Below are 69,773 nucleotides of genomic sequence, written 5' to 3'. Positions count from 1 at the left end.
TTGTTGTTGTTCTTTTGTTTTTGAATTATTTTTTTTATAACTGGGTCTGAAGGAAAGACTATGCTATATTTACATTTTGTTCAACATTAATAAAATCGTGGGGTCTTTGTTTTTTTTTTATTATTATTTATTATTTGCTATTTGAAATATTTGGGTCTAGAGGAAAGACTACGCTAAACTTCTATGTTATTCAACAGTATTTAAGAAGAATTAATTTTTGGGATCTTTATTTGGAAGATTGTTTAAATGTTTTATACAACCGGGTCTAGAGAAAAAAGACTGTGACTTTGCACTATATGAACGCATTACTATAGGGTTTTATTTTAGAACAGATTCGCCAAAAATCCCTTTTGTAACATATGTGGGTAAAGTCATTATTACATTTGTGGGCGATAAAAAATTATTACATATGTGGGTAAAGGGCATTATTACATTTGTTGGGTGAAATTATTACATTTGTGGGTAAAGGGTTTTAGTTTTTAGTTTTAAGTAACTGGGTCTGGAGAAAACACTACGCTTGATTCTCAATTTACTCTTAGCGCATATATTCACAATAAGCGCCGTATAAGTTAAAACAACAACAAAGACATTAATTCCACCAGTCTTGATTAACTGGGTCTGGAGAAAAGACTAAGCTTTATTCTCATTTCCATTCCACTGGAATATCATTATCGTATCTTAGTTTGGACTTATATTATAATTTTTTAAACAACTGGGTCTGGAAAAAAGACTTTGGACTTATATTATAATTTTTTAAACAACCGGGTCTAGAAAAAAGACTTTGGACTTATATTATAATTATTGAAACAACCAGATCTGGAAAAAAGACTTTGGACTTATATTATAATTTTTGAAATAACCGGGTCTGGAAAAAAGACTTTGGACTTATATCATAATTTTTTTAATAACCGGGTCTGGAAAAAAGACTTTGGACTTTTATCATAATTTTTGAAACAACCGGGTCTGGAAAAAAGACTTTGGACTTTTATCATAATTTTTAAAACAACCGGGTCTGGAAAAAAGACTTTGGACTTTTATCATAATTTTTTAAACAACCGGGTCTGGAAAAAAAGACTTTGGACTTACATTATAATTTTTTAATCAACCGGGTCTGGAAAAAAGACTTTGGACTTAAATTATAATTTTTGAAACAAACGGGTCTAGAAAAATGACTTTGGACTTATATTATAATTTTTGAAACAACCAGATCTGGAAAAAAGACTTTGGACTTATATTATAATTTTTGAAATAACCGGGTCTGGAAAAAAGACTTTGGACTTCTATCATAATTTTTGAAATAACCGGGTCTGGAAAAAAGACTTTGGACTTATATTATAATTTTTTAAACAACAGGGTCTGGAAAAAAGACTTTGGACTTTTATCATAATTTTTGAAACAACCGGGTCTGGAAAAAAGACTTTGGACTTTTATCATAATTTTTGAAACAACCGGGTCTGGAAAAAAGACTTTGGACTTTTATCATAATTTTTTAAACAACCGAGTCTGGAAAAAAGACTTTAAACTTATATCACAATTTTTTAAACAACCGGGTCTGGAAAAAAGACTTTGGACTTATATTATAATTTTTTAAACAACCGGGTCTGGAAAAAAGACTTTGGACTTAACTTATAATTTTTTAAACAACCGGGTCTGGAAAAAAGACTTTGGACTTACATTATAAGTTTTTAATTAACCGGGTCTGGAAAAAAGACTTTGCACTTTTGTGCTATATCATGGACCTATTGCAATAGGTCAATCGCTATATGAACGCATTACTACAGGATTTTAGTTTAGAACGGATTCGCCAAAAATCCCTTCAAATTTATTACATTTGTGGGTAAAGTGTTATTACATTTGTGGGCGTTATTACATTTGTGGGCGATTATTACATTTGTGGGTGTAACATGGACTTATCCTTTAACTCCTGCCGAAAAACGTAACACGACTAATATATACATATACGATGTATACATATATTATGGGAATATTATGTGAATGTTCTAACTATGAAACATGGCTATTCGGTGTCTTGCAGTAACATAAAATAGGGAATGAGATTTTTTTACTTTTACATTGCTGTCTGATTTCTTATTCATGTAGACCAGTATACGATTTTGTTAATGACTATGATCTCACAAACTTGAAAGTTCCTTTTTTTTTTCAATCTTACTTTATTTTCCTGTATCTTTAATAGGGAAACGTTGCGATGAAAGGAAAATATGTCTGTTGCCAATTTAGAGTATGATATCTAATCAAATGGGCGTCAAATAATTCATTGTCTTAAATTAGCAAACAGAAAATGAAGTTTAATTTGATTTCGATACACACTCACATTTATCTTCACAAATGATACCCGCGTAGCCTGGCATACACTTGCACTGCGCATGCTCACAGGTCCCTCCATTATGACAAGGGTGGATGTGGCAAGGAACCCCGCCTGCGAATGAAAGAAACAGACGTATGCATATGGGAATGACAATGATCTGGATCCCGTTCATCGATATAAACACTAAACTGGATAGATCTTGTTGTATGCTACAGCACACATGACCATTATGCTACCGGAATAGTATTCAATGGCACAATTTATTGTACAGATATGGGGCAATTACAATGCGTAAGAAACATCTCACACAAGCAAGATAAAAAAAGAAATTGTGAAACTTTGTGAGCGCTTAACCTTTCGGAAAACTTTTAAAGTGTTTTTGGTGGCCTCAAAAGAGTGACTTAATGCTCTATCCAGTTTGTTATATATATTTGTATATATATGTATGTAGACATCAGAAATGCGAAACAAATTCACGAGTAATGCAGTTTTTGAAGTGCCAACAATTAAGTTATTTTATTCACTCTCCAAATTTTCGGTAGACATCTACCTTCTTCAGGGAAGATTCGTGAATTGTGACAAGTTTGAATGACAGTTGTTTTTATTAAAGCGTGCGCGATCTCAGCGGGACTAGGGTAACCACTGCTAGGTGCGCAAAATGCTGTTATGAATGTATAGTGCGCGCTTTTGGGTAATAGACCATTAATGACGTAAGTTACGTAATAATAAAAGAGTATGATTTAGGTTTCGTAACAATAAAAATATTTCGTAATAATAAGAGTGTCTAAAGGCCACCGCACACCTTACGACCCGACCAGTCGCCGACTGGCTTGCGACTGGGTGAGGGGAGATGTGACGTCACAGCGCATGTCAGCTTCAGAGTCGCAGACCGGTCAGAGACAAGTCGCAAGGAAAATCGGAAGGATTTGACATGTCGAATCCTTATGACTGGATCGCAAGCTCAATCCAACCTCCAGCCAATCAGACAGCAGACTTGCACGACGCGTATATGATAAACAACGCGCATACGCAGTAGTAAACGCATTCTCTTTGTTGTTATGCCAAAAAGCAAAAAGCGCATGCGTGAGTCGCAGATCGGATCGCAAGGTGTGCGGTGTCGAGGCTTATGACTGCCTTGCGATTCATCTCCCCTCTCTCAGTCGCAAGCCAGTCGGCGACTGGTCGGGTCGTAAGGTGTGCGGTGGCCTTAACTGAGACCGCGCACGCTGCACATTGCACAGAGAGATCATAATAAACAAGATAGCTGAATTAAGGAAATTAAGGCAAAGAGGAAAAAGATATGATTATCTATAGAATGTGAATGCGTTGAGCCAAGACAGATCTTTGTTGAGGCCACTTTCAAACGTGCGGCTTTTGACGATATGTCTCAGCTCAGCCCATTTCTGTTCCTCTGCCGATCTGTATCCTCCGCCGAAGATACAGACTTTGATATCTTTGACAGAGTGATTAGGGAGGTTGAAGTGGTCGGCCACTGGAAAGTCCTTTTTGTTTTTGGTGATGGAGCTTTTGTGGTTATTGAATCTGGTGCGAAATTTGGTGCTGGTTTCACCAATGTAGGTGACCCCCGGGCATTTGGTACACATTATGCAATACAAGACATTCTGTGCGTCACATGTGTGGTTAGGGGGCTGGACAGTAAGGGACTGAGAAATTTTTACTGTGCTATCGGTGGACAGACTCCTCCTCCTTGGGTCAATTCTTTCTATTGATCGCTGTCGGTTTGAGTTTAGAATCTTCCTTCATGCCTCAGAGAAAACAACTCCAACCATCCGGATGTTTGCTGATACTCTGTCCAAATATCATCTCCCACCACTTGTAGATCTAATTACAGATCCACCTCAATACAACACTTGGAAGCGCACCATCAACATAGCAATGAGGAGAAATGTCAATGAGGATCTAGAGCAAACCATCCTTTTGAAAGTCAGTCTTTCAGTCTGGGCAGGTAATCTGCCTATGGACGTCAAGGACCTCTACCCAAGAAACCCTCCATCCTCCTTGATTAGAAAGGCCTTGACAGTGAGAGCACAGCTTCTTTCTTCCACCTACCTTCTTCAAACCAGACTGAACAAAATTACTAAGACCGCTGACTCAACCTGCCAGCACTGTCATAGTGCAGACGAAACAGTAGAACACTTTATCGCCACATGTCCCCATTCCAACTCAATTCGCTTTGAGTTTATATCTTTACTCAATGAATCTCTGAAAGACTACCCAGATGTGATCTCTTCTTATAACTCAGCAAACCCTACTCTGTTCACTTGTGTTGTACTTCTTCCTCCTGTATCTGATCCACCAGTCTCTATCAAAGACTGCCTGCTTCTTAAGACATTATTTTTTATCTATAAACTTCATATGTGTCGATTGAAATATATTGATACATGCTCAGAACCTGCATATAACCATAATTAAACTGCATGAACTATGTCTTTACGACTTGTCCTGTCTACTCTTAACCCTGGATGATTATTTATTATGGATACTATTGCCTTCATAGGGCTGATCTCCGAAAGCAGCGGAGGGAGAAAACCAGGAAGGAAAGGAAGGTGGTTAAGTGAGTGCACACTTGGCATCGTGGCTTGCCACATCTTTTGTTGCCTTTTGGGGGCGAAGGTTTGGGCAGTTCGCTCCTTACTAGTAGCTTTCTAATGCATGTATGTATGTATGTATATATATGTATATATATGTATGTGTATATATATATATATATATAGTATAGTAATAGGGTGGAGCGAGTTGCTTAGATTTTAGTTGTACAGACTGTTTCCCCCTGAGGGTTCATCAGCAACTAAATCAAATTTAATGTCGAACTAAAGTACAGTCAAAGAGAACAATAACTCTAGTGCAGTCAAGCAAACAAACAAAAGACACAATGTAAGGGGGATAAATGACTACAGTGAACAGGTAATAGCTATTCTTTAAACTGAGTAAGGAGAATTGGGGTAATGTTGGGGTGGAGTGGGTTTGACACATAGGGGGGTGTTAACCATAACCTGAAAGTAAAAATTTCTTCTTGTGTTTACAAGTTGAAATGAGTTCTGTTCTTGAGTTTATCATTGCTGCTTTCTTGGCCGTGATTATGTGGTACTTCTCCCACAGACACAGGTTGCATCTCTTTGTTTTGGGTGAGTAGGGCTGCGCATGTCTTACGATTCTCCATTTGACTGAGTAGGGCGTTCCTTCATCCTTCAGTCTCCATATGTACTCGCTGAGCTTAGTTTGGTGCCGTTTCCCCCGATTGGTGATGCTTGCTTTGTGGTTAGTGTACCTTGTCTTGAATGGAGTTGATGTGAGCCCAATGTACACTTTCCTGTCCCTAGATGTCACTACCTCGGCTTCATAGATGACATTGGTGGCCATGCATTTTCCAGGGATCGGACAGTCTTCTTTCTTTCTGCAGTTGCAGGAGTCCTTGGCTTTGTCTTTGCTAGTGTCTGTAATCTTGTTGTTGTGAGCTTTTATTGCTGTGGCCATGTTGTCCATGCAGCTATAGCTGACTTTCAGCGTGTTTCTGTTGCAGACCTTGTGGAGCTGGTGTTCTTTTGGGAAGTGCTGATCCACAAGGGCTAGGAACTTTCTGCCGATGTTCGTCCTAACATGCTTGCTGTAGGGTGGGTTGAACCATGTTATGTTTCGTTTTCTTTGACGTTGGGTTTCTTTGCTGCCACTTGTTGAATGTCTCGGTGAGTATACCAGCTTGGGCTTGTGTCCAGCATCTTGAAGTGCTTTCTCGTAGTCTGGTTTGGCACTGTTGAAGATGTTTTCGCTACTGGAAATGTTGGACAGGCGGGTTTGGATGGACTGCGGTATTCTCTTGGTGACATCCGGTGGATGATTCGATTCGGCATGTACATATAGGTGGGAGTCTCCTGGTTTTGAATAAGGTCTGAACTCTTTCTTGGAGAGGTCGAATGTCACATCAAGAAAGTCGACAGTGGTTGCATTAGCATTGGCTGTGATCTGAAGTCCGAACTCTTTGAATTTCTTGCAGAGGTCCTTCTTTATGTTCTCGGCTGCTCTAGGGGATGCATGGACAATCGCCAGGCCATCGTCTCGATATAGGCCAATGTTTGTTTTGGGGATTATGTTGCTGACTTCCGCCAGTATGTATGCGCCTACTAGTTCGCATGTCTCGGCACCGTCATACGAGCCCATGGTGACGTCGAAGAGGCCCTCAGCGTTCGCCTTCTGCCAGGTCTCGTTGTTTTTTAAGAGGAGGGTGTTCTTGGCATGGAAGATGATCTCTTCCTCTGTTGGTGTTATCACGGTGAATGTTTTGGCATATCTTATGGCCTTAGTCAGTAACTTCCGGCTGATTGAGGGGTAGAAATTGACGACGTCAAATGACAGGAATGTTGACCTGGGTCTTGTTGGTGTTCCCTTGAACCATTCTATCACTGCTGTGGTGCTTTTCCATTGATGGACATTCGTTGCTTCACGCATCTTGTCATTGATTCTCTGTAACACCTTCTTGGAGATTATACCAACTTCACTCTTGCTTGGGTTGATGAGCCTGCACGTTGGGTGGTTCCGGAAATTCTCTTTGTGGTCTTTGAGGGTGACGTATGCTGATTTCGGGGCGAGCACCTGGATCCTGTCGGATAGCTTGAGGTTGTCTGCAATCACTTTGGCCTCTATGTTCGTGTTGTGCTCAGCTTGTTGGTCTGACCTCTTGTATGCTGCGGTGACGTTGTCCTTCATCAACTTGTCGTATTCCTGAGGAGCGACCGAGTAGTAGTTGTTTGTTTTGTCTGCAGGTACCAGGATATTTCTTTCGTTGCGTATCCTTTTCAGGTCTTCCTTGAGTCTACTCTGGAGTGGTGAGCTGACTTTGCGGAATCTGGTATCTTCAATTAATTTGAGCAGGTCATCCTCGAAGGGCTTCAACTGAGGTATGAATGGTGGGGACTTAGGGCTTCTGAATCCGTAAGTTTCTTTGCGGTTTGGCTCCGATTGGGGGTTTAAAAAGAAGAACGCCCGCCATCGCAGTCTTTTCGCAAATTCCTCAACTTTCTGTATAAGTCTCTTGATGTATTCGCTGTTAGACGACACTGGTATGTTCTTCGTGCTGTATTTGAAGCTAAACTTGTCCAACCTCAGATTGCAGAGTAGAGTGCTCGACGGAGGGAGCGGAGATAATGACTATACGAAACTGCAGTTTCTGAAAAGTGCTCAACTACATGTACATATAGGAGCTTCATGTAGTATAGTAATAGGGTGGAGCGAGTTGCTTAGATTTTAGTTGTACAGACTGTTTCCCCCTGAGGGTTCATCAGCAACTAAATCAAATTTAATGTCGAACTAAAGTACAGTCAAAGAGAACAATAACTCTAGTGCAGTCAAGCAAACAAACAAAAGACACAATGTAAGGGGGATAAATGACTACAGTGAACAGGTAATAGCTATTCTTTAAACTGAGTAAGGAGAATTGGGGTAATGTTGGGGTGGAGTGGGTTTGACACATAGGGGGGTGTTAACCATAACCTGAAAGTAAAAATTTCTTCTTGTGTTTACAAGTTGAAATGAGTTCTGTTCTTGAGTTTATCATTGCTGCTTTCTTGGCCGTGATTATGTGGTACTTCTCCCACAGACACAGGTTGCATCTCTTTGTTTTGGGTGAGTAGGGCTGCGCATGTCTTACGATTCTCCATTTGACTGAGTAGGGCGTTCCTTCATCCTTCAGTCTCCATATGTACTCGCTGAGCTTAGTTTGGTGCCGTTTCCCCCGATTGGTGATGCTTGCTTTGTGGTTAGTGTACCTTGTCTTGAATGGAGTTGATGTGAGCCCAATGTACACTTTCCTGTCCCTAGATGTCACTACCTCGGCTTCATAGATGACATTGGTGGCCATGCATTTTCCAGGGATCGGACAGTCTTCTTTCTTTCTGCAGTTGCAGGAGTCCTTGGCTTTGTCTTTGCTAGTGTCTGTAATCTTGTTGTTGTGAGCTTTTATTGCTGTGGCCATGTTGTCCATGCAGCTATAGCTGACTTTCAGCGTGTTTCTGTTGCAGACCTTGTGGAGCTGGTGTTCTTTTGGGAAGTGCTGATCCACAAGGGCTAGGAACTTTCTACCGATGTTCGTCCTAACATGCTTGCTGTAGGGTGGGTTGAACCATGTTATGTTTCGTTTTCTTTGACGTTGGGTTTCTTTACTGCCACTTGTTGAATGTCTCGGTGAGTATACCAGCTTGGGCTTGTGTCCAGCATCTTGAAGTGCTTTCTCGTAGTCTGGTTTGGCACTGTTGAAGATGTTTTCGCTACTGGAAATGTTGGACAGGCGGGTTTGGATGGACTGCGGTATTCTCTTGGTGACATCCGGCGGATGATTCGATTCGGCATGTACATATAGGTGGGAGTCTCCTGGTTTTGAATAAGGTCTGAACTCTTTCTTGGAGATGTATATATATATATATATATATATATATATATATATATATATACATCTTGGTTTTCCACGTATTGGCAATAATAATAATAAGACATCAGAAATGCGAAACAAATTCACGAGTAATGCAGTTTTTGGAAGTGCCAACAATTAAGTTCTTTTATTCACTCTCCAAATTTTCGGTAGACATCTACCTTCTTCATGGAAGATTCATGAATTGTGACAAGTTTGAATGACAGTTGTTTTTATTAAATCGTGCGCGATCTCAGCGGGACTAGGGTAACCATTGCTAGGTGCGCAAAATGCTGTTATGAATGTATAGTGCGCGCTTTTGGGTAATAGACCATTAATGACGTAAGTTACGTAATAATAAAAGAGTATGATTTAGGTTTCGTAACCATAAAAATATTTCGTAATAATAAGAGTGTCTAACTGAGACCGCGCACGCTGCACATTGCACAGAGAGATCATAATAAACAAGATAGCTGAATTAAGGAAATTAAGGCAAAGAGGAGGCTCAACGCATTCACATTCTATAGATAATCATATCTTTCTCCTCTTTGCCTTAATTTCCTTAATTCAGCTATCTTGTTTATTATGATCTCTCTGTGCAATGTGCAGCGTGCGCGGTCTCAGTTAGACACTCTTATTATTACGAAATATTTTTATTGTTACGAAACCTAAATCATACTCTTTTATTATTACGTAACTTACGTCATTAATGGTCTATTACCCAAAAGCGCGCACTATATATTCATAACAGCATTTTGCGCACCTAGCAGTGGTTACCCTAGTCCCGCTGAGATCGCGCACGCTTTAATAAAAACAACTGTCATTCAAACTTGTCACAATTCACGAATCTTCCCTGAAGAAGGTAGATGTCTACCGAAAATTTGGAGAGTGAATAAAAGAACTTAATTGTTGGCACTTCAAAAACTGCATTACTCGTGAATTTGTTTCGCATTTCTGATGTCTTATATATATATATATATATATATATATATATATACATAATAGACATATGTGTGTAAGGGTGTGTGTGTGTGTATTTATATATCTAATGTATATATATATATATATATATATATATATATATATATATATATATATATATATATATATAATGCATCGATGGTCTAGTTTCAGAAAGGGATGCGTTTAAACGGAAATATATTTATTAATTTATTATATTTTTTATTTCTGATAATCTGTCAGGATAGCCCGTTCACCATTAAGCAGTGGGTTTCCATGCTGGGCTCTGATTAATATAGGTTTTCCCGCTCAATTTCGCACTTAGTGCATGCAAGAGTATAAATAGTTCATTCAATTTCACTAAAGAGCAACCAAAAATTCAAACTAGTCATTCAAAATCGCCATAGGGCCGCCAAAAATTCATAATGGGCATTCAGTTTGGCTATAGAGCAATCAACAGTGTAAAAACATCATTCAGAATCGCCATAGTGCACTCAAGTTAACACCGGAGGTCACGTGACTGAAGACGGAGCGTTCAATTTCGCTATTGGGTATCCATGTTCATAACTAGTGCATTCAATTTAGCACTGTATTTACATGACTTGTAATACATATTCAAACATTCTTCGCTTGTTTTTCCCAACCTGCAGTATGTGTGCCACCAGTGACCATTCATAAAACTGCACTGGACAATTAACATTATTCTTTACAGATGCTTGTAAAAAATCATGTAAATTACATAAAAGCAGTGGCCTGCTTATTTAGGAAGTTATATACCATCTGCAATTACGATATCATATTAAGTATATACATTTAGTTATTGATTTTTTAAGAATATAACAGGTTCAAAAAGAATTATATAAGGGAAGAAAACCGTAGTCAATGTCTTAAGTTTTGATGAAAAGATTATTGTTTTAAATGATTAAAGTCGTATGAAAACAGATGCAAGATAAAAAGAACATTAAACGTAAATATGAAAGAAGAAAATCATGACATTGTATACATGCTATGATTATGTCTCTTGTCAATGCATATATCGAAGAGATGGTGCAAATGACAAGAAAATATACATTAAGAACAAAAAAATTACAAAGATAGAAAAGAAATATGAATTAACACAGGGAAATGTCAGGAAATTTTCCCTCTGTTAATTCATATGCCTTAAGCCATCCGATATTTATATTTTTTTCGGTGACTTAATATGGACATAGTAAGCCCATAAAATGGAAGAAAATATAAACATGAGAAAGTAATAAAACAAATAGAAAAAATTACGCGTGCTAAATTGCATGCACAAATTGTATAATTGGATGCACAATGGCGAAATTGAATGCTCTAACATAGCTCGAGGGGGTTTCACAGGCGAACTTGGTTGCACTGTGTACAAATTCGTATGCCGAATGGCGGATTTGGTTGCTCTAAAGCGATTATGAATGCCAAATGGTCATTTTGGTTGCACTATAGCGAATTTGAATGCCGACTGGTGATTTTGGCTGCCCTGTCTAATAAATTGAATGACCTTTTTATACTTCGTCATGCACTAAGTGCGAAATTGGACGGGAAAACCTATAGTAAACGTATATATTTACACCAAAATGCAATATAGAAACGTTCGACATTGAAATTCGCAGTAAAATTTGAAAGTATAAGCAAATCAATAATAGACTAAGCACAAACGAAGCGCAAGCGAAAGCTTGTTTTGGAGCAGGACTTTGGATACAATCAAATATCATGATTTTGGTAATAAAATCCAATATTTTTAGTCCAAACATGTTTTATTCTAAGCTTGTTTATAGTTCAGTAAACGGTCTCATAGGCCGTGTACAATACCTGGAAAAGTTGTTAAGTACATTTTTTTTTGTTGATTCGTATTCTAGATGGTATTGAAGTAAATTCGCCTTCGTTGCCTCCTTGGCAACCTTGAGCATTTTTTTTTATGAGCCTAATTTAATAGCATTATCATCAAATTAGCATATATACAGTATGTAATATGCTACTTCTCTTAAGCCAGAAAGACTTGAAAAATAAATAATATATTTTTCTAAGAGGTCCTTTGACGAGGAATCGATTCATAACAATAATTAATAATGATAGTTATGCAATTATCGTAATCAGCCTAATTAGCATAAGTGTAATAAATACGTGATCTATCCAGAAAATGCCCAATACATAGATAATACAACCCTCCTATTGTTTCAATGGCAAGGAATTCATTTAGAGAAGTAGCATATTACATATTGTACATATACTATTTATATAATTATGCTAATTAGGCTAATTAACACAAATGCTCAAGGTTGCCGAGGTGGCAACCAAGCTTAATTTACTTCAATACCCATCTAGAACACGAATCAACAAAAAACCATGTACTTAACAACCTTTCCAGGTATGAAAAATTTATAATGGACTAATAACCAATTCGTCTACTATTCAATAGAGTTGTATCTTCGTGCAAAAGTCACATTTCCCAATCACGCTTTACTCGTTAGTCAAAGACGTCAACAGGATGCAAGCAAGTCAAAATTTACAAATGTCATTTTCTTTTATTTTTTAAGTCAATGTTATTCTATGACAGGAGTGACGTCAGATGGGACGTGTGACCTAAAGAGACACAAGATTATCATAGGAGTGACTTGCTGAAACTTTGAGTCGTAAAACTATTTTTTTTTTCGTTCCGAGTACGAAGAAGAAAGGACATACGGGCGGGAGGCCCAAATTTTTTAGTGGTGCCACGCAGGTAAAACATTTCCCATAAACATGATAAACTTGTGTGTTAAAATGACACTATTGAATAATTCATAGAAAATAAACGTGAAATTAGAAGGTCGAATGTTTACTACCATTGGATAGGATATATGTCTGACCAGAAAAGGGTATTGACGCCAGCTCATTTCAATAATTAATCGCCATTTATGAAGATAACTATGACAGGATCAAATTCATCAACTGAAACAGTAAAATAACCCTAATTCTTCCGCCAGTCAAAAAATAGTTCCAAAGTCATTGATATACCTTCCCAATTTGGGCAAAGGAAGTTTAGTAATTACCATCCCTAGACCTAGAATCAGTGTTAGATTTTCAATCATCTTCATACACTTTTGTCAATCAGCAATATCAGATTGAAAAATTTCGAATAGGTTGGGTCGAACGAATATCTTTTGCCTTCCTGTTGTCATTAGGCTCATGGCACCTAGTAGGAAGTTTTTGTTTCGCGACGCGCGACGAATTCAAGTACTTCTTGGTTGTCTTTGTCATGGAGGACACTTCAATTCAATTCAGTTAAATTTATTTACAATCTTTAAAAATCGACATACAATAAAATGTGACATGAAATAAACATAGTATATGTTGTTTAACAATGGGGGGCTGCCCTTATAAGCAAATTGCAGCAAATTGCTTGTAGGCAGGGTCCTAAAGTACAATATAGACCCTAGATGCAAAGTTAACATTAACATAAAATTATACATTAAATCATTAATATCCTTGTGGGAATTTTATAATGCAGGTGTCATCAGCAAATAATGAATAACGGAATAATTTCGAGGAATTTATGATATCCGGACTACTTGATGGATCGTTGACGAAAAGGAACGATTACAGGTGGCAAATTCCGCTTGGGATTGTATAAGTATACAACGGTCAACTGAGCTGGCCTCCGAAGAACCGATGTAACTGTGTTTTTTCAATCTATGGAGTTAAAAGAAAAAGAGGGAAAAACATCCTCAGTTTCAAGACCATAAATGTATCACTGAATGTTACGTGGTTTACATAACTTCCTAAATTGTCATGAACCAAATGCATATTTGACTTTGCTTTTACTTTCATGATGTCATGTTTGCATTAATTACTTGACAAATAAATTGAATATTGCTGGTAAAAATAATCCTCTATGTCTGAACAGGTGTCTTCCTTGTTTAACTTGTTTCAGTTAGAGTTTTAGTTAAATTTCTCAATCTGAGAACTCCAAATATCCTACTTGTGACATCATGAGTAAACAAACACCTCAAATATAACAATGGTTAACATTGAATCTCAAATGCCTACCGTAAACATGAGCCAACTGGCATCAATTATTCATAGTAAAAAATGACTGGAGCAATTACAAAAATGATGCATATTTGTTGCATTCAAAATCTGCCAAAGACAAATCTAAACGTCTGAAAGAAGACTAATATTTGCATTTTCTTATCTGTGCAGTTTGCACTTATAAAAACACAACATTCTAATGCTTGGTGCATAATTTATCCTTTTTCTGACATAATTCTGTTTTTCCTAAATTTGGAAATCCTTTACATTCACAAAACCTTACTTTTGGTTTTAACAATATCTATTATTAAAAAATCAACTAATTCAAAAAGTGTATTTCTCACAAATTCTGAACCTAGATATTGAGCAAGAACACACATGTGTTATCTTCAATATTAATATCGACTCTTGCTTTTAAACTGTAATCTCACTATTTTTACGAAGCATGGGAATTTTGTTTGTTATTCTCATGCATACTCTTCATCTAACACAATGCCTGAAAATGTTCATCTCATTTTCTGTTTAAAAACAAATTACTTCTTGGGCTTATGTCTGTTTATAATTTACAGACTAGTTTAAAACAAATACATTATCTTGCTTCTGTTTATCATTTTACATGTATCATAACCCTTAGTTTATAAACTAAATGTGCAGATTCAGAATAGAAAGTGTATCTTATAACTTTTTGACTTTCAATCTTTTTTGTCTTTTGTCATTACCGCACTAAAAGAAAATACAAGCATTGAACCTAGCCGCTTGCAATGGGCGCTTTATACATGCGTAAAACTTTCACTTGACTCGTACACTTTCCGTTCCAAATTTTCACATTTGTACATTACATAAATGGATCTTGTTTAACTCATACTTTACTCACTTTCTTGGCGGAAAGTACCAATAACTTGAAAAGTCAGAAATGAAACCTCACGGTCTCATTTTCCTAAAAAACTACAGCGAAACAGCTCCAAACATGCTCGCTGCACATGTAGATAACTGCCTAATTTTAACAGGCCAATTTTGCAGTCAACGTAAACTTCTAAGGTGTCTTCAAATTATGCCTTCTGAACTAAACCAAAAGAAATACATATGAAAAAATACTTGTTCAACGAAACATCCACCGCGCCAATGGGCACTTTGTTCCCATTTACATAAACATATAAACATTGAAATCAAATTTAATCCTCGTAACCTTCTACAGGATACAATACCACTATTTTTGTGACTGGTTTCCGATATTCATTATTCTTTGTCTTAACTTTAACGTTTCTTATCTTGCTGTCTGACCCTGGGTAGACGTTAACTATCTTACCTAGTGTCCATTTTCCGCGAACGGAATTAGGATCAGACATCAAAACAATATCACCAACGCGAACATTGCGTTTCTCGACATTCCACTTTCTTCTAGGAACAAGTAGAGGAAATACGTCTCGGTTCCAAACCTTCCAGAAAGAGTTTATGATTCTTTGTACGAATTCAACTCGATGCCTTGGATTAGGCGTTTCCCGGAATGGTCCTTGTGGAACTGATGTAGATGCGCGTCCTAACAACATGTCATTGGGCGAAAGATAGGAACCGTCGTCTGGATCATTGGGCACTCTGCCAATAGGGCGCTGATTCACTAAATTTGCGACTTCAGTCAAACAGGTAAGTAGCTCAAAGGGACGAAGGATCTGATCTCCGATTGCTTTGCGTAGCGCTATCTTGCAACTCTTCACTAGGGATTCGACGCATCCATTCTGATGTGGCGCAGATGGTGTCACAAACTTCCACTGGATTCCTCGTTCGGCACAAAACTCTCTCAGCTGAGATTCACTCCAGCCTTGTACCATAGCTCGAAGCTCCTTCTCAGCTCCCACAAACTGAGTACCATTGTCACTGTAGATGACTGCTGGGTAACCTCTGACTGCTACAAATCTGCGAAATACTTGAAGGAACTCCATTGTTGAGCAGTCGACAGCGACATCTAGATACACTGCCCTCGTATTCAAGCACGTGAAGATCACACCGTAATGCTTCATTGTTTTGTTTCTACCAACCCGAACCTGGTATGGACCAAAATAGTCGCACGATGTATAGTAGAACGGCGGTGTGTATGGTGCTAGACGATGACTAGGAAGATCTGCCATAAACTGGGATTCTACTCTATGTTCTGATTTCCTGCACACCACACATTTGTACTTCACAGTCTTGGCGATCCTCTGAACTCCCACAATCCAGTACTTCTGTCTCACTTTTGCGGCCGTGGTTGCTACCCCTTCATGACCTTGCTCGTGAAAGTAGCTAACTATGAGTGTCGAAATGTGGTGCTGACGTGGTAGCAGTACTGGGTGCCTTTCATCATACGAAACAACTCTCTCTCCTACTCTGCCGCCGACTCTGATGATTCCCTCTTTGATGTAGGGACTGAGAGTTTTGAACTCAGCCCAGCTTGCACTCAGTTTCTTCTCAGTTCCAGCAAGCATCCTCTCTGCCTGCATCTTATTATCAGGTAGATGATTTGGATCCCTCTTCCAAGGATAAGGGATCATCCACTGACGTCCTACTTTCTGGCAGGAAGCATTGATGACATCGTATTCATCTTTTTCCACTTTACTCAGTTTGGGTGGGTAACACTGGCAGGATGAAGACTCAACACCCATACTCTCTGTACTCCAAAATGTTATATTGTACTTTATTACTCCCGTATTTAAACTATGGCATTCTTGCCTGGGGAAATTCTAGTAAGCTTCAACTTGATAAAATTTTGGTTATCCAAAAGAGAGCAATTCGTATAATTTCTAATGCCCATATACGGGCTCATACAGGTCCTCTCTTTTTAGAAAAGGGTGTTTTAAGAGTTTCTGATATTTTCTTTTTGCAGTTGGGTTCTTTTATGTTTCAACTGAATAATAATGACTTGCCTCCGGCACTTAATTATATGTTCATAAAAAACAACCAGTTGCATGACTATCCAACACGCCAAGCATTTTCATTTCATCTTCCAAAAACCAGAACAACATTTGCCTACAATACTATTATTTATTCAGGTCCCAAATATTGGAATTCTCTCAATATCGATATAAAAAGATCTGTTAGCTTAACTGCATTTAAAAGAAAATTGAAAACGTCTCTTTTGAGACAATATTACTTCTCGTAGAACCCAACTGTACGCTTTAAATATACAATATATATTTACCTATTTGAACTCAATTGTGTATTACTTTTAGGATGGTCGGAGAGTGGATTGGGCACCTGGTAGTCAGGGAAACTCTTTTATCTACCACGTGCCTCTTCGAAGTTTGCTTCCTTTAATACTTTTTCTCACCTAGCAACTATCAAGATTTTTTTTCTTTTCCTCGTCTGCCAGGTGCTCCATCCCCTCACTATGTCCGTATGTTTGTCATTGTAAATAAATTAAATGTATTAATATTTACAGCTGCAGATGCCCTTACAAAGGACCCGTCTTTTATCTTCTATTTCATTGGCATACGACCAATTCTGCCAAAATATTTCATGTTATACTTACACGTCGTAATCGTGAACAGCAATATAATAAACGGGTCTTCTCTTTTTTCCTGCTTTCTTTCTTTTATAATTTGCTTTGTCTTTCTTGGTCTTGTCTAGTTACCTGTGTGTCCCTGTTCTTTGTAACGTTCTCCGTTTTCGTCCTTGTCTAGTTTCTGTAACTTTCTCCGAGCTCAGCTCTATTTTTTTTTTTTACTATAACTATTTTTTAGCTATCAATGATTACACATTAATTATTTGTTAAGGGCCTATCCACAACAAGCTTTTGCTTTACTTTAGGTCCATCCACTTAGATTATGAATTTATATTGTAATTATGCATACTATTTCGGAATGATTTGTATGTTTTTCTTTGTATTTTGATTGATTTGTGGAAAATAAATGAAATGAAATGAAATGAAAAATGAAATATCATTTACATAAACGAGGAACAGGAGGGACCCGAGAATAGATCCTTGCGGAATTCCATATTTAATATTAAAGTCTAAGCTGAGATTGGACACCATTGACAATGACATACTGGTATCTGTTACGCAAATAATGTTTGAACCATTCTTACAATAACCCTCTGACACCATAAGCATTTAGCTTTCATAAGAGTATGCCATGGTCAATGGTGTCAAAAACTTTGACAGATCAATTAATAAACCAAGACAATAATTGCCATCATCAATATTTTTATGATATGAAACTTGCAATTTTTAAAACACCCATGGAAGTCGAAAAATATTCACGGAATCCAAATTTGCTCTGGTATGAGGATATTATTAAATTGAAGGTGGGAATATAAGCTTTTGTGAATAATTTCTTTTTTCAAGAATTTACGGGAAAATGGTAATAATGAAATAGGTCTCAGGTCTGTAATTATCCACCATTTGAGGATTATCTTTTTGTAAACAGGCCTTTAGTTTGTCTGGAACACTCCCTTGCGATGAGATATTTCAAATATTGCACACAGTTGTTCAGCGATTAAATGAATATTGTCCTTAAGACTGTAAGAACTGTTAAGAACGGTGTTATTCTTCCATCCATTTTATATCCGTTAACATCAGTGAGATAAAATATCCTTAAAATCTCTCCAAATTGTTATTCTGAGAACCATTTTATCTTCATTTTATCTTAGTAAGACACACCTATTTTTGAAGCAATATCCAATGTATGAGAAAAGCGCTTTTATAGCTCTCTCATCTCACTCAACCAATGGAAATCCATTCCGCCAGGAGGTGTGGCAAAGGAGTGAGATTGCGTGAATTTATTGACTTCAAATACGCTTTCAATATACGTTAGCGCATGTTTGATACAGAATAACGTTAAGGCGCTATTCTCAAGGAATATATAATTTTCCTTCATTTTCATGTCAACATTTGGATTTAATTCACCCAGAAATATTGACGAAATTAACGCCGCGCAGATAAAATAGCTCCTATCCTATTTGATTTTTTTTTCTTCAAAGTAACATGAGCGCAATCACATCATCCGCGTTGCAATGGTAAACTACGCGATGGTATGTCTATGCAGGCCATGTCATCAAACCCACTAGCTTTTTATTATTTCACGCAAGAAACAATTTTATGAATTTCATAAATAGATATAGGTTTTAGGAATAATGAAGTGTAACTCTTATCAACAGGCAAGAAGTCATGATATATGTGAGAAGAGGTACAGGTATATAATGTGAAATTCTTTCAGCAATATTGACAAATTAATGGTTAAGGGAATGTGCAGTCACACGAGGTGCGGACAGATGAACATTATCATTATACATTTTAAGTGGTATATTTTGTCGCCTCTTCCCAAGAATCCATTGATATTATTCAAATTTTTTTCATATCACCTTTTATCTTTTAAAACATGCTATGAAATATATCTTTTTAGAGGATATTATATTAGTAGTAAGACTACTTTTGTTTGTGACATATTTCTTCAAATGTTTATGATATAATTTCTGTAGAACAATTGATTTAAGTATACTAGGTGTGACTCATTTTACACTTTAGTTTATAGTTATGCCTCTGAAAAACAGTGAAATAATCGTCATACAATTGGATAATATATGTATAAATAAATCATACGATTTGTTTGCACCAGTGGTACTTTTAACAGGGGTCAAATCAACATTCAATATAGTTCGTATTTAAATTGTAAGAGTCGCTCATCAGTAATAAGCCTACCACTGGTTGTAGTGTTGCCATAATAATATTCAATAAAATGCAAAAAAATGGAAAGTGGTCTGATATATCTGAATAAATCGGTCCACTCTGAATGTCATTTTGTAGTTGGTAAAATATAAGCGTAGCTGTATTGGGGGTAATACGTGATGGTTTGAATAAATAAAGGAAACATTCAATGAGAATACATTGAGTTCAAGAAATCATTTGATGATATAATTTCTATGTTCTTGACTCCGTCGTGGATCGTAGACCGAAGACTCCCTAATGTCTCTGACAATGGCTTACAGTGGATGGAGACATTTATGTAAAAACTGTTCACGTTTATGTAGATCTTTTTGTCACATTTCATGCATTTTAACACATATTTCACAAATCCGTCAAAAAGTAGTATTTTACCTTTGATCTTGATTCTTTCATTTTCATCATGGATATACGTGCAGGACACCCAATGATTAATCATGGTTCATGAATAAAAAGAAACATAACTTCAAAGAGAATTCGATTTCGTTCCTCACGTACATAAATATATTTTGTGTATTGTGATTAGTCGGAGCATGGAAAAGGAAACAGTCACACCTGAACATTTCATCCAGCCGTTTTCTTAACCCCATTTCTAAACATCCAAATTGTCTTTCGTTAACAACCCAACTGACTAGTCACATGCAGTATTTGAATTATTGGTAATTTGTGTTGTTAACAAAATGCAGTTCATTGCTTTAATTGTTGGTTGATTGATTGATAGATTATTTTATTTTCCATGCAAAAGATTAACATAAATTTAAATTCAATCAGACATGGAAGAAGGCGTGTAAAAAAAATCTTAAAAAGCAGCAAGTGCATGTGTCTGGATGCACCTGTAGGACGGTATACAACAATATACATATATGGACTGCTATGAGGGGCATGGTTGTTTCTAAAGGCTAAAGGGGACCGCAACGCGACTATGGCCGAGGGCATGGTCTGGCCAGTGCGGTACCCGCGAGCCGAAAGAAACAACCATGTCTCGAATACCAAAGCAGTCCATATATATTTTATGAACCGAATCGATAATAAGCCTATCTAGACCTAGATCTAGGCCTACGTGAGACAACGTAAAATCTAGAATATCGACGTTAAAACAAGTTTAACGTTAGGCCTAGAAGCTAACGTTCGTCAGGCCGAACGTTACTCGTTAGGACGGTCTCGAGTCGAATTAAGCAGTCCACAGCCGGTCTAACGTTAAGTCTAACTTATCCAAAACATTCTACATCTACGTCAGATCTTTAGAAACAGCTATAGTTAGACCTAAAACAAGTTAGGCCTAAATTTAAATATTAAATCTAGATCTAGATTCAAAATCTACTCTAGATCTATAGCGTCTCCTATACAGAGTCTAAAGCTACGTCGATTCGACTATGGCCCAAGTCCTAACTTAGATTCCAACGACAACAATTAATAACGTTACTCGTTAGTCAAACTCGCCTTTTGCGAGCATAAATAGGCCTAAGCTTAACATAAACTTGAACAAAACGAGGCTTGAATTGATCCATCCTTCAAACAGTCCGTGATTAGTTCCCTTTATATTCTTTCCAATATTGTCTTTATTCAGGAAACATTCAATAAAATATTGGGGATAGAACAAGTCAGAGTCACGAATCAGTATCGTTCCATATCGATATGTCATATCCGTTGCGCGCACTTGCGCAATAAGCGCGTAAATGCGCGAGTTGTCTAAAATCTTCGATGAAATCGCGGACCTTTATGGTAGCCGCAATCACCGCAGAAAGCAGCATTTAGCATGCAATTAAATGGGGATCTCAGTCAAATTTAACTTTGCCCGTCGTTAAGGGGCGGAACAGGGGGCAACGGGCAAAAATGTTGTGAACTATGCCCGTTGACCTTGGTTACCACCTTAATTTGTTGTATTGAAGGCATGGTGGAATGCATGACCCCACTTTTGACCAGTCAGAGGAACGGATTATTCGACATTCTTAAAGACAGGTTTATAATATTATTAAGTTTACAATTATTTCATGCTGAAATAATAAAAATCATAGCATGGGAGGGACAATCATATTTAGTTAAATGGGTTAAGAAAGAACGCCATCCCGTAAGAATGCAATGCTTATAACTTCTGAATGTTTCCATGGCGAAGAATAGTGTAGTAGGTTTCACGGTACACCATGTATCTTTCTTGGGCAAGCGCTGGTCCTAAAAAGGACCACCCAAGTGTTGGTCCTGAAAACGACCACCCAAGAGATTGGGTGGTCGTTTTCAGGACCAACACTTGCCCAAGAAAGATGCATGGTGTACCGTGAAACCTACTACACTAATGCAATGCTTGATTCTAAGAAAATGACTTACAGAAGAAAACGGCTGGCTACACTTATTCCGGCAGTAGTTCGGCATACACTGGCACACATCCATGTGTGACAGTCCCCTTCAACAGTTAAGTGTGTGTGTGTTCTCGCTGTCACCAATATAAATTGTCGGTGATAGCAATTGGAGTAGACAGTAGACGAAGTGAAGATTCCAAATTCAAGGCAGTTCTGACAATAACCAAGAATCGTACCTCGTTCATATCGTTTGCGTATTGCTCGGATTAAGTGAAGGCGCTTCCGTTTTATTTTTGTATCCTTTTTGTAATCACATATTAAGTATGAATGTATTGAAATTGAAAAGTGTAATAGTTTTAAATGTCTTGGTGTTATTATTGATGATAATTTGTTATGGTGCAATCATGTTGACTATGTATGTAGAAAAGTATTTGCAGGACTTGCCATGCTCAGAAGAGTCAAACCATATGTTGATGAAGCTTCAATGAAATTATTATATGTATGCCTCATTCAAACACAAATGGATTACTGTTGTGAAATTTGGGGGAATAGATATTTAGGTCAAATTGATAAGTTGACTAAATTGCAAAAGAGGGCAGCAAGACTTATTTTAAACTGAAATATATATACACCCCCTCTAATGAAATGTTTACTCGTTTAAGATGGATGCCTTTTAAGAAATGAGTAGAATACTTCAGGTGTATATTTATTTATAAATGTCTTCATGACTTATCAGCAGATTGTTTTAAAAATGTTTTTAAAGAAATTTCTAAAGTTCATAATGTAAATACTCGACAAAGTGCTCATCATGATTTAGTTATAGGTAAATGCCGTACTGATTATTATACAACTGCTTTATATTATGATGGCTGCGTTCTATGGAATAGTCTCCCACAAAGTGTTAAAAATGTTAAAACCCTCAATAATTTCAAACTCTCTGTTAAAAGACATTTCCTCAATCTTGCCTAGGCCGATCAACTGGGATGCAATACCATTCCCCTTTCAGGACTGATGCTATAAACTATCATCTCTTTTTTGATATATTACTTTATATAATACTGTTATCACTTTATACGTCTGTATTTTAACAATATCATATGGACTGATGATTGTATATGTATTATCACCATTGATTGTTTTTAATTGTATATAATTGTATTGTTTGTTATCCAGGGCCTCATGGAAGATCAACTTTTGTTGAATGAGCTACCCTGGTGAAATATGAATAAATAAATAAATAAATAAATAAATTAAAGGGTAATCCAACTTTCGTCATAAAATTGTGTATCAGAGAGGGGGAAAAATCTGACTTTTAAAAAAAAATAATGAAAGCTTGAAAAGAAAATATTGAACAAGAAATAAGAAAATAACGGGGTTTTTTATGAGGTCCCTAGACTATTCAAATTTAAAAAGGGGAAATTTGGTAAGTAAACATATCTTAAAGGGTAATCTAACTTTCGTCATAAAATGGTGTATCAGAGAGGGAAAAATCCGATTTTAAAAAATAATGAAAGCTTGAAAAGAAAATATTGCACAATGAATAATAACGAGGTTTTTTTTTAATGAGGTCACTAGACTATTCAAATTTAAAAAGGGGAAATTTGGTAAGTAAACACAGCCCGATATACTCAAGCTGCATATGCTTAAAATTAGAATCATTATGTTGATTTTAATGTTGGGTATCTTATTGTTATTTCCTCTGAATTTTTCCTCTATTTTTTTCAGGTGTTGATTGAGTGAACCATGGCAAGAATCGATGTCGACAACCACTTCACGGACGTCGAGGGTAACAATTATAACATTCACATGACAGACCACACCCAAGGTCCCCTCCGAAAAGTTTTAGATGGTATCTGCAATTTCATATTCGATACAGCCGTTAGTGGAGCTGGAATCATATGGACGGGTTGGGTGGAAGTGATAACGGGCGACTTTGTATACTGGGTTTATCCTGGAAGTCCCCTGTGTGTTTTCTTAGACGCGGAGGCATTTGCTCAACATCCTGACAACTTCCTCTGCTTCAGAAGGAACGGCAACAGGATTACAATTACCCACTTTGGCCCGTTCGGTTGGAATAAGAGTTGGGATTTCGAGGATGTCAAGAAAGCTAGGAAACATGCTGAAGATTTGGCTAAAGAGGCTGAAAAGGAGCAGAAACGCATGGAGAAAGTGCGGGAAAATTGGGACAAAGAGTTTCCTCCACTAAGCGAGGAGACATACTCGAAGCGGCAGCAACGGTTGCCAGGATTGAGCCTTACCAGAAGCGGAGCTTTCGAGAAAATGCATGCTAAAGTTCTCATAAAAGTCGGTGGGCTGGTGGCGAGGGAGGCGTTGCTTGATGCAGCCGTTGTGGCTGGGAAACAATTAGCCAAAGCGATTGCAAAAGCTGGCGCCAAGGCGGCGCCAAAGTCTGCTTTGAAAAAGGTGCCAGTTATTGGATTATTGGCGGGAGTGGGCTTTGGCGCGTGGCGTGCTGTCAATGGTGATTTCGCTGGAGCGGGTTTGGAAGTTACCTCTGGAGCTGTTTCATTAGTACCAGGTGTCGGAACTGCCGCATCTATCGCAATTGACGGCGCGCTTTTAGGAAAAGACCTTTACGACACCAAGAAGAAAGTCAAAGAGGAAGAAGCGAAACAAAAAGCACTCTACGACAAGGAGTTGCAAGAATGGAGGGCCGAAAAAGATGAAATGATCAGACTTATCGAGCATAGGATTGAAGAGTTGAGGAACGCCCAGGATGGGTGCAACCACTGTGTCGAAGGCTGCGACCATCTCATCGAATTATATAAAAAGGCTGGAGCCGGTGACGAAGCAAAAGAATAAAACGTAACTTTGAATTAAAAAAATTGGTTAAATAGATTAATGACTTCTAGGGAGATTTCTATGGAAAATGTTTTTTTGCCCTATTATTTACTTTAATTTTAAGTTAATCATCTACGCTCGTTTTCTTTCTAGGTAATATATTTAAACAATACAAAATTAGAAGTTTTGTCAGTAGAGAAGATTGTTTAGCTCAAAAGGGTGATGGTGAGACTTTTTGTTATCAAATGTTACATTTGCCATGATGGCTTTGAGGGTTTATTTTTTAGGGTACAGAATTGTAAATATTCCTTAATTTTAAAAGTAATCTTTTGAATATCATGTTTGGAAAGATGGGTTTAAAAAAATACATTTGCTCTCTTTATTGTTTGTTTCATTTTGTAACATCTCTAATTTGGTGTTTGCTGTTTTATAACATTGACATTTTAAAATTTATACCGAAGATTTGATTCGCTCGAGTATTATGGAAAGTTCCGACTATTATGAAACTGACTGGGCATGTAAATGGACTCAGATATGACATTGCGCCAGTATGTTGTTTTCGTATTATAATGATAATTCGATGTTGCAATTGCAAAGTGTAAGCGCGCCACCTTGTGTTGGTCTCTTGGCCATGGTTATTAAAGACAGTTACACGTAACCTCAAAGTTGTCTAGTATATTTACTTCTTTTATATTAAGTTGTGCCTTATTAACCCATGGCGTGGTGGCAGCTGGATTGTATCCACCCATCGAGTATACATGAGCCTTCCCAAGTTAATTTAACCCTATAAATTGGGGCTAGGCACGCCGTGTTCTATCGGTGGTAGACGAGAGGTTGGGTTTCTTCCCGAATATAAATTTGTGTAGTCCCACATATACCATGGCCAGGGCCGCGTTGACCGCCGCGGCAGCCGTTCACGATGCGTCGAGCTGGCGTTCGGCTAGCAGGTCGTCGCAACCAGGGTTGCGCCAGTTTTCTGCTTGCAGGCAGATATGGAATAAACCTTGTTTTTGTGCCCGCACAATAGATAATTCGCGGATTAATGTTGAATTAAAGAGCGGATCACAGCTCAATTTAATCACTGAATCTGTAGCGGATGATATTTGTGTTGAGATTCTTGTTGACAATTTTGGTTTTGATGATTATTTTGTTGATGGTGTGTCCATTGTTAGTCTAGTTGATCAGACCCTGGTGGTTGGTTTGACTCAGTTCACATTATTGTATGATGATTGTGAGCTTTGGTTTGATGGTGTGGTAGTCCATGATGACTACTTGCGTGGTTGGGGCTCCATTCATGGAGCAGAACGATATTTCAGTTCGCCCCTCCAAGCAGTTGATCAGGTTTGGAGACGGTACTGCTTTCTGCTATGGTTTGTCATCTCGAGCAGCTCCGCCATGTTTTCGTGATGTTGATCTCGCTGGCATACATTCAATTACAAATCACATTCTCATTGATCGTGAGCATGAGATGAATGAGAGTGAAATGGATGATAGTCACGAGATTGATAATCATGTTACATTAGGGACCACAGTCACACCAGTAAACACTAACATACACAAAGGAGATGATGGATATGAGACAAGTGATAGCGAGTTGAATGAATCTCAATGTAATGATTGTAAATCTTGTAATGAAGATCGAAGAGATGAGACTAGTAATGGTGAGGTGCTTGAAATTGACAAAGGTGAAATGAAACCATGCAATGTAGATGGATACGAGAGTAGTGATGGTGGAGGTCATGACTCTAACATAGGTGATGTAAAACAATGTAATGAGGAAAATGGATATGAAGCCTATGTTGGTGTGGTTAATAAAGCTAATGGAAATGATGTGCCTATTGATCACATAACAGGTGCAAATGAAACAAAGAAAAATGACATAGTGTTGAATATCAGTGAAGTAATTACTGGTCATGATATCAAGGTCAGTGAGCCTTCATTGTTCCAAGAGTGTAGAGTTTCAGACACTCATGAAAGCAGTTCATGTTCCCATCCAGTTTTACGTTTGAGTGATTTAAGAACTTCTTCTTTTCATTGCATTGATTGTTGGCATGGCAATGTTGCCTCTCCTACTCCGAGTGTATTGAGTTGCTCTCCACTTTCTGCTGATGATTTTCAGTCTTTGTTACTTTGGGATTGTTGCCAATCCAACATGATCTACAGTGTCACAGAGTCCCTTGATTTGGATCTTAGTCGGAACTATTGTTCTCACTCTTTGTCTGATGTGACATTTTTGTCTAACTTGACTTTGCCCGATGTGACAACTTTGCCTGACGTGACGGTATTGCCTAACCTGACTTTGCCTAACATGTCGCCTGATATGCTACTGGATCGCTGCATTGGTAGCAACCGTGTCGTTGACCGTGGAGGTACCGTGCTGCCTCTTGATCAAAGGTTTGACACTCCCGGAAGTGTCAATAGCATGTCCGTTACCGTTACACCATCGGCCGATTCGGTATTGCCCTTCGACGCGAGTAACTGCCCCAGAGCAAGCACCACAGTAACCGCTATGCCTCCTTGCCCGGCTAATGTCAGCAGCAGTAGCTTTACTGTGCAAGATATCCATCCAGCCCGGGTACCATGTGTCGTGGATGGGATGATCTCGCAGAACTCTCAGTCGTTCACCCTGCACGCGTCTCCTCCAACTGAATGTCCATACTCGGCTAGCATCTCAATGACTAATACCCATGTTCATTCCATCTGGATTGATGTCGCGTGCCATACTCGCCCTCCAGATCAGCCTCGTGCTAACCTAGAGCTTGGCCCTGCTGAACTGTCCACTCTTGAAGGATGTCATGCTCGTCCGCCGGATCAGCCCCATGCTAGTCAAGGGCATGGTCCTGCTGATCTGTCTGTCCCTGGAGGTTGTCGACGCACTCGTCCGCAAGACCGGCCCCATGCTAACCCAGGGCATGGTCCTGCTGGTCTGTCTCTCCCAGTGGAAGAACTTCGCGGTTTAGGATTCCATCACCTAACTATCAATGGTACAGAGACATTTGTTACTTAAGCCCAGTTCCGCTCGGCTAGCTTTCCCAAGGATATTCAGGGTCGTACCTTTATGTGTCGGATAGTGACCATTACAGATGTGAACAATGTTTTCATTTTGATTGGACTCCCAATTCTACCATGTGATCATGGAGAATAGGCTAACAGGAGTTTCATCGCTTGATTCGGATTTGTCTTTTGAGTTATTAACTGATGCCTAATTGATTTTATATACCAATTACCACGATGATTTTTTTTATGTTTATTTGCAGGTATATTTTGCTTCGATCAACATGCTTTAAAGTGCTTTCTTTATATTATTGATAGTGATTTTGATTATGATTTTATGCCGGAATGTTTCATTATATTTCTTTGCAAGTATTTTTATGTTACAGGATTGCATTTTGATGTGTGATTTTAGTTGATCACAATAAACCGCTTTATAATGTTAGTCATTGATTTCTGTGGCGTATTTTGGAAGAATGATTTTGCCAGTTATGAGTGTCGTTGATTTATGGATGTATGTTTTTTTTAATATTTTTATGATGCCATACTGGTGATGAATAATGATCTATATGCCCTTGTTTTCAATCATTGTCTGTTCATGTGTCTTTTGCATTATGCCTAGTACTAATGAGTGTGTCAATTTTGTGTAGTTACACAGTCATAAGTTTTGGGTACTTGGCTGTTTTTTGTATTCGATCCATTTTCCTTTTTGCAAGTTTTTCTGCTTCCATTGAGATGGTATGGAACTACTCATGATTCGGTACTTCTTGTGCCGTCCCTTTTATGTTACACAGATAATTTATATTTAGGATGAGGCTGTCAAACTGTGTATTTAATTTATTTGTTATGTAGATACGTTGCACTGAGAGATTGTCTTTATTTCATTATTTGAACCATTTGCCCATATGCATCCTTTTTATGCAGGTTTATGGTTGTTCAATTTGTGTCGATAATTGTTTTAGTGCACGGCTTTAATTGAGCCTTGTGTTTTGGAGTAGATTAGGGTCGATTTTTTGCTCGTAATGATTTGATGCCTAGATAGGGATACTGATTTGTTGTTTACCCCTTTTCAAGCCCGTACATGTGTTTTTCCCATTTTTGATGATGGAGAGAAATGGGAAGTGGTGATGCCAGTTGATGTTATTTGAATTGTGACCTTTGTTGTGTTAATATGTTAGTTTAATATTCAACTCATTATGATACATTAGTGTCTAGATTTGTTAGAGTCTTACACTAGCGATGGTCTACCCTTTTTATTTAATAGTGAGCTAATTGCGAATCATCATGTTTTTGTTATACAGATTATATTGTAAAAGAGGAGGAAAAGGCAGTCACGCCAGTATGTTGTTTTCGTATTATAATGATAATTCGATGTTGCAATTGCAAAGTGTAAGCGCGCCACCTTGTGTTGGTCTCTTGGCCATGGTTATTAAAGACAGTTACACGTAACCTCAAAGTTGTCTAGTATATTTACTTCTTTTATATTAAGTTGTGCCTTAACCCATGGTGTTGTGTATATTTCAATATCATACAATAATCATAGGTTACAATTGTGGGTTTAAGCTTTACCAATAGTATCATTTTCGTTAAGTATGTTGTTAAGACAAGCTATACTACATTCACAAAAGATACATTTTGTGGGTGCTATAAGTCTAGGAGTATTCCGAGAATATATTTATATTTTTTCTTGTTTGGCTGAAGGAGGGTAACAGGGATTTTTTTTTATAAAGAGTCAGATGACCTAAATATTACAAGTTTATCCGACAATGGTTTTAATTAATGAAGCATTGTTCATTATAAGACTGTATTTGGCTGCTATAAGCATTTATTTTGGCTGCTGTGTTCCAATAATTTATTTGCCTGAATAGTTTGCCTCTGCATTAGTTTCCCTTCATGTTTTTTTTTCTATATCGTATTCATATCTTCCTCATGTCATCATAATAATATAAATTGGTTATATGTACTTTATGTCATATTATGATAATGTCTCACGCATTGTAAATTTGTTTTGTGTAGGTCGCATGTCATAAGGTGGTAAAATTGGTTTGAAAAAGAAATAGATTACTTTAGGTATTACCATTTTGTAAATAATGGAAAAGCTTGAAGTCTCAAATACCTTCATTTGCCTTAAAATGACTAATTAACAGCTAATTATTACATAGACATCAATGTAAATATGAATTTTGAAATGTGCTTTTCTCAAAGCAAACCTGCAGCATATAAAATGGTGTCAAAAGTTAATGCAACATTGGATCACCCTAGTATTTTGCACTTTTAATCTTGTAACATCAATATAATCTTGTAACATCAATAATTAATTCTGGAACAAAAATTGAATAATTATCTGTTATTGTATGCATGATAATTACACTAATTAATTAACAATATCTAATTTCATATTTTTGCCCCCAAAATGCCTGTCACTGTTTATGACTACATCATGGGTAGACATTTTTGTTGCAATGATACACAAATTTTATACTAAAAATTAAGTTTACAAATTAGATGATTAACCAAATTTCTCCAGTTTACTAATTGATTAGGTTGCAGATCAGAGCTGACATACACATGTATTTCATTCCTGCATATTTTCAAAATTGTGAAATTTGTATTACTATTAGTAGCTCCCTGCTTTAAAACTGCCTAGACATATTAGGCTGACTGTCGCTGACAGTCATATTACATATTATATTAAGTTGTTAATTAAGTTTAATTAACATTCTATCATTCGCCGCATCCACCGGCTCCGCCACCCCTGATACTTCAAACTTAATGTGCTATAATTTTTTTTCCTGATATTTTATTGATTCAATTTATAATAATATACTTAGCCTATAGTTCTAGCTTCAAAATGAGATCTTACTTAATAAATTTGGTGAAGATGCTGTGATGTAGCAACAATTTATCCATGGCACCGTGTGGAATATTTTTCATCCGCCAACCTTTTTTGCATACCCAACTTATGAAATGCGACCTATACATTATTCTACTATATGCAGAAAATACTTCAAAATATATATTATCTTACATTATCTTAGTATTGCAGTATTTGACCATTCGTTAGAAATAAAAATGTATGTGGTAAGTGGGCGAATATGTGTTTGCGTTTGTGCGGGCGCGTAATGATGGATGTGTATTTGTGTATAGAAAGGGGGAGACAGAGAGTGTGAGAAAGGGGGAGCGCGAGAAACAGTGAAGCCGAAAAGAGAGAAAACAAAACAGAGAGACAGATACAGAGGACGAGAGATAAAGAGGGGACGAGAGGGGGAGACCCGGATAGAGACAAAGAGAACAAGATAGGTAGAGGATAGAGAGAGCATGAGGGAAAGATAGAGAACGAAAACGATGATTTATTTAGAAATTGAAATTGATAATAAGTATAAAAACGATATTTGTAATTAAAAGCTACTACCGATCAAAATTTGGTAAAACGCTATAAGGTAAGGATCTAAATATTTTGTTGATCAATTTGTTGAAAGAAAAGGCGAACTGACCACTGATATTATTGACGGGGGTTTCTTAATCGGCAACCAGTCATATTGGCTATTTTATTGCTGAAAATTATGTTTATTCGAATTTTGTCCTCCAAGAACTAAGAAACTAGATAGACAACTGATTTTAATATGCATTGTGCTTCAACTTATCATAGTATAAGGAAGACATATCATACATAGATGTATGAAAATACGACATATTCATGAAAGAAAAGTGGGGATGTGACGTCATAAGCCCACCTAATGAAAATTGATGACATGCATATAACTTTTAAAAAAATCTTTCTGAACTTTAAAATTCGATAACTTCCTTATCATCGGATATTGAAGAAATTTTCAGCAATTTGCTACGTAAACTTTACTCTATTTGGGTATTTTGTTTAACCCGGAGCGCCTCTTCAATGATACGACCTCCCGGATGTACATTGCATTAGATTTGTTCGCCACGAAATCGGCAGTCAAATAATAATTTTTCCAATTAAAACTGACGACAATTCGATGAAACTTATTGTGGTAAACCAGTAAGGGGCATTTTTTTTTCTTGACATTTTTTTCGTCCATGAAAACACATTTTTCTGGTTAAGATCGTTTGCATTCTGTTATTAATTATCATTTGTGTTAAGTTCTTTTTTGTTCAATTTTTCTATTATTTTCGATTTGTCAAAAGAAATTTATCGCAATAATCGCATTATGAATTCTTCAGGACAACTGTGGAACGAATTTCGATTTGTCAAAGAACGACATATTTCAAATTTCTTTATAAAAATAAACAAGAATAACATGAATACCTTTCTAACTGCTAGAGATAAGTGAAAACGAAACATAAATCAAATCTGTGCTCTTTCTACACATTAAAAACTGAAATTCAGCAACATGGATGAATGTTATATTTTTTGGTTTACTGTATGAACTTACCAGATACCGTATTTGTGTAAATTCTAAACAAATGTTTATTTTTGATGAAACAATGATAAACTTGTTAAGCATTACATATTAACCATGCATTCTTATGTGATCGAATGAATTACAAGTATGAATTAATGCCTTTTTCCTTCTTCATGTTCTTGATCCATTGCATGCACAGTCTTCATTTTTTTTGTTATTATTATTTATTTATTTATTTATTTATTCATTTATTTATTTATTTATTTATTTATTTGGCCATAAAAACATTTAAAACATATACAATGTAAATGAAAAAATACAATTTGAAATTGAATAATTAAAAATGAAAAGGAGAAATGAAAGCAAAGAAGAAAAGACTTCAAAAGTTACTACTCTCATTCATATTTTGAGATAAGGTCCCTAGAAGTATCAGTTTCTTCACTGAAGTTGTGCACTGTTGCAAAGTTTTTAACACATTGGGAGGGGGCAGAACCCCCTCCCCCCAGAAAAGGGGAACACACTCACGCACATTTTTGTGTAATATTTTTACAAGTGGGGTTCATATTTCCTTAACCCGTTCCACCCGAAGAACGAGATAACTCGTGCACCGGATGCGTAATTTTAAGGATATTTTCTCACGAATTTTTAACATAGTTTTACAATGAAGTTGGTCATTTACATGTACATCGGTTGAAATTTTAAGCATTTAACTTATCAACCAAAGTGGTCCCTTCTTCAAAAGAGGTGATTTGCCCTTGGAAAATGTCGTAGAAAGATATTATTTCACTAGTAATCATCCCGAAATCAGCCCCAAGTAACCAGCCTTCCATGTAAGAATAATCAGCCAATCAAAACTCGGAGTGTGTTGTCCTCATTTGCATACTCAACACAGGGACGCCCGATGTTCGAGCGGAAAACCAATCGAAATGCCGCCCTGCTCGATTACGTTTCCCTATTTGCATATCAAAAAGCTCACCGGGCGATCGATCGTGACGTTGCGTTTCCTTATTTACATATGTGTTTCGGGGAAGGGAGATATATTCAAGGCTTTCCGGATGTTGGGAAAGCCCCGGGAAAGCCTAAAAATATACATTTCTATCGTGTTAGTACGGCATGGTGATTACAGAAAAATCAGTCTTTGCAAATCACCTGGACAAAAAAAATGAAGTAAATCTACAATTTTCTTGAAAAATTAATAAATGGGTTTTTCATGTATTTATCCACCATCCGGTGATAGCGTCATCGAAAAAAAATCATCTATTGAAAAAAGACAATAATTTCAACAATATAAACAACTGAAATAAAAATGTCAGTTATAATAATGATAATCATAATAATGAAAATAACAATAATGATAATAAAGTAATTAGGCCAAAAATCTTCACGGATGATTCAAAGTAAGCATTCTTTCTGCTTACATTGAAACATTTAAATGTAAGCAGAATTGAAACATGTAAATTGAAACATGTAAATTTAGTTATGTTATTTCCGTCTTCCTCGTTCCGTCATATTGATTTATAGAATATTGCTCTGAAAAAAATCATTATGAATTAGATATTAATCCGAAATATAAATTATTGATATTCATAGGCGCATTATCTTCAGTGAATATCAGAAGGTGGTTTCAGACCGCCTCGAAGTTCGTCAGTTCCAGGTATTCTCTGATCGGGAAATTTACCCCGATCAGAAAATACCAGGTATTTTGGTAATGTGAAAGCAAACTACGCGTAATTTCCCCGAAAGAAAATACCCGCTAAATAGTAGGTACTTGGCGAAATTACGAGAACTTTCGCGGGGATTTTTCCAAGGTCGCAGGTATTTTGGCAATGTGAAAGCAATTTACGGGAACTTTTAGCCCAGCGTGTCGTTGGGCACGGGCGCCGTGGGTGGCTGCTGGGCTAGTGGTTTTGAATCTCGCGCCTTGCCTGCTTATTAGACCATACTGCGCATGCTCCTAACTTCAGGAATTTATCCCGAAGGGTATGTTTCGGGGCGGTGTGAATGCAGGAATAATTAATGGGTATTTTTTAGCCTAAAAATGTTCTCGTAATTTAACCGGGATTCTTGTGATCGAGGCGGTTTGAAACCACCTAGAGAGAGAGAGAGAGGAAGAGGTGCATACAAACGCCCTATTCCATTTCTAACAAATAAACGGTTTGGAGGGATATCCACTCTGTAAATGTCTCCGCCCCCCCCCCCCCCCCACACAACTCATTTATGGAGTATGAATAAATAAATGGGACCCCCAATTCTTATGACGATAGCCCTTTTCTTTTTCAATCTGTTATCAATCGATATTCAACGGGACACGCCCGGTGTGGTACTTCCTGTGTTACGACGTATAACATTTCTTGCATAATTGGCAACGATAGGCAAATGGTATGGTATATACAAATATTGCAAAGCATGACTTGGAGAGCAAAAATTAAGAATAGAAAACACATTAGAGCTGTTAACATCCCCGATGAAGATATAAAGATGATAAGATGGAGAAAAATAATTGTCTGCGAAAACAGTGGCGTTAAGGGGGCATTTACCCCCCCCCCACGAAATTTGGAAAAACAAAATGTTTTGTATTATGCTGTCATTTCATAAGCATCCTATACCAAAGCCATGAAAGTTGTTTTTCGCTATTCAGATTTTAAAAACCTTTCTCATCAGAAAACAGAAAATAAATTATTCGTAAGTATTGAGTGCCACAAACTAAATATCGGGATTACGAGATTTTATACTATTTCATCTACATCACCTTTCACCTAAAAAATTACAGCGTTATATAGTCTCGTAACAAGACACACACAACCATTCTGAGACGGAAATGAACTTCCTCCTGCATTCCTGTCCTTACAAAAATAATTTGTTTAGTAATTATAATTGAAAAATAGAAAAAAAATATGAAAAAATACAGAAATCAAAAATGAATGAGGATTAATTATAGATTTAATAGGCTGATCCAGATCCAGTGCTTCGCCCCGCCCCCTACTCGCGGTGCCCCCCCCCCCCCCCCCAAAAAAAGAGAGAAAAACAATAAGCGAAAAAGTGGGGAAAATTGAAAAAAAAATTAGGAGTGAGAAGATTGGATAACAAATAAAGAAGTTATTGAATTTTAAACATTTGCATTATTCCCGTGAAACAGTTCTAGGCATGTCTTCATGAATATTCATTACATGGTCTGATGATGTCACATCCCCACTTTACTTTTTCTTTTGCATGAAATCATAATTGTTTCATTTTTTCATAAAATGTGTAAATGAAATGTCTTCATTATGAAGGATTAAGTAGCAGCAAGAAATAACTAATGCACATAACTGGCACACATCCGGGTGTGACGACCCCTTCAACAGTTAGTGAGTGCGTGTGTGGGGGTGTGTGTGTGGGTGTTCTCGCTATCACCAATATAAATTGTCGGTGATAGCACTTGGAGAAGACAGAAGACGAAGGGAATCCAAATTCCAGGCAGTTCTGACAATAACCAATAATCCTACCTCGTTCATATCGTTTGCATCTATCTACGATTGCTCGGATTAAGTGAAGGCGCTTCCATCGAATTTTATTAAAGTGAGTTTAATTTGCATCATTTTTGTAATCACATCTTAAAGAGTAATCCAACTTGTATGAGAGTGGAAAAAATCCGATTAAAAAAATAATGAAAGCTTTGAAATAAAATATTGGACAAGGAATAAGAAAATAACGTGTTTTTTTTTTTATGAGGTCACTAGACTATTCAAATTTGAAAAGGGGAAATTTGGTAAGTAAACACAGCCCGATATACTCAAGCTGCATATGCTTAAAATTAGAATCATTATGTTGATTTTAATGTTGGGTATCTTATTGTTATTTCCTCTGAATTTTTCTTCTATTTTTTTCAGGTGTTGATTGAGTGAACCATGGCAAGAATCGATGTCGACAACCACTTCACGGACGCCGAGGGTAACAATTATAACATTCACATGACAGACCACACCCAAGGTCCCTTCCAAGAAGTTTTAGATGGTATTTGCAATTTCATAATCAATACAGCCATTGGTGGACCTGGAATCATATGGACGGGTTGGGTGGAAATGATTCCGGGCAACTTCGTATACTGGGTTGATCCTGGAAGTCCCCTGTGTGTTTTCTTAGACGCGGAGGCATTGGTTCAACATCCTGACAACTTCCTCTGCTTCAGAAGGAACGGCAACGGGATTACAATTACCCACTTTGGCCCCTTCGGTTGGAATAAGGGTTGGGATTTGAAGAAAGTCAAGGCCGCTAGGAAACACGCTAAAGATTTGGCTAAAGAGGCCGAAAAGGAGCAACAGCGCATGGAGGAAGAGAGGGAAATTTGGGACAAAGAGGATCCCCCACTAAGCGAGAAGACACCCTCAAAGCGGCAGCAGCGGTTGCCAGGACTGAACCTTACCAAAAGCGAAGCTTTGGAGGAAATGCAGGCCAAAGTTCTCAAAAAAGTCGGTGGGCTGGTGGCGAGGAAGACGTTGGTTCGTGCAGCCATTGTGGCTGGGAAACAAGCAGTCAAAGCGATTGCAAAAGCTAGCGCCAAGGCGGCGCCAAAGTCTGTTTTGAAAAAGGTGCCACTTATTGGATTAGTGGCGGGAGTGGGCTTTGGCGTGTCGCGTGCTGTCCATGGTGATTTCGCTGGAGCGGGTATGGCAGTTGCCTCTGGAGCTGTTTCATTAGTACCAGGTGTCGGAACTGTCGCATCTCTCGCAATTGACGGCGCGCTTTTAGTAAGAGACGTCGGCGACGACATCAAGAAGGAAGCACAAGAGGAGGAAGCGAAACAAAAAGCACTCTACGACAAGGAGTTGCAAGAATGGACGGCCGACAAAGATAAAATGATCAGACTTATCGAGCATAGGATTGAAGAGTTGAGGAACGCCCAGGATGGGTGCAACCACTGTGTCGAAGGCTGCGACCATCTCATCGAATTATATAAAAAGGCTGGAGCCGGTGACGAAGCAAAAGAATAAAACGTAACTTTGAATATAAAAATGGTTAAATAGATTAATGACTTCTAGGGAGATTTCTATGGAAAATATTTTTTTGCCCTATTATTTACTTTAATTTTAAGTTAATCATCTACGCTTGTTCTCTTTCTAGATGCTATATTAAAACAATACAAATGAGCAAGTTTTATCAGTAGAGGAGATTGTTTAGCTCAAAAAGGTGATGATGAGACTTTTTTGTTATCAAATGTTACATTTGCCATGAATGCTATGAGGGGTTATTTGTACAGAATTGTAAATATTCCTTTTAACAGTACTCTTTTGAATATCATGTTTGGAAAATGGGTTTTTTAAACAAAATTGCTCTCTTTATTAATTGTTTCATTTTATAACATCTCTAATTTGGTGTTCGCTGTTTTATAACAGTGACATTTCAAAATTTATACCGAAGATTTGATTCGATCGAGTATTGCCATTATGGAAAGTTCCGACTATTATGAAACGGCGCCCTGACTGGGCATGTAAATGGATCAGATGTGACTTTCTCAGTGTACATGGTGTATATTTTAATATCATTATACAATAATCATAGGTTACAATTGTGGGTGTAAGCTTTACCAATAGTATCATTTTCGTTAAGTATGTTGTTAAGACAAGCTATACTACATTCACAAAAGATACATTTTGTGGGTGCTATAAGTCTAGGAGTATTCCGAGAATATATTTATATTTTTTCTTGTTTGGCTGAAGGAGGGTAAGAGGGATTTTTTTTATATAAAGAGTCAGATTACCTAAATATTACAAGTTTACCCGATAATGGTTTTAATTAATGAAGCATTGTTCATTATAAGACTATATTTGGCTGCTATGTTTCAAACATTTATTTTGGCTGGTGTGTTCCAAGAATTTATTTGCCTAAATAGTTTGCCTCTGCATTAGTTTCCCTTCATGTTTTTTTTTCTATATCGTATTCATATCTTTCTCATGTCATCATAAGATTGTCACTTGGTTATATGTACTTTATGTCATATTATGATAATGTCTCACGCATTGTAAATTTGTTTTGTGTAGGTCGCATGTCATAAGGTGGTAAAAATAGTTAAATGGTTTTAAAAAATATTGTTTTATATGTTATAGGTATTACCATTCTGTAATTAATAAAAAAAAGTTTGAAGTCTCAAATACTTTTATTTTCTTTAAAATGACTAATTAACAGCTAATTATTACATAGACATCAATGTAAATATGAATTTTGAAGTGTGCTTTTCTCAAAGTAGACCTGCAGCATATAAAATGGTGTCAAAAGTTAATGCAACATTGGATCACCCTAGTATTTTGCACTTTTAATCTTGTAACATCAATATAATCTTGTAACATCAATAATTAATTCTGGAACAAAAATTGAATAATTATCTGTTATTGTATGCATATTAATTACACTAATTAATTAACAATATCTAATTTCATATTTTTGCCCCCAAAATGCCTGTCGCTTTTTATGACTACATCATGGGTAGAAATTTTTGTTGCAATGATACACAAATTTTATACTAAAAATTAAGTTTACAAATAAGATGATTAACCAAATTTCTCCAGTTTACTAATTGATTAGGTTGCAGATCAGAGCTGACATACGCATGTATTTCATTCCTGCATATTTTCAAAATTGTGAAATTTGTATAACTATATTAGTAGCTCCCTGCTTTTAAACTGCCTAGACATATTAGGCTGACAGTCATGTTACATATTATATTAAGTTGTGTTTAATTAACATTCTATCATTCGCCGCATCCACCGGCTCCGCCACCCCTGTTTCTTCAAACTTAATGTGCTATAAATTTTGTTCCTGATATTTTATTGATTTGATTTATAGTAATATACTTAGCCTATAGTTCTAGCTTCAAAGTGACAACTTACTCAATAAATTTGGTCAAGATGTTGTGATGTAGCAACAATTTATCCATGTTGAAACCGTGTTGAAAATTGTTCATCCGCCACTCTTTTGCATACCCAACTTACATGACTTATGGAATGCGACCTGTATTATTCTAATAAATGCAGAAAATTCTCCAAAAAATATATATATTATATTACATTATCTTAGTATTTGACCGGTCGTTGGAAATAAAAATGTGTGTGGTAAGTGGGCGAATATGTGTGTGCGTTTGTGCGGGCGCGTAATGATGGATGTGTATGTGTGTATAGAAAGGGGGAGACAGAGAGTGCGAGAAAGGGGGAGCTCGAGAAAGAGTGTAGCCGAAAAGAGAGAACACAAAACAGAGAGACAGAGGACGAGAGAGAGAGACAAAGAGAACACGATAGGTAGAGGATAGAGAGAGCATGAGGGAAAGATAGAGAACGAAAACAATGATTTATTTAGAAATTGAAATTGATAATAAGTATAAAAACGATATTTGTAATGAAAAGCTACTACCGATCAAAATTTGGTAAAACGCTATAAGGTAAGGATCTAAATATTTTGTTGATCAATTTGTTGAAAGAAAAGGCGAACTGACCACTGATATTATTGACGGGGGTTTCTTAATCGGCAACCAGTCATATTGGCTATTTTATTGCTGAAAATTATGTTTATTCGAATTTTGTCCTCCAAGAACTAAGAAACTAGATAGACAACTGATTTTAACATTCATTGTGCTGCAACTTATCTTAGTATAAGGAAGACATATCATACATAGATGTATGAAAATACGACATAATCATGAAAGGTAAGTGGGGATGTGACGTCATAAGCCCACCTAATGAAAATTGATAATGACATGCATATAACTGTTTAAAAAATCTTGCTGAACTTTAAAATTCGATAACCTCCTTATTATCGGATATTGAAGAAATTTTTAGCAATTTGCTACGTAGACTTTACTCTATTTGGGTATATTTTTTTAGCCCGGAGCATCCCTTCAATGATACGACCTGCCGGATGTACATTGCATTCGATTTGTTCGCCACAGAATCGGCAGTCAAATAATAATTTTTCCAATTAAAACTGACGACAATTCGATGAAACTTATTGTGGTAAACCAGTAAGGGGCATTTTTTTTTCTTGACATTTTTTTCGTCCATGAAAACACATTTTTCTGGTTAAGATCGTTTGCATTCTGTTATTATTTATTATTCTTATTAAATTTTTTTTTTTCAATTTTTCTATTATTTTCGATTTGTCAAAAGAAATTTATCGCAATAATCGCAATATGAATTCTTCAGGACAACTGTGAAACGAGTTTCGATTTGTCAAAGAACGACATATTTCAAATTTCTTTTTTAAAATCCACAAGAATTACCTGTATACTACATTTCTTACTACTAGTATTAGTGAAAACGAAACATAAATCAAAACTGTGCTCTTTCTACACATTAAAAACTGAAATTCAGCAACACGGATGAATGTTATACTTTTTGGTTTACTGTATGAACTTCCCAGATACCGTATTTGTGTAAATTCTAAACAAATGTTTTTTTTTATGAAAGAACAATGATAAACATGTTAAGCATTTATACATATTATCCGTTCTTATTTGATCATTTCTTTTTCAATCTGTTATCAATCGATATTCAACGGGACACGCCCGGTGTGGTACTTCCTGTGTCACGACGTATAAAATTTCTTGCATAATTGGCAAAAGTCATTGCAAACTCACACACACATACACACAAAGAAACAATTTCATTTACATAGGTGAAACCTTAAAATCGATTGATGTTTAGTTTTTTAGATGTTTTGTGTTTTTTCCCCATCCTAAAAAGTTAATCTCGGTGTGAAATTGCTTTAATATGTTTCCAAGTGAATGGACCTGGGGGATTCGCTTTTCTACATATCGCAGAAAGTATTAAAAGGTCATCCATTGTAAAATGCTATTTGCTCGCTTTGAACAAATTAGCGACTTATTTTCGTTGAAAAATTAACTCAACAGTGAGGAAAAAATCACATTTAACAGTATGGTTCGCGCTTTGTAATGTCTTAAGAAACAGGTGATATGACAGGATATACAAATAGATTTGATGATAATGTTGATGATAATAATACATAATATTACTGTCTTGATTCAAATCATATGTATTTCCAACCTTGGATAGTCATTTACCCCAATAAAATACACAAGTAAGGGGTGATGCAAGAAAATATTCACAATCAAATCAATCGAATTCCTGGGCCCCTACTTACAAAGAGTTACGATTGATCCAATCAATCATAACTATGGTAAGCCAACAACGTCAACATCTAAAAAAACATGTTTGAACACCCCTTTGTTTCAAACATTTCATAGATGTGATGTATATTTATTCATTCATAGTTTTCTTGAAAATTCAGCGTGCTTCTCTTTGTTTACAGAAGACATTGTGCAAATTTCCTCAAGAAAAAAAAGATGACGTGGATGGATTTCCTTATCGGATCAATCGTAACTCTTTGTAAGACGGGTCCCTGATGTATTAAAAAAAATCGAAATATCAATTGTAACGAGAGCAGATTGGTTTATGCTTCTTGTTGCCAGAAGCAGGCAAGCAACCAAATGAATTACCAGAGTTATGATTGATTTGTGGGCACAAATTTTACTTGAAATGGATTGCAGAGCAACGCTCCATGAGAGTATTTACCCCCTTCGACTGGCAGGAAGTGAGTGACGTCATAAATCCACCGTCCATTGACCATCACGTTACTTGAAGCTTGGAGAAGCTTCATTTTAGATTTCCCCGAATCCGGTAAATAAAAATCAGTATTGCTCTTTCCATCGACGAAGCCAGCCTGCGTAAAGACATCAATAAAAAGTGCGAAAATATACGTATTTATCATCACAACACGTAAAACCATGTAGCTTTTCAGTAGTCTGCTGTGCAAGCCCTTCACTCGAGGTAAGGGTCTGAATGCGCAGCCTATAATGCATTGTGTACTGAAGGCCCTTTCGGTCAGGAATTGAAAACATTCTGCAGACACAGACCCTGATTGAAACTTTGATCAACAAGTGTGTCTCCACGCAAAGACTTCAAGACTTGCTGTTTCAATCCTGAGCGAGATGGCCTTCAATACACAAGGCATGGGATGAATAGGCTGCACATTCAGACCCTTAACTCAGTAAAGGTTCACACAGCAGACAGGATCGAAACAGCACGTTGCTAATCTTTACGTGGAAAACCATCTATTAATCAGAGTTTCAATCAAACTTTTCAGCAGTCCCCTCTATACCCAATAATAATAATAATATACAGTGCGTCCCACAAAAAACGAAATCGAGATTTATCGATGATTTATCATAGCTTAATCACAAATACAATAGACAAATGACCTACCATTTTAAAACTTAGAATCTCTTTTTTCATCTGGTATTACTTAGATAATTCCTCATTCACGCATGAGTGAGCAAAAACAATTTGAAGAAAGGATACCAAAAACTCATTGGCGGGCCGTATCTGGGTTTTAAAAAGAAAACCACATGACTAAAAAGTTCAATATCTGCTCTTTAATTTGATACCTCAATTACAGCAAATGGTCAAGAAATAACAAAGTTCTGGTTATTTGAAATAGACTTGAATTTCAATAATTTCATAAAATGAAGAGGTTTTACAGGCTAGCGTTCAAACACTCCCGACATTCCGTTTTGTTGACGATCAGCCATGCATTAAGTCTTTTGTTACCGTGCGATAGCTTCTGTGGGAAACCAGTGAAAACACGTTTATTTAATGAAATTATGGAAATACAAGCATTGTTTCGAGGGATCATAACCTTTTTACTTCTTGACCATTTTCTGTGATTAAGGTATCAAATAAAAGAGCAGATATTGAACTTTTCAGTCATGTGATTTTCTCTTTGAAATTCAGATACCCCCGCCAAATGAGTTTTTGTTGTGCTCACATTTACAATATTTTTTTTAGTATAAGTTGAAAGATTGCAAAATTCTCATCAGACGGAAAAAAACGTTTGACTTTGACAACACTATATGGAGGTCCTACTATCAAATATCTTTTTATTCAACTGCAGATGTCAACATGAGATGGTTTCAGTTCAAAATAGTGAATAGAATTATTAATATGAAAGATGCTTTGTTACGATTTCAATTAGTTATAGATAACTTATGTACTTTTTGTTATAATTATAAAGAAACTATTATGCATATTTTTTTGTTCTTGTGTCCACTCAAACGAAATATTTCTTGTTATTGTCACGCATTCACGGCCTATTTGAAGTTAAAATAAGTTTGTCACATGTTAGGCCTATGATTAAATCATCACTGTGGCAAGTTATTTCTTGCTATTGTCATGCATTCAGGGCTTATTTGAAGTTCAATTTTTGTCACATGTTAGGCCTATGAGTAACAGAATAGCAAGACTGGATTTGCATCTCCATCCATATCATGTTCATGTTCAGCACCAACTGCTACCAGCTGATTTTTCCTAGACGACTTAAATTTTCACAATGGTTTGTGAACCGGTGCAACCAAGATCGACAGTTCCTCCAGTTTTTTTACCATCGGAGATGAAGCAACGTTTCCATGGATGGAATGGTTAACACCCACAATGAGCACGAGTATGCTGAACTCCATCATCCAACGAGATATGCTTTTAATAAGAACATGAGCAGGAGAGTGTCTGGATTGGTCTTTGTGGCAATGATTCATTGATGGGACCTTACTTTTTAAGGCAACATCAATGGCAGGGCGTACCTTGACATACTGAACATTTTTATTGTGCCTGACATGGAACAGATCTTCCCCCGACAACAACGTGGAACATTCCGGAGGGCCTGGTGGGTTCAGGATGGGACCCCAGCCCACAGACTAATTGCTGTTAGGAATCATTTGACTGAACTCTTTGGCAATCGCATTATAGCTCTTCATTTCCCAGTTGACTGGCCTGCCCGTTCACCAGATCTGACACCATGCGATTTCTTTCTTTGGGGGTCTCTTAAAGGAAAAGTGTTCCAAACCCCAACGGCCACAATTCAGGAGCTGAGCCAACGGATAACAGGTGAAGTGAACAGATTACGACAAGATCAGGTGTGCTGTCAGGGACATGAGGAGGCGCTGCGACCTTTGCATCGAAAGGAATGGCGGTCATGTCGAGGGTACACATCCCTAAGCTATGCTCGTAAGAAATCAGACATTTCCTATGTCATTTCCAATCAAAGTGCAATTCTAACTTGCCACAGCGATGAATTCACACCCATTCACTACGTTGAATCATTCTCAGTCATGCCTGAGAGTTAGATAACCTAAGTGATATAACTGGGCAGAGGACTTATTGGACTATCTAACCATGAAAAAATAATGTGTAAATATTTTTCAGTTTTCTGAAAATTTGCTGTTGAAGTTGGGTTTACTTTTTTAGAGACACACTGTATATATATATAATGAGATGAAGCGAGGCTAACTCAACAGACGACGCAGGACACCGTGATTTGCTTTAGCTTTCGTCTTTTAATTGAGACTTCGTCAGAAGCGTCTGTAAATACAGACTATTGTGATCGTATGACTGTATCCTATCTCGTTCTTTAGGAAAGAACGAGATAGGATACAGTCATACGATCACAATAGTCTGTATTTACAGACGCTTCTGAGGAAAGAACGAGATAGGATACAGTCATACGATCACAATAGTCTGTATTTACAGACGCTTCTGACGAAGTCTCAATTAAAAGACGAAAGCTAAAGCAAATCACGAGTTCCTAAAGAACGAGATAGGATACAGTCATACGATCACAATAGTCTGTATTTACAGACGCTTCTGACGAAGTCTCAATTAAAAGACGAAAGCTAAAGCAAATCACGGCGTCCTGCGTCGTCTGTTGAGTTAGCCTCGCTTCATCTCATTATGTTAAATATTCACAGCTCAACAGCGATTGGTAGAAGTAAACTTATCATCACACTATATATATATATATATATATATATATATATATATATATATATATATATATATATATATATATATATATATATATATATATCTTGTATGGATTTTTTCTTTCCTTTGCATTCTACTTTTTTTATACAAATGTTACGACAATCATGGAATATTGTATTGTACATATTTAAATTTTGTGTCATATACTGTCTCAATTATTCAATTATGTATTGTCGAAAAATATGTTTTATAGTGATTTCAATAAAGGAACCCTGTGGAAGGGTTAAAAAGAAGAAAAAAACTATTTTTCGACATTTTTGTTGTAATGTATATGCATGGAACCAACTTTGTTGTAACGTTTTTGGATTCATCAGAGTTTTTGCCGTCAAATTTCATTGAAATGCTAACCACTCTGGCACTCTCCACACTCCCCGCGCACCCCCCCCCCCCTCTTTATATCTCTCTCTCCATATTTCCCTCTCCCCTTTGTGAGTGACTGGTATTTACATATTGCATGCCTAACGTCAATCTCTGTTGAACACGCCAGTCCCCCCTACCTTTTGCATCAACATATTCAACATTTTCACAGTAAACCCCCTGTCGACCAACGATGCATGTCGTGCATTGCTCTTCAAACCATCGCGGGATTGTGACGAAGAACATCTTTCTCATGCCAAACATGCGCATACAAGTCACCAAGAATTGCAACTGTACCCCAGTACTGTAACATTCCCTCACAAAAAAGTTAGCGGAAGGAATAATATTTCTCTGAAATTTACATGGAAAAGCTCTGATGAAACCAGAACCTAACAATTATTGGGTTTCCTACATGTACATTGAATCTCCAAACTTGGGAAAAGTAGGTTTTGTACACTTCGCCTTCGAAGGGCCATGACTTTGTTACCCGTGGCAATTGTGACGCAAGAAAGCTGTCAAATTAAATTAGATAAGCTACTCAGTTAAATAAAATAAAAATCACAAGAATAAATCGTGTATTTTAAAGTCTATGGACGAGCAAGTTATTCCCTTTAAAATAATAGTGCTCCCATTACCCCCCCCCCCCGGCGGAGAAAATATTTATAAAAAAAAACATGGGCTGAAAGCCCAAGCTCACCGCACCTGTGCATTGAAAGAGACTCCACTCTGGAAATTGCTTTTTGTCCAGAATAATCTAGCGTAGTTGAAGACGACAAAGGTTTTCTCTCCTGTCCCTGCAAGGACAACCTGAAATGTATTCTTCTGTATAAACGACATAATTCAAGGCAGAACAAAAGGGAGAAAGATATAAAGAAATAACAAAGAAAGAAAGAAAGAAAGGAGGAAAATGTGGGTAGAAACAAATATAATAAACTCGTAGATGTTGGAATTTCAAAAGAATCAGGTAAAACGGTCAGAGAGCAAAATGATAAGTAGCAATAAGTCTTAAGCAATTTTTATTTGATAGATAGTTGTGGACTTCTGCAAATCGCCGTTTTAACGTCTGGGCACCCCCAATATTACGGTATACCTTAGAGGTCTTTGGCATTTTTAAAGGTATGTGTAAAGAACATAATATGTGATGACTCACTTCGTGCGCTGGTACATTCTCTGCCTTTCGGACTTCACTCCATGTGACCACAAAGATCCATTCTATAAACGACCCAGCTCGGAAGTCGACGAGAACGTTATCCAGTTCCCGGACTAGCTCATCAGTCCTGTCATTGCTAATCTCCAGGTACGTTGCGGTACTACCCTCGACAAGCCTATTCCTCTGCAGGACGGGGAACACGGCTGCCAAGTCGCTGCCGGCAGTCAAGTCATCAGGCAGCTGTAGCGCCCTCTCAGCTCCAAAGTAGATCAGTCCATCAGAAGAGACCTATTCAAACCACAGTTCGACATTTCCTTTAAGCGAATCAAATCACTGTTCACTGGAACCCTTGTTTTGTTTCCATCTTATCTTATTTTAATAATCATTTTATAGGTTCCACGACATTTTCTCTAGCGACAATTGCTCCTACTGAAAATGCACACAATACCAAATAGAGGCGGTACCCGAGCTTCGAATCATTCTTCAGCTGGTTGACTGAATGAGACTGAATGATTTTGCTATTACTCATGTTTTCCATACACTCAAGCCCACATATGTGGGTTCAGTCTCCAATGATCCTTAATCCGAATCCTTAATCCTAATCCAAATCCTCACGTGATCCTTAATTAAAAAACTCTACCTCATGACCCTTGCTCTTAGCATAGAAATATATTTTTCGCAAGAACAAATTATGTCACTTAAATTTTACCAAAGTAACGTCCGATTGGGTGGCAGATCGTAAAGTGTGTAACTGGCTTTAATTACGTAATCTTCTTCATTGGAATCATCATAATTATCCTCACAACCACCAGGGGCCGTGGTACAGGGACAAGGGCCACAACCCCCTTCCAGAAACTCCATTATTTCTCAAGTATAAAGAAAATGAAGAATAATGTTTCAGTAGCATGTTTCAGGTCTGGGTCTGGTTACTCTGTCGATGTCTGTACTACCCCTGAAATGAATTGAGGAAAAAAAAATCCCTCACGTTTCTGTCCCCCCCCCCTTTCTCCCTCTAATTCATCCCCCCCCCCCCCCCGGTCACCATACCACCAACATCATCAAAAGCAGAGGTGGATCCAGGCGGCACATCCGAGCCCGCGGTTCCTCTCCTTTTTTAGAGTTTTATTTCTTTCTTTCTTGTTTTTCTTTTTTTACTTTGCTTTGTTCTGTTTGTCATTTTTCTGCACAAAAATCCCCCTTTGAGAAATCCTGGATCCGCCCCTGACCATCAGCTTCATTCATTGTTTTACTTACTCCAATGCCGTTATACTCGTTACCAGCGTATTGGATCTTGAAGCTCGTATTGACGTGAACAGAAATTCCATAGGGATGGTTGTCATCGGACACAACCAATGGAGTTCCTCGGTTTCCGGTATCCAAAATAACTGAAAGGAAATTAAACGGTAATAGGAAGTTTACGCATTTACTACGGATAAACTCTCTTCCTTTTAAAATGCAATTAAAATCAAATTGGAGAGCTGAGAGACTTTGTCAAAAAGTTGGTGGACTATGACGGCAGATCATCCGAAGATTTGCACCGGACGAACAATTGCAAATGTAGTTATCCGGAGTCAAAAATTCCGATGCTGTCCCGGTCCACCAACTTTCGACAAAAGCCTCTCAGCTCTCCATTGTGATTTGACTTGCATTTTCAAAGGAATCGAAACGTCGTAAATAGTTTCTCCGTAGTAATTGCGAAAAATCCGGATTAACATTATTTCATTTAATTTCATTTCGTTTATTTCCATTATGGTTGGGCAACGAGAATGCGAGTTCTGGTTTTACTTACTTCCTAAACTTTTTGGAAGGAGTTTCTGCATTTGTATTCATGTATTCATAAATCAATTAAATCCCAGTCATGGCGTAATTTCCTTCGGCAAGAAATGTTTCCACATTGTGCTGCACTCAATGGGAACCGATCAGGAAGTGAAATGCTTTGGCGCCGTAATTATATATATATATGGTAAAGAAATGGATGAAGAGAACAATGGTAGGCGTAGCTTAAATCAAGGTTCCCCAGAGAGCTATCTACCCTTTGGAAAAATTGGTGTTGCCGAAAAAATGTCTCTGCCGGGAATCGAACCCGGCCCCCCAGATTTGAACACCGGTGCCTTAACCACTAGACCACAGAGACGGGTTAGTGGCTAGGGCGACCCCGATCCGATTGACCGTCAGATAGACAGATTTCGACACTATACCAATTATAATTTCTTTTGTCAGGTGAAGGTGGGTTTTGAACAATGACAAGCCGCCATGCCTCAGCTGGATCAAAGCTATTGCTTTGATACAGTACACGTATGGGAGAAAGTATACAAATATATATATATATATATTTGATTTCTTTATTTCCACAATCTGTTAAAAAAATACAGGTACAACAGAATTAAAAAAACGCATTCGGACACGAATACAAAAGGGTACATTATGAATACAGCAAATAACAGAAAGTGGTGGGACTAACAATAGGCCTCAATTGTTAATCCCACTTTCTGTTCGACATTTCTGATAAAGGTCTTAAGACTTTTCAAAGGTCAATCCCTATGACACAAAAGAGCTACAAAAACGAAAAACAGAGGGGGAAGAGGAACGGGTAAGGCAAATTAATAGTTCTGAGTTCAAAGGAAAATTTCTGAATGTTCGTTTAAAAGTCGAAAGACTTTGCCAAGACTTCAGGCTACTCGGAAGGCTATTCCACCTACTCGGTCCCGAGTATTTAACGGTTGATCTAGAAAAATTATGTTTGTAATTTGGTATAACATATAAATTATCGTTCTGTCGTATATCATATACATATATTTTCTTAATAAAAAAAAATTACCTAAAAGGTTTGGCAAGGACTTATGGACTTATTCATACATTAATAATGTTAATATACAGGGAGAAAATTTGTGAATATCATAGATATTCAATAGTTTCTTTTCTTTTAATAAAGGGTTTGAGTGAGTGTAGGGCTTATAGTTTGTAGTTATCCGTATTGCACCCTTTTGAAAAAAAAAAAAAAAATCGATTTAAAAGATGGATCCAGTTTCGACTGACCAGGGGTCCGTTGCAGAAAGAGTTGCAAGCAAACGCAACTCTAAAAATCATGCGCAACTTGATTTTCATCCAATCAACAGCGCGTATTTTGGACTTGCGATTGATTTTTTGACTTGCGTTTAAACGCAACTCTTTCTGCAACGGACCCCAGGGGCAGTATTCTGACAATTGCCGAAAGAGAAATATTCTTGTTTCTTCAGAGTTACAATAATATCCGTATTCTGACAATTCTAGGATCTTTTCTCGTAATTTGTTCTTGTAACTTTCACTTAGCGCTTATGATGTTAGAGCCATAATGATGCATCAAGTTAAAAGCGTCGCATATATCTATCAATATTATTAAATCAATATCTTTATATTATAGCAATGATTTAAATTAATATAATTTAGAGTTGACATTCGAATAGATAAATAATACTAACAAAGACTGATAATTATATTATACATAAAGCATGTAAAATAGTGAATTCGATACAAAAAAGGGGCTAAAATATCCCGGGGGCCACTTCCATTGACGAGTGGATACCATGCGCGACCATGGGGTCTCGAAAAGCACCTTAAACACGTATTTTCCATATTCCGAAAATGCACCCCTTAACAAGTATTGGTGGGTGAAACCCTACCCTTAACAAGTATTGAAAACAAAACAATACTCTTGGCAAGTATTCCCTGAATTGACCCCCTAAACAAGTACAACGATATTTTTATTGTTATGTGCACTGTCGTCGGTTTTACCTGATTGGGTTTAGTACAGCCCCTGCACCTCCCACATCTCGCGCAAAATCATACTCTAAACACGTAGTGTTGACTCATGGGGCAAAAAGTACATCCTTTATAAAACATTTTAGTCTTAATTTTTTACACCCTCGCAAATTTGACCCTAAACTCGTAGCTTTCCTAGCGAAAATAGATACCCCTTTTTCATTATTTTAGTGATTATGACACCCTTATTACGTTACGTACGTAACGTCCCCTGTCTTGAAAAAGACATCCTTTTTACGTGCTTTTTTGTTTGGTTGCGCATGGTATCCACTCGCCAATGTAAGTGGCCCCCGGGTAAAATACAAAGTTTGACAAGTGATAATATCACCAATTTAGCGTCAACCTTCTGTCTGGACGAAATTGACCTTGAAAATGTCTACCTGAAGCATGGATGGAACCAGATGACAAAACGACGAGCAGAAAGATATGTATGATACCGAGTCTCTTGCTCCCCACTTGTTGAGACATCTTGGTGTTTGATTTCTCTCAAAGGAAGCCTCCAACTTTCTAAGAGAATGATAATATTACTTAGAACAGACACAAAAAAACAGTAAGAACGCTGTTTAGAATTGTATACATCGCTATTTATTATGAGATCATTGCGGTAGTTGTTTAAAGGCCACCGCACACCTTACAACTGGTCGGCGACTCGATTTCAGAATAAAATGTAGTAGAATTTGATGCTAATATTGAGACTTGGAATATCTTACTGTGTAATGTTCTAAATCATCGTACGAATACCTATGTTCTAATCTGTGACTATGCTATCATCCTCCTTAGAATAAAAGCGAATTCAATATCTAGTCGTAATGACGTCATAGCAGTCGTACGATTGACCACGATTTGAAACTAATTTGGCCTTTACTCAAAAATAAAAGCTTGCAATCTTTCAAAATGGTTATATTAGTATTCTTTCAATTGATTTCAACCTCAAATAAAATGATTTATTTTTATTTATTTATTTAAAAACAGGGAAGCCCATTCAACAATGTGTTGGTCTCCCATGGGGCCCTGTGACAGTGTACATAGCATAACACATGTCCCATTCACATTTTCAGAAAATAAGCAAAATGCGATTTGTTCCAAAATCGGATCGCGAACAGTCGTAAGGTGTGCGGTGGCCTTAACAGATTAAACAACCATGCTTGATTTATTGAGAACAACATATTGATAATCAAACTCTGTTGCTTAAGATTTTAAACACATGTTTAAACTGTTATGTTCATATAGCGAGCAGCGTTGTGCAAATATGTTAAACGGTGTTTTAACCGTACAACGAGCCCCCAAAAAGGAAGTCTGCTTTGATAAAAGCAGGAAAAATTAGGATGAAATGTCCTGAATGTTCGCTGAAAATCCGTCACGATATAACGGACTAATGATTTTTTTTTTATTTCTATTCTGTGACGTTATAGACGAACATCTCCTCCATACGTCGTGTGATATATTTCTAGATAGATGGTGCCATATAGATGCCTATTGTTATTATCATTATTATTATTATTATTATCATCAAAAAAATATATATATATTTTCCCGAAAAACTGAAAGTGATTTTATTTGCGTGGGGGATAAATCATCAGACAAATCATTTCATCATGTTCCATTACAAATATTGAAATTGTGAAATTTATATTATATGATATGAGGAAACTTTCCGAAATATAAAATAAATCGAACTCTTTCAAAACCAGACCCGCCCCCCTAAACACACACACGCACACAGATAAAGAGTAATACACACATCATCATTATGCTGACCATATCCAGACTCATGCAATCTATTGCACACAAACACCCTACCTCCCACACCGGGCTCCCACACACACACCCCAGCAACGAAACATTAACACACATATTATCCGTCGACATCAAATTGCATACATTATTTACGTAAAAGCACACGCCCACATCCTCACCATTCACACCTCACACATACTCTAAATTAGGGAAGAAGATAGGAGAAGCATTACAGTTATACAATTTAAGTCGAAATTTATATGAAATAATGCGGTGATAATACAGGCTACAGGCAACATGTCATCATACAATACGATGAGAAAATAATGATATTCAATGAAAGGCAATTTAAGGTAACTTACCAGTTTAGTTGCGCTGTTAAAATACTAACTATTAAAACAACGAGTTTTGATTGCCCTTCACTGGGCTCGATAATGCCTGTAACAACACACTCAATCGGCACAGTGATTCCAAACAGAAAACTTAACATTTCTATCTGGTAAAAACCATATTGAACCTTAAAATCAATAAATAGTCTGAATAAAACAATGCGGCAGATGCTATTTTTTGACACAATGTAAGGACGTTTGTATCTTGCTTACTTTATCATAACAGAATGCTTCATCATTTAATAGCAAAAGAATGTAGGGAACATGACGTATGGCGCTGTGACTGGAATTAGGGTGTGTTTAAAGGAATGGTAGTGCTAATTTATCTAGCTATTTATTTAGCAATATTATCTCTTCGTTTTTTGAGTGTATAAGTACTTCGGAGACCAAAAACAAAAGATTGAATGACAAGTTCTTTATGTTTGTGCGCTGTCTATAGTCTTTATTTCATTTCCATATTCAAACTTATTACGAAGTAATATGAAATATTTACAAATATATATATATATACATATATATATTAAATGATGAACATTGTAACATAATCGGTGATTTAAAACAGACTTAAGATTGTAGATAAGCACCATAAATGAGGGCATAATTTTGAGATGGTGCACTAAAAGAAATGCTTGTAAAGTGTGGAACCCCAGTGAAAATATATATAAGTAGTTGGCTACTTTCAAATATATGTGTGTGTGCGTGAGGGAGGGAGGTAGGGTGTGTGTGTGTGTGTGCTCACGCGCGTGTAAATATAAAAATGCCCCCATTTTATTCAGAAATGATGAAGGCTTGGCAAGACTTAAGGAGATTTCGTTATTCTGAAGAGGAGGTTAACCCTATTATATTCAATAATCAACATATTTGTATAAAAGGTAAAACAATTTTTGACAATGATCTTTTTAATAAAGGAATATTTAGCGTTGATCAAATCTTTGATAATGGCCACTTGAAGCCTGTGACTTTTTTTCAAAATCTCGGTATTACCGCAAATCAACTTCTCCAAATAATAGATATTGTGCACGTTATACCAGCAAGCTGGAAAAATTTTAATAGTTTAATAAAGTTTAAAAAAATTGATTTGGTAGACTTTGGGATAAGTATGAATATTGGAAAACAGGAAACAGCTTTTGAAGTAATTAAATAAAAAACAATTTATAACTTGTTTATTACTAAGCTACAAGAGCTATACAAGTTAACACTTAAGGATGGTCACAGTGATTTTGATTTTACTGATGTAGAAATTTGTAAATTATTTGAATATATCAGGAGTACAACTCTTATAAGAAAACAAAGGGAATTCCAGTTTATGCTTTTACATGGAGCAATATATACAAAAGAGCATTTGATGAGATTTGGTCTCGTGGGAGATAATTATTGTTCGTTTGGTTGTACAAAAACTGAATCGTACTTTCATATACTCATGGATTGCATAAAAGTTAAACCTCTTTGGCAATTTTGTATTGATCATTTTTGTTTAGCTGAATTAAGAACTTTGAATTGGAGGGAAATATTCTTAGGGTTACCTGGAAATTCTTGTAGAATTAAATGTGTCAATTCTGTTATTCTTTTTATTAAATATGCAATTTTTAATTCCAGAGCTGAAGGCCGGGTACCGTCATTTATTAAAATACACAAATATATAACGGGTTGTATAGAAGAAGAAAGACGCCTGGCAACGAAGTCAGGCAAGTTAAGTTTACATTTGCAGAAATGGGATGAACTGAAGGTGAAAAGGGATTTGAATGTGAACAGGTGGGATGTGTCTAGTGTGGTGCGAGTGTGAATCCTGGTGTGTATGTTGATGTTTTTTTTTCTTTTTACTAGTTCTTTTCAATTTCCCCTTCTCTTGTATCAATATGATTTGCAGGTTTTTTTTCTTTCTGTATCCTATTGCGCCAAAATGTTAAACGTTCATTATGCAGATTTGTATATATTATGTTTGTTTACGTATGCGTGGTATGTGCATGTGTGTATGGGTGTTAAGGTGGGCGTGTGTATGTGTGTATAATTATGTAAAGTTATGTTGAAGCTTGATTTAAAATGGGATGCAATGATAATACATTTAGGTTGATTTCTGTTCTCTGCAAATCATTTATATAGCCATTTAACATTAATTATTATTGAAATACATAGAGGGTTGGGGACTCAGTTGAGTTATTTTTTTTTTCAGATATAAAAGTATAATTTTAACTCTTACTCTGCCAGGCCCAATACCCCTCTACTGCCAGGGATATTCGAGGGAACCCTAGATTGACCGAAATGTGAGCAGCGACTGATTTTAAAACGGTCATAATTCTTTACCCGTACGTTGTATAATAAAACCTTCTACACATGAAATGATGCATGGTTCATGGGCTTTATGGTCGTGTTATTATCTTTCATATTCGCGTTAGGAAAAATGGAGAAAAGATGTAATATTTTACATCGTTTTTTTTTCAATAAGTAAAACCTAGAAAATTATGATTTCATGAACATTTCACAGAGTAAATAACATGAGGAATTGTAGAGATACCAAGAAATTAAGAAGATAAAATGAAAGTTCAATGTTTACTCTTTCAAATGACGTATTTAATAATGAAATTGAACAAAAAGAAATAACGAAAAATAATGCTCTTTTGAATAAAATACTATTTTGCTATTCAAGTTATTTCCTCTGAAGTACGATAAAGCGACCTGTTCCAAAAAAGGGCATTGTCGCCGATCAAGTGACCAATCACAGCACAGCTGCGATCCCCACGCAAACACACAAAATAATATATTAGAGCCATGTATCTTCAAAGTGCGGCCAACCGTACCCTTTATTCGTGTAGTCTTCAAAATAAGACTCTGTAATTTTTTTATTCGTAGTGTAACAAACAAAGTTATTGCCAGTCAGAAGGAGACAAAATATAAAAGAACTAAAGATGATATATTGAAATATAGATAAAGAGGGGTCGGACAGTTTCAATACTTAAAAGTTTGGGGTATAAAATCCCACAAAATAATATGGGCGTTTATGGCAAAGTGCACAGAAGTAAGAAAAAAAAGGTTTATTTTTCGTGAATCAAAGAAGAGGGAATGCAAATCAGTTACAAACAAAAAAATCAATACAAATTTTCAAAAAGGAAATAGGCCTATTTGTTCTGAATTACTGGTCTGACCAAAGTAGCCACCTGTTAACATTCTACGTGACTACATTCTTTTGGTCATGCCACCAAGTCATGAACAATAGATGCCCAGACTCTCTTTCATGAGGAATCTCTAATCCGCGCTCCCTTCTGACCTATTATCTAGGAGAGTAATTTAGCACAGGATGTTCATAGAAATCGGGGCTCACGCGCGTCTTTTGATTTGACATTTGAATACTTTCAAAGGTTCCGGTATTGATTTCTTATGGGTGACCCAGGTAAAGAGAAAACAATTTGCCCCCCTACAGAAAAATCCTGCATCCGCCCAGGGCCTCCCCAGCTCGTAGCACTATCCGTGGTAAAAGAAATAATTTCTTCAGATAACATAGTGTACAATAATATGCGTGGTATAAAGAAATGTAATATTCAACCCGTTATCATCGTTATCATTTTCATTTCTACTCTCTAAAGTCGTTTTAAAATCCCCTTGATAGTGACGTCAATGATGCAGCAACTAACAGGTCGGTCTGATCGGTTTTGTTATCCATTTCTTTCTTTTACTCAAAACATCTTGAGACGAATAAAGCGGCATTATCGGCCGTTTTAATTATCACATGTATTTGTTTTGCTTCTTCCTATTTTATTCGAGGAGAATATTGAACGATTCATATTTTTGTGAGAAGTTTGAATATGATATTGATAAGCATAACAATGTCAATCATTCTTTTTTTATGGTTTGGGCTATAAAAACACAAACGAATATAAACCGTTATTTACCTGATCTTAAGTTTATGAAGAGAGAGTTTGGCTGCAGAAGGAATGCAATTTATATGATTTCAACAATTATTTTTGAATAATAATCATAATGATGATGATGATGATTCTGATGGCAATAACATTAATAATAAGAAGGTGAAGGAGAATAATAATGATAATAATAGCAATAACAATAATGATAATAATGATTACGATAATAGTAATACTAATAATGATAATAATAACAATAATAAATGAATAAATAAATAATGAGTGTGATGATTGCAGTGCGATGAGAGTTGGAAATGACAGCCTTCTTTACTCATATATTTATAACGAGAACAATTTTGTGACAATGCTAAAAAAACAAAGTATAAGACCTTTCCCCCCACCTCCCCCCCTACCCCCAAAAAATCTCCCCCAAACCGTGCACATTTGCAGGCAGAAAAAAGCCTTGACACAAGAATACTACCATACCGGCCTGCAAAAGAACCGATCGATAGCTCATGAATATTCATAAAACAATAGCGAATGGGCGAGTAGCGTTGGGTGAGAGACATTGTACCGCTCTGTCATTGGTCAATTCTGAGCTGAATGCCTTCGCACACTCGCCTTTGCTCTGCCCATAGAAATACGTGTATTGCTACACACAACCTTTATATCACACGTGTCTATAGGGGAAATCTTGATTCAGATCGCGGCAATATCCGAAATCAACTCTTCAAAATAATGATGCAAAAATGCCATTTTACTCAAAAAATGTCTATGTAAACCACTATTTTTTAAATAACAAAATCAATTGTGAATTCCTTGCCAATATAACAACATAAAAAACACAGAATATAGTGTTGATTTTCTGGCTGTAAAATTGGTTAAACAAAAAAAAGTTACTTGGGCAACTATAGCTGCCAGTGGCACTAGAGGGCTATGGGCAACTATAGCTGCCAATGGCTCCTAAAGAGTTAAGGAGTTTCATTCCGTCCTTATTTGCTTCAGTTCTTGGTAAATATATATGTACTTTTTTGCATATCCTTGTTGATATGAAATGAAGATTTGTATTTTGTTTTGTATTTATCTGCCGTTTATGTAATTCATTTGAATGAAATCCTTAATAAAAACATATTGAAAAAAAAAAAAAAGTGGGTGTGGTTGTGTGCGTGTGTTTATAGGAAAGAGACAACTGAAGAGCATGAGACGAAAATGGGGAGATCAGATTGATGTAAATAGGTCCATCCGGGTAAAGCCAGGGGAATAATAGAGCCTATCCAAAATATCTTGCTAAGACGATAGATGACAACGTGATATGTGCTACACAATAGAATGGGCGAATATTCGGCCATGGTTCCCTAAGCAGATGGGGTTTTATTTCCCAATTTTGCTATGGATACGTTATTTGAACTTTGTGAGATTCACTTTACCAATCTGCATTAGAATCGAAATAATGACTAAATCCTCCTGATACATATTAACATTTCTAATCATCGATACATAAAGCATGGTACATGTATTTGGCAATTGACCTGGTATAATACCGATTTGCGAGTAGGAGTTACCCCCAAACAACCATGTAAATCAAATAGACTCACAATTAACGAACATCGATAATCGATTTCAATTCTACTAGTGAAACATATTAGTTACTTTACATGCTTTAAGGAACATTTGTACACTGTTTACACAAATTAAACGTAACCATTAATGTATACAAAAACCTATAATGTAGTAAGTTATTGTATATCATAAAATGTGCATGTACATTCCTCTTCTCAAGAAAACTGCTAAATCTTTTGCGACAGGTATTAATTCTCACATCGCTTGGCAAGCAGTTCAACACAGCAGAACCATAAAAGAAATTTGACTGTCTTCCGCAAATGTGTATCATTTTTTATAACAATAACTTTTTATTTTTTTTATTTATTTCATTTTTTATTCTGGTTGTAAACGGATGAATGATGAAAGAAAAAGTGTAAACGGATCAAACGATTATAAATAACGTGCATTTGTGCTCATTGAATTGGAAAATTTGGAGTTTACTTTAGTTGTGTGTCTTTTTTCAATATCCACACTGGAAAGTACACAACGTCCCACAGTGTGTACCACAGTGAATTCACAGTGTGGAACACAATGTGAAATCACCTTCACACTGTCAAATTTGAGAATTTCAACAGTGTGAATCACAGATTCCATAGTCGGCCGTGTGAACACGCTGTGAACAGTCACACTGTCGAGGTGTCCACAGTGTGAAAATGTCTTCATACTGTTGAATTTCGTCATTTCAACGGTGTGAATCACGTATTCACATCGTCGACCGTGTGAACACGCTGTGAACAGTCACACTGTTGAGGTGTCCACAGTGTGAAAATGTCTTCATACTGTTGAATTTCTTCATTTCAACGATGTGAATCACATATTCACATCGTCGACCGTGTGGACACACTGTGAAGAGTTACACTGTCGAGGTTTCAACAGTGTGAAAATCTCTTCACACTGTTGAATTTGAGCATTTTAACAGTGCGAATCACATATTCACAAAGTCCACACTGTGATCACACTATGATAACACTGTGTTCTTTCTAGCATGGATATTCTGCGTAAAATTCATCAAAGAAGAAATGTTTAGGCCTGATCACTGTTGAGAAAACATTTTTTTATTCTCTCTTTTCATGACAAATGGGGGACTCACATTATTATCTTATACACTTTGTAAAGAAAGGTGTTAAAAGTGACACCTGTAACAGGTGTCCTTATAGAACCACACCCTGAGGTGTTAAACAATCAGTTTAGAGAATGAGATTGAACATAATACCAAAGAGTGCAATAGCGCCCATAGGTGTTGAATTAAAAACAAAGAACAAAATAATACATATATCGGTGTGGTCCTCTATGTCCTCTATCTATTTAAATCATATATTATAACTTGTCTACAAAATGTACCATATTTTTGTATATACCTTTATATGTTAATTATTATTGATGTTGTTGAATATAATTATAATGACAATGATTTGTATCGTAAATATTTGTGATAAGTGCATGACAATGATTTGTATTATTATTTATGTCATTTCTGTTGGAAATCTGAATCTATGTACAACATTAAACTCCAAATATTATGATGTGATAACAAAATTACTATTTTTATACATCTCAAAGGGCTATAGCCACTCATTTTAAATTAATTGAATTCATTTGAGCTTCATCGGCATCTGGCAACATCCTGTTCACAACAAAGATATAAACAAAATAAAACATAAAAACATGTGATTTGTAGAACATTTTTGCTGAAACATAAATAACACAAGGTAAAGCCAACCATAAAAGTCAAGTCCACCCCAGAAAATGTGGATTTGAATCGGGAGAGAAAAATCAAATAAGCATGATGCTAAAAAATTCATCAAAATCGGATGTAAAATAAGAAAGTTCACTTATTTAAAAAAAAACTGTTCTATTCACAACTCAGTGACATGCAAATGAGAGAGTCGATGATGTCCATCACTCACTATTTATTTATTTATTTTTATTTTTTTCTAATTTCTTACCAATTTGACATTAAGGACCAACTTAACTGAACCATTAAATGTTTATAACAATGGTAATGTTCGGGAGGAATAAAGATTTGTTTCATAGGAAAACGAGGAGAAAATTAGAATATTTCATGTAATAAAATACAAAAGAAATAGTAAGTGAGTGATGTCATCAGTTCCCTCATTTGCATACCGACCAGGATGTGCATACAACTGTTGTGTGAAATTAAGCGAAACTTAAAATTGTCATAACTTTCTTATTTTACATGCGATTATGCTTGTTGGAATTTTCTCTTTTTCTTCAAATCAACTTTTTTGTTGGGGTGGACTTGTCATTTAAGTACAGGCGATTTTGAATGGAGTATATTATATTCCAATGGTGTAATTCATAGTCTCGTTATTGTAAGATAAATGGGGTTTTGAGCATCATCTTTTATCATTATTATTTTAGGCCGAATTATTGGCATGATTAAAAAAAAATGCTAAAATGATCCTATTAGAACGAAATGTATAGACATTTGAGAATAGTTTGCCGACTTAAATAGTTAAGTTTCGTTTTGACAAGCTGTCAAAGACCTTTTTTTTTATTTAACTTTTCCTCTCAATGTAAGATTACCGTTTTGTCATTATCAGAATGAAATAATGACAAATATTTTACTAGTTTAATAGTCAAAGAAAATCATATTTTAATCCTTTTAACTTTTAATTCATTTCTTGGTTTCAGGTCCGTATAAAAAAAATCCCGCTACGCGCTCGCATCATTAATTAGCGACATATGTATCCCATTCCTGAATTCCATCGAACAGTCTATGAAATGTACCATTTTCATGTCAGTAGACCTATATGAAATATTTTCAGCGCTTTGCGTTCGCATTAATAATTCAGTTAGATACTCATCCTGTTCATTGTTACAAAAGGTGCTTAGAATGTCCCTTTTTCAGGTCTACATCTCTCCCCAAATTCAGCTTGCGCTTCGCGCTCGTATGCATCATTTCTAGTAGCAAAACAATGTCCTCTTTCTAATGGCCCTACGCGTTTTTAACATGATCATTATTTTCTACACGCTCACATTGATGTGTTGATTGAGATACACATTTATTTATCTATAAATATGTCCCGTTTTAGGTCTCAACCAAAAGGTTACGTAAATCCAAACAAATTCCAAAGCGTTAAAAACGAGGAATATTCCCAGCATTGAGAATAGAAGTAATCAAATCCCCATCATCATCTTCATGGTCTTTATATTCACCCCATCTTCGCCATTGTCACCCAGGGACCTGGGAAGCGGGGGTGCTGGGGGTGCTGCGTGTATTATTTTCCATAGACAGCACCCCCACGAAATCAGGTTCCCCCTGTATTTTTTTTAATATGTTATAATGTACATATTAATTATCACATCCGACAATCGCAAATCATTTACATAGTCTTTCACATATTCCAATAACATCCCTCCTATAACGCGACTCAATCAAGCTCCAGCGGGGCAGCACTCCGATACAGACGTGGTCGCGCGCAATACATGATAACCATACACACTCTTCGATAGCAGGGAGGGACATGGGGTGGTTGGACTTGAAACTTCCAGGTTTTATGTCGAATCAAGTGAGCGCGCGCCCGACCGCCCGTGTATTGTATACAAAAATTACAAGTCAGACAATAGAAATCAAATGTCACAGTCTTTTTCGCCCTGCCCCATGGCCCTACGGGCTGGGAAGCCGGGGCCCTGGGGGTGAAGCACCCCCAAAATTTTGGGGGTGCTGCGTTTGTTATTTTCCATAGGCAGCGCACCTCCTGGAAATCTAGTGGTATATAGGTATGATAAATGACAGAAATGTATTGAAAATGAACGACCTTTTGTAGAACCCCCCCCCCCCCCATTTCTGAATTTTCCGACACATTACTTGAAATAGTGTTTAAATTCACCCTCTTCCAGATCGGAATATCAAATATTTTCTGCTCGCGCTTCGCGCTCGCATTATTGATTTTTATAAAAAAATGTATTTAGAATGCCCAGAAACTAGGTCTAACTCTAAACACGCGCACGCATGTTTATTCAAAAACGCAGCTTGATTGGGGGGGGGGTACTCCGGGCTGAAAATATTTATATCAAATACATTTTATCAAAATAAATAAATTTTATCAAAATCTGATAATTCTAAAGTTTAGCAATATTTTATGAAAATGGTGATATGCATGTTTTCATGAATATTTAATAGGTGGGCTGATGCTGTCACATCCCCACTATCCTAGCTGTTCCTTGTGGAATCAAAATTGTTTCATTTTTTTCATACCAGAATGAATGACATGTCTCCTTTATAATGAAATAAGTTGCAGCAAAGAATATCTAATGGACTAAATCAGTTGTCAATTCAACTGTTTTGGGTCTTGAAAGGAAAATATTGAATAAACCTAATTTTATATAATAAAATACAAAAGAACAAGTGGGGAATAATGCTAATCTTTAAAATGCAATAACTGTGATATTCCTTGTCTGATTTTGATCAAATCTTTATTCTTATGTTTGTCTGAGTTTTCTCAAACCATTTTACATTCAGTGTGGAGTTTCAGATCAGAATATCAAAAATTTTCTGCTCGCGCTTCGCGCTCACATTATTAATTTAAGAATATATCCAATTACCCATCAATTTCTTGATTTACAAAACATAAATAGAATGTCCCGTTTTCAGGTCTGAAATCTCAATTTTGTTTCCACTCGCATCAATTGTATAGTTATATACCTTTCCTGTTCATGATTAGAAAAATGCATAAGATGTCTCGTTTTTAGGTTTGAAATCTCATTTTTATTTCCGCTCGCGCTTCGCGCTCGCATCAATTGTATATTTTATACCTATCCTCATCATGATTAGAAAAGTACTTAGAATCTCTCGTTTTTGGGGTCTGAAATCTCAATTTTGTTTCCGCTCGCGCTTCGCGCTCGCATCAATTGCATATATACCTATCCTGTTCATAATTAAAAAAACGTGCTTAGAATGTCCAGTATTTAGGTCGGAATGTCAAATTTTCAGCTCGCGCTTCGCGCTCGCATTATTTGATTGTTGATATATGTATCGTCTTCATGGGTAACTGCAAACAGTCCTTATAACACGTCCCTTTCGATCAGGCCAGAGCGTATATAAAAAAATATCTGATCGCGCTCACAATAATTATTTGTTACATACGCATCTTGGACCACAAACATTGCTCAAAATGTTCAATTTTCAGGACAAAATACATGAAATTTCTACTAAAAAATAGCTCGCGCTTCGCGCTCGAATTACCTAATTATATATTGATGTTTTTTTCATAGGAAGAAAGCTAAGAAGTTACTGTCATATATATGTACATATATATATATATGTGTGTGTGTGTGTGGGTGTGTGTGTGTGTGTGGTATGTGTATGTGTGTAATTATGGAAAATTCAATTGTGTCTGTCCCCCCCCCCACCTCTGAGGAGAGATTTCAGCACCCCCACTGAAAAAAATCGTTCCCAGGTCCCTGTTGTCACCATCTCCATCATCCATATCATCCCCATCATCCTTATCATCTCCATCTTCATTATTCATATTATGAACTGATATTACCATTCTGCTGTATAGAGGTATTATCAATCTTAATAATCATAATATAGGTATATTTACCCAGGGAAGCCACTTCAGATCTGAAAACTGTTCTCCCAGCCGGCAGTAGCTGGGGGTAATAATGAGTTTTATGAGTTTTAATCTGGGGATATCATTTTTCTTTCATGCAATCTGCTTTAATATGATGACAATTCTTCTCCTGCAAATTGTGTTTGTTATAATTTGCTAGTAGATCATATTTGCTTACAAGTGTATTATGTTATCAAATTACTGTGAAGGGCGCCCTCTTTGGAATAGATTAATGGTCCCAACGGTCCCAACATTCATGGCCCGAAAAGGAACTACTCTGCATGCCCATTGGGATGTAATGACCATGCCCGAGGAAGCTGTCTTCTTCAGAAATTTCACTCTAGGAACAGGAAATTGTATGATGCTTATCATTTTTGAAGGTAGAGCCATAGCTATCAAACCAGTTTGTCTGTGTTGTGCCTTCACAATCCGACGACTGAAGGCAATTCGCGTATAAGTGGGGGCGCTGTTCTCTGTTCGTCAGGTTTCTGTATGTAGGTTCATGCTCCTTGGTGATATGGCGCTTCTTCGTTTCATCGGTGGCACTTTCATAAATGACAACGGGAACACGATTCCCATCAGGTGATGGTTCCCTTAATCGTATGGGATTCATTGCAATGTAGTGATGGTTTCCATTTTCCTGACCAGAAGTCTCTAATCTAGTGTCCAGATGTTGACGCTCTTGTCTGCAGTCCCTGTTGCCAAGGCGTTTGCCTCTTGCGCGAAATGACACGGTCGTGTTGACTAGGCTTGGAATCTCTTTTCGACCCTTCATCTGCATTCGTACGCATATCCCCACCGCGAGGAGCACCAATATTCCCAATCCCACCAGAGGTAAAATAACCTTTAACTTTTGTGGATGTTTTGGTTCACCTGGTGCCCAAGTACGTCCCACCTTTAAAAAAGTATTGCTCCGTCGAGACTGGGTTGGTAGTTCCGGTGGAGTCGCAGAAGAGGTTCCATAGGTAGACCCGTTGGCTGTGCAAGAAGTGCTTGTTTCGGAGGTTCCTGCCATTGTATCAAAGGTGTCTTCTGTTTGGCTGTGGTACTTCGGTTGAGTCGAGACTTCTGTTTGAAGAATCATACTTAAGGTGCTAGGCAAAGTTGTAGAACCGTTGGTACTCGCTGTCCCGGCCGCTGTTGAAGCTCGTTGGTTAATCGGGGCTGACTCTGTCCTTGACTTCTGCGTTGTGAGCGTATTCAAACGAGGTAGTGGTTGATCTACAAAAATGAATATATAAAATACTATACGCTTATTCCGACAGAAAGTAGATTCCATCATAAATATCATAAACAGTTAAAACTGTTTTCTCAGTTGTTCCTAAGCCCGGGGCATTAGAAGGTGGACACCATGCTCGTCCATGGACTTACATAATGGCCCCTAAACAAGACAATAACAATAATATTGTATGCAATATTTATATAGCGCTTAATACTTATGTTTCTAAGCGCTGCATACTATTAACCTGGCTTTAGCACGGCAACCTTTATTGGACGCTCGAGTATTCAAGGAATTGCTTACTACCGCGTACCCGTTGATCCCACATGGATGGAGAGTGGCAAATGAAGATTAAACGCCTTGCCAAAGGACGCAAGTTCTGCCGTGGGATTCGAACCCCGGACCTTGTCGTTCAAAGTCTGAAGACTTATCCACTGAGCCAAAACACCTCTAATATTTTGTTTTTTTTTGTTTTATTTTTATTTATGCATTCAAAATACATTATCAAAAGTATACATTGTTTGCAATATACAAAATAACCCATAATATACAGCATATAATCCAATACATAATTCGAACAAAAAATTGATGTGAACATAATACTTCACTTTCAAATAATAATCAAAAAAACATTTACCAAATATACGCAGGAGACCGCCATCGTGAACGGTTAAGATTGAGGTTAATGGCGGCCTCCTGGCGGCCCCAATGGTTCGTGACTAAGATTGATATTTATACCTCGGTCACATTTGCTCTACGGCGGCCGTACGGCGAGTCGAAAACAGCCGGCTTATTCATTTTTATTCAAACCACCTATAATTAGATGGTACAAAAAATGTTAAAACGGCTGTTTTCGACTCGCCGTACGGCCGCCGTAGAGCAAATGTGACCGAGGTATACTGATCGAGCGAGTGCAATGCAGGTGCAGGTGCGAGTGCTGTAGATAGCAGTATAATATTCAAAAACATGTTAAGTGGCTAATGAGGATGTGTGTGTGTGCTTATGTTAATTTGGAGTATGGGAGGAATGAGATTGGATGATATTTGTTTTGAGAAATAAATAACATTCGATAATACATCCAAATTACATTTGACCCCACCATTCCGCAAATAATGATAATAAAAGTAATGAAAAAAAATAATATTGATGATAACAATAATTATTATTATTACAATAATAATGATAATGATAATAATAATGAATACAAAATTAATCAAAAAACAAAAAATGGTAAATGATAGCAAATAATTTTTGTTTGATGATAATGAAAATAATCATAATAGTTAATATGATAATAATGATGCTAATAATCATATAATTTACTGGTTTATATTATTAATCATATAATAGTTAATATGATAATAATGATGCTAATAATCATATAATTTATTGGTTTATATTATTAATCATATAATAGTTATTATGATAATAATTATGGTAATAATGATAGTCATGATGATAATTAAACTGATAAGTAATAAAATTCCCTGACGCTACATGTATATTCAAATGAAGAATACTTACGAATCCTGATAACTGATACGACTATGTCATCTACAGCTACTCCACCCTTCCCAAACTTGCACACAGCTTTGAAGAATATCTGCAGCGAAAATTTGTTACATAATGTAGATGGACAAAATTTGTTCCTTTTAGCTTTGTTTTCTCTTCTAATATTTTTTCTCTCTCTCTCGCTCTCTCTCATCCACTCGCACTACGCGCGAGCACGCACACACACACACACCACACACACACAAATGACATAATGACAACACACTCTCATAACACAAACACGTGCATATACGCAGAATGGGATGCAATAATGCTCAATGAATAATAAAGTGAGAGAGTGAAGCGATCTAGTTTTATATTATATATTTACTTACTTTATTTTATTTTTTTAATTTAGATTGACAAAAAATGAATCTGCTACAAAAGCCATTTACCAATTTACATGAGCAATACCATCTGAACATGAGTAACATCATTGAACTGGCTATTAAAAAGGGTATTACAAATATACTCAATTGATAATGTTTTTACTTAACCCGTGGAAAAGGTCTGATTGCTAAATTACTTTACGCTCTTAGTAAAGTTGTGCCAAATGTTGGTAGATTATGAAACCATGCGAATTTGAAAAATAAAAAGCTCAGAGTATAACAAAACCTTGCTAATTTTTAACCTCCCCCCCAAAAAAAATATTGATAATAATATATATATATATATAGTGTAGGCAAATTTCAAGATATATACCCGTAAACTGAAATCTTGTTTATATCGAATCATTGTGGTGAAGTCGTAGTTTGACTATGGGGAGCCACATAGTACAACATAGCCATAGTATAGTATAGTTTAGTATAGCCATACTATAGCCATATAGTATTATTAAGCAAAAGAATTGACTTTAAATATCCCTTAATTCTCAGCACACAAACTTGGCGTAATCATGGTAATTGAAAACGGATTGCATAATACTGGTCGTTTAGTTCAATGCCACTACCACTCGGAATGCATGTGTATACATCCATGGGACCTGCATATATTACTTCTGTCCGAGGGACTTACCGTTGGACACCGCGGGCAACAACAGAAGTCGACGTTGGGGGTGCTTCTCCACCCCGAGTCTCTGGTGTTACTACGACGCTGATTGAGCTTCAGGTTTCCACCGACGCTTACGAGGAGACTACACGTTGTGTAGCCATGGAACTTGTAGTTGAAGGAGAGTCGAGCCGTGATCGATGTCCCACTTATTGGCGGAAGGTTGAATGCTTTCATATCATACTCAGTATTACGCTTCGTTACGTAAAACCAACCTGTTGAAAAGGAACAAATTGATAATCATAATAAAAATAATGATAATAATACTTTTTATAGCACATCATACATAGCAGATTGCATGTCCCTATGCAATAAAAGTATAACGTAAGAAACAGCTAGGATACATGAAAGGAACATGTGCATACAATTCAATATTGGACACTGCACGAGTTCACTGGGAAAATGATATAATGTATTTATACACTGAAATTGATCTCCTGAAGACGGACAGTCAACCTGCCCGAAACGTTGATTCTCTCTACTGCTTCTGCTCATCATCTCTACTCGCCGACTCAAGCCAGCATCTCCTCATCCATCCTACTACTCAAGCTATTTCAACTCATCAATCTCTTCTGGTTTACAGTCCTTTTCAGGGCTACATTCAAGAAAGATTACTCTACTCTCAATTTTCCACTTTCTCGCCTATCCATTTATTTTTCTTCTTCTATCCACTGTTTCTATAATACTCCACATGGTGTACCGTAAACCACATCAGCGATTGTACATGCCACCATGCAAACCTTCAAACAACATCTGAAATTGATCACTTTCATTTATTTGAGTGCAGTGGCGTAGTAAGCAAAAGAAATCAGGGGGAAAATCTCTAAAAAGTCGCGAGCGAGCCAAAAACAAATTGACCCTCTTAATATACATGATATAAGCCTATAAAGAACAGTTATTTTTGTGACAGAGTTTGACAAACTATGACAAAAAAAATATCATGATTATTTTACTTTTTTCTTTTTCTTTCTTTTTCATTCTTTTTTATCATTTTCTCATTTATGGAAGGACTTCGGGATGGGGCATTGCCGAAGCCCCCCCCCCCCCCATTTACACGCCAGTACTTGGGTGTTGACAAATAACAAAATTAATTCATAAGTCTATAGTTGATAATTTTATTGATAGAGAAAATGTGGTAGTCGGTGAAGTAACTGCCTCCCATACATTCCTGCTTATTAGATGGCATGTTAAAAAGATGTATAATTCAGATTAATTAATGTATTGAAATAATAAGATTTAAACCCGATTGAGATACATTTTCTATCGAATGCCATTCAAGTTTATGGTTGTTCGTAGATTTCAAGGGGTAAAACATGGCGTTCGTATAGTCGCGAGCGAGTTAAGCGAGAGAGAAAAACTGTTCACATAATTATGATTAACTGAACGAAACCCTTATTTACGACAGCTTTAATATGATATCTATAAAAGTATTTCATATTTTACCCTCAGTCCTTTCATTTCATCTCTTTTCATATTATTTTTCTCTTTTATTCTCGGTCGTGCAACAGCTCACAAGCCCCACCCCACCCCACCATGTGTACACTCTTATAACAAAAACAAATTGACTAGACTAGTAGTCAGCTGGGTGCAACTGATAATTATGGCAACCACTGATAGTCACTTTTCTGACATAATTATATTCTAGTCAGAAATAACTCTGTTCTAGTAAAATACGATTAGAAAATAGTCAAATATGACTAGAATAACAGTTGCACCCAGCTGACCCTGTAAACTAGTAATTTTTGACTGATTTAATAATAATAACATTAATAGTCAGTTCTTGTATAACGCATAATAACATAAATAAATAACGTCTCTATGCGCTTCCAAAGGACTTGGAGATTACCCCGGCTGTAGCTCAACCAGCCTTTCCAGCGCTCGGCATTTTAAGGAATAAATTCCTGCCAGGTACCCATTCACCTCACCTGGGTTGAGTGCAGGACAATGTGGATAAACTTCTTGCTGAAGGAAACTCACCATGGCTAGGATATGAACCCACGACCCTCTGTTTCAAAGTCCGGGGACTAATCCGCTGGGCCACAACGCTCCACAATTTAGAGTGCAAGCAGGTGCGTAAGATTAATTGATCGTAACAGCTGAAGCATATCCTCTATACATCCTCTCTTTATTTTCTAGCTTGGGTTATATAAAAGCCTAATTAGAAAATTGAAAATAAACTTAGAAAAATTAAACTAAAAAATAATAAAAATAAACAATCACCGTGATTCACTCGCTCCCGACCGCTCATCGTTTTCCACTGTGAAGAACGAATGCCACATGAATCCCCATCTCCAAACTGACAGGAGAAAAGCTCTGTAGAATTTCAACAAGAAATGAAAAAAGAAATAGGTTATTTTTTTCAAAGATAATAAATATCAATATTCATAATCGGCATACTCCCTCCAAAACATTGATTAAGTAAGTAGGATCGAGTTACCGCCATCTTATTCAAATATATGGATATTATTACTCTGGGCGTTGTGGCGTGCGCCTGTAATCCAAGCTGTGCGGGAAGTTACAAATTGATGCAGAGGTTCGAGCCCTGGTCACGTCTTTCGGATGGTGACGTTAAAGGTCGGTCCCAGACGTAAATAATCATATCTGATTGATACACGTCTGACAAAACTCAAATACACACACTCTTTTAATCAGTCCCTTTGAAGATCGATTTTCTAAACAATCGCACTGTGATTTTATTCGGTGTCCTTCCGCAGTCCGGAGCTATAAGGGGTGCCAAAAAGAATA

The 69,773-nt window shown here is 36.7% G+C and overlaps 4 protein-coding genes across 4 annotated transcripts; 1 reads left to right on the top strand and 3 right to left on the bottom strand.

The window, feature by feature from the left end:
- Nucleotides 1-14,480: 14,480 nt before the first annotated feature.
- LOC129278271 (uncharacterized) lies at nt 14,481-17,007 on the bottom strand. The gene has a single exon (XM_054914475.2). The coding sequence runs from the start codon at nt 16,364-16,366 to the stop codon at nt 14,903-14,905; it is 1,464 nt and encodes a 487-aa protein (XP_054770450.2). The 5' UTR covers nt 16,367-17,007; the 3' UTR covers nt 14,481-14,902.
- Nucleotides 17,008-35,298: 18,291 nt separating this feature from the next.
- Nucleotides 35,299-38,905, top strand: LOC135155393 (uncharacterized). The gene is made up of 2 exons (XM_064104291.1): nt 35,299-35,446; nt 35,758-38,905. Exon 2 carries the CDS (start codon nt 35,776-35,778, stop codon nt 36,856-36,858), a length of 1,083 nt encoding a protein of 360 aa, XP_063960361.1. The 5' UTR covers nt 35,299-35,446; nt 35,758-35,775; the 3' UTR covers nt 36,859-38,905.
- Nucleotides 38,906-40,006: 1,101 nt separating this feature from the next.
- Nucleotides 40,007-52,250, bottom strand: LOC129267976 (sushi, nidogen and EGF-like domain-containing protein 1). Its single transcript, XM_064104290.1, has 6 exons — nt 52,150-52,250; nt 50,431-50,557; nt 47,507-47,637; nt 46,253-46,540; nt 45,805-45,924; nt 40,007-41,593 (listed from the first exon to the last, which is right to left on the bottom strand). Exons 2-6 carry the CDS (start codon nt 50,516-50,518, stop codon nt 41,375-41,377), a joined length of 846 nt encoding a protein of 281 aa, XP_063960360.1. The 5' UTR covers nt 50,519-50,557; nt 52,150-52,250; the 3' UTR covers nt 40,007-41,374.
- An 11,301-nt stretch (nt 52,251-63,551) lies between these two features.
- LOC129268893 (uncharacterized) lies at nt 63,552-69,008 on the bottom strand. Its single transcript, XM_064105033.1, has 4 exons — nt 68,954-69,008; nt 66,996-67,243; nt 65,955-66,033; nt 63,552-64,432 (listed from the first exon to the last, which is right to left on the bottom strand). Exons 1-4 carry the CDS (start codon nt 69,006-69,008, stop codon nt 63,552-63,554), a joined length of 1,263 nt encoding a protein of 420 aa, XP_063961103.1.
- Nucleotides 69,009-69,773: the final 765 nt, after the last annotated feature.

Source organism: Lytechinus pictus, chromosome 9, assembly GCF_037042905.1.
Source record: "Lytechinus pictus isolate F3 Inbred chromosome 9, Lp3.0, whole genome shotgun sequence".
Classification (NCBI taxonomy): Eukaryota; Metazoa; Echinodermata; class Echinoidea; order Temnopleuroida; family Toxopneustidae; genus Lytechinus; species Lytechinus pictus.
The sequence above is the reverse complement of the archived record's forward strand: the minus strand, read 5'-3'. Positions and strand labels throughout refer to the sequence as shown.

What these genes read in the sequence shown, in the direction of transcription:
- LOC129278271 (XM_054914475.2), bottom strand. Translation starts at nt 16,366, where the DNA reads ATGGGTGTTGAGTCTTCATCCTGCCAGTGTTACCCACCCAAACTGAGT.
- LOC135155393 (XM_064104291.1), top strand. Translation starts at nt 35,776, where the DNA reads ATGGCAAGAATCGATGTCGACAACCACTTCACGGACGCCGAGGGTAAC.
- LOC129267976 (XM_064104290.1), bottom strand. Translation starts at nt 50,518, where the DNA reads ATGTCTCAACAAGTGGGGAGCAAGAGACTCGGTATCATACATATCTTT. An exon ending in TGGTTCCATCCATGCTTCAG is followed by an intron (nt 47,638 to 50,430) that starts GTAGACATTTTC and finishes ATTTCCTTTCAG; the next exon opens with TTATTTTGGATACCGGAAAC. An exon ending in ACGAGTATAACGGCATTGGA is followed by an intron (nt 46,541 to 47,506) that starts GTAAGTAAAACA and finishes TGGTTTGAATAG; the next exon opens with GTCTCTTCTGATGGACTGAT.
- LOC129268893 (XM_064105033.1), bottom strand. Translation starts at nt 69,008, where the DNA reads ATGGTGAGTTTCCTTCAGCAAGAAGTTTATCCACATTGTCCTGCACTC. An exon ending in TTGTCCTGCACTCAACCCAG is followed by an intron (nt 67,244 to 68,953) that starts GTGAGGTGAATG and finishes CCTTTTCAACAG; the next exon opens with GTTGGTTTTACGTAACGAAG. An exon ending in GTTGCCCGCGGTGTCCAACG is followed by an intron (nt 66,034 to 66,995) that starts GTAAGTCCCTCG and finishes TTTTCGCTGCAG; the next exon opens with ATATTCTTCAAAGCTGTGTG.